The 60,948-nt window shown below is 40.7% G+C and overlaps 2 protein-coding genes and 1 long non-coding RNA gene across 7 annotated transcripts; 2 read left to right on the top strand and 1 right to left on the bottom strand.

Annotated features, from left to right (window-relative positions):
• Positions 1-1,433: 1,433 nt before the first annotated feature.
• Positions 1,434-13,431, bottom strand: LOC145879876 (uncharacterized). Its single transcript, XR_014392728.1, has 5 exons — positions 13,173-13,431; positions 8,812-9,326; positions 6,368-8,672; positions 3,251-6,239; positions 1,434-3,107 (listed from the first exon to the last, which is right to left on the bottom strand). It is a non-coding gene; the product is annotated as an uncharacterized LOC145879876 (long non-coding RNA).
• On the top strand, positions 12,838-34,109 carry LOC100286579 (histidine triad nucleotide binding protein 3). 2 transcript variants are annotated; one of them, XM_082976049.1, is made up of 6 exons: positions 13,103-13,379; positions 21,891-22,008; positions 22,117-22,186; positions 22,322-22,448; positions 23,135-33,279; positions 33,547-34,109. In XM_082976049.1, exons 1-5 carry the CDS (start codon positions 13,242-13,244, stop codon positions 23,225-23,227), a joined length of 546 nt encoding a protein of 181 aa, XP_082832175.1. In that variant the 5' UTR covers positions 13,103-13,241; the 3' UTR covers positions 23,228-33,279; positions 33,547-34,109. The 2 variants fall into 2 exon arrangements, with proteins under 2 accessions (NP_001139990.1, XP_082832175.1); NM_001146518.1 differs by lacking the exon at positions 33,547-34,109 and having other exon boundaries at positions 12,838-13,379; positions 23,135-23,462.
• A 3,820-nt stretch (positions 34,110-37,929) lies between these two features.
• LOC106607924 (adenosine 5'-monophosphoramidase HINT3) lies at positions 37,930-40,380 on the top strand. 4 transcript variants are annotated; one of them, XM_082976943.1, is made up of 5 exons: positions 37,930-38,615; positions 38,928-39,050; positions 39,681-39,750; positions 39,892-40,018; positions 40,130-40,380. In XM_082976943.1, exons 3-5 carry the CDS (start codon positions 39,689-39,691, stop codon positions 40,175-40,177), a joined length of 237 nt encoding a protein of 78 aa, XP_082833069.1. In that variant the 5' UTR covers positions 37,930-38,615; positions 38,928-39,050; positions 39,681-39,688; the 3' UTR covers positions 40,178-40,380. The 4 variants fall into 4 exon arrangements, with proteins under 4 accessions (XP_082833069.1, XP_045576877.2, XP_045576879.2 ...); XM_045720921.2 differs by having other exon boundaries at positions 37,931-38,615; positions 38,928-39,045; XM_045720923.2 differs by lacking the exon at positions 37,930-38,615 and having other exon boundaries at positions 38,623-39,045.
• The last annotated feature ends 20,568 nt before the right edge of the window (positions 40,381-60,948 follow it).

The raw sequence follows: 60,948 nt of genomic DNA, 5'->3' as shown, positions 1-60,948 counted from the left end.
TTCTTCCCAGAGGATCAATACAGCTGCATTAGACAAAAACATTTTCACACAAGCACTGATATTTAATCGTTCCTCATAGGCTGAGTCTCCTCCTACCCATCTGTACAAACATGGTTCTTTACTGCTAGACAGGACACTAGTGATACGGGCCATAAACTTGTATTTCTCCCTTAAGGTGACACTGACCTGACCTCAACCCCCCTCAATCACTAATCCATGGCTCTCCCCTTATCAATGCCTGCCACATGTAATCACTCCCCTGCACTCAACACATTCCAAGCTTTATTGCACACACTATATACCTTCCTCCTATAACCATTAACTTCTGATGTAGACCCTCTAAACTGCAGCACTCCATCAATGACATGAATAAGTATATTTTCATATTCTCAGAACCCAACAATATGTAGTGTTTTTCTTCTTTCTTTTTTTTTTACTGCAACCGCCAACCACTGAGGGACTCAGTGCTCAATGAGTGGGTGATTCCACTCTGCTAATCATCAGATGAGGGGAGGAGGAAGGGGACCCACGTGGGAAACTGGGGAGCCCTGCCTTGATTGGGTAACTGATTCATTAAAAAAAAAATGCATTCTAAATAATTGTAACTGGTCAATTGTGTGAGCCGGGCTGGGCACAAGCCTGTAGCGGACTCAATACTTTTTTCAAGCACAGGGGCCCGCTCTCAATGTTAAAAAATATATCAGAGAGCATAATTTAGCCACAGAGGATCAATAGTTTATAAAAAATAACTGGATTAAGTTTAATCAAGCACATACAGGTATCTGCCAAAATAAAGGAAACACCAACCGTGTCTTAAAAGGGTGTTGGGCCACCACGAGCTGCCAGAATAGCTTCAATGCACCTTGGCATAGATTAAGTGGGCCAGAAAAATGCACCCCCACACCATAACGTATACTTTATCCCTTGTTTACTCAAGGGTTTTCTTTATTTTGGCAGTTACCGGTATGGCTGCGGTTTGGGCAGCATGCACACAAATATACCCCTTGTTGCATTGTGGCCATAGACACATAGCCATGGGAAGTAGGTGTGCTAAGGGTGCTGCAGCACCCCCTGAAAAATCTTTAAAAAATATAACTTTGTAAATATTGTGTCACAAAAGTAATGCACTGGGCCTTTACTAGTATAAACGGACCGATAATACTGAAAAAATATTTCAGTTGAACAGTTTTTCCCGACACATTGGGGCAGCTGGCTTCCGGGTTAAGCGAGCGGGTGTTAAGAAGCGCGGCTTGGCGGGTCATGTTTCGGATGACGCATGACTCGACCTTCGCCTCTCCCGAGCTCGTTGGGGAGTTGCAGCAATGAAACAAGTTCGTAATCATAAAATTAGGGAGAAAAAAATGGGTAAAAATAAAAAGTTGCCAAGGCACAACATCCACATCAAGTTAAATATGTTTCTTGATCAAATAACATGGAAAACGACTTTGTGCAGTATTAATTTAACCATACTTACAAACCACAATGTAAAATGTATATTACGGTATTGTACAGAGGCTAGTCATCTAGGTTTGTACCTGTAGATTTTCCATCACCATAAAGATAATGACCTATACAGTAATTTAGTACATTGAGACAGCAAGTGGTTTGTGATGATGTGGCTCAGTTGGTAGAGCATTTATGCTAAGGTTGTGGGTTCGATTCCCACAGGGGACCGGTATGAAAATGTACTCCTAATGAATAGACCATTTCAGTTTCCACATACAAAGAAATCACATTTTATTTGTCACATGAGCAGAATACAACGGGTGTAGACCTTACCGTGAAATGCTTACTTAGAAGCACTTAACCAACAATGCAGTTCAATAAATAGTTAATAAAATATTTACTAAATAAACTAAAGTAAAAAAAATATTGAATCAAAAAGTAACAAGAAATGTACATCTCAATAACGAGGCTATATACAGGGGGTACCGGTACCGAGTCAGTGTGTGGGTACAGGTCATTTGCAAATAAGTTGCATTTAGAAAGTATTTCAAGAAACTGGAAAACATATCAAGCAAGTATTTTTACATTCCACAAGTATTTTCAGATTAACTGTTTTGTACAGATAATTATCAGACTCATGTTACAAATGATGGTAATCACAAATACATTTTAGTTTACAAAACTGAGTTAAATGTATTTGGCTAAGGTGTATGTAAACTTCCAACTTCAACTGTATCAGAGATAGTTTGCGCCACACATTGGAGAACCCCTTCCATATCAGCTGGATGACATGCTGGTATTTCTATATAGCCAACAGAATGAGCTACACAACCTAGACCCCTTACAGTACCTGATCGCTTTTACAATTGATACTCCTCCAAACAACAGATGTCACAGCACATGCCCTGCAGAAGACAGAAGTCACGTCACAAACCCCTCCAGATGTCAGAAGTCAGTCACGCCACAACCCCTCCGGACGTTAGATTTCACGCCACATCCCCTCCAAACGTCAGAGTTCATTCCACAACCCCTCCAGATGTGAATGGTCACACCACAATCTCTCCAGAAGACAAAGATCAAGCCACAATCCCACCAGAGGGTGTGCAAAGGTCACTCCAGAACCCCTCCAGACATCAGAGGTCACGCCACAACTCCTCCAGGCAGAGTTCAGGCCACAACCCCTCCAGAAGATCGCAGTCTTGCCACAACCCCTCCAGATGTTAAAGGTCAATCCAAAACCCCTCTGGATGTCAGAGGTCACTCCACAACACCTCCAGACATTGAAGTTCACACCACAATAATATGATCATGTGTTGGATGCTGCGAGAGAAGTGCTGTCAAACACTCTAGAGGAAAAAGGAGAAGCCGGCGACTAGAAAAGTTTTGAAGTTACTGCAGGCATCCCCACAAAACCAGGCAGAGATTCAGAATTTCTGATATTTCCAGCTATATATCAGAGGGTTGGATGAGGTTGGACTCAGGAAGATAATGAGATTCATGACGGGTGCTGATGTAATGTGTCAGAGGGAAAAGTCTAGTTCACCACTTAGGATGGTCTGTTGAGACGCCATGTCACACACACTATAGTGCTTGTCCAGCAGCACCAGCCCCACCACAGCTTAGCCACCCGATGCAGCCTCCATGAGAGGAGTCAGACCTGTCTAAAAGAGAGAACATATGGGTCAATGACATACTGCAACCCACAGACACCACACTGTCTAACACCAAACCTCATTTCTGATGTCTTTGACTCTAGCCCAGATAACATGACCTGCCAAGTTCAGCTGATGGTGGCTGCTCTCACCTTGGAGCGGTGCTCCATGTTGGCAGGCCAGGGTCAGTGCTGCGTTGCGCTTGGTCTCGATGGGAGTGTGGATGTCTGAGCCCATGTCCAGCAGCAGCTTGACCACAAGGACGTGACCGTTCATGGCAGCCAGCATCAGCAGAGAGGTACCCAATGTACTTCTAGTCCTGACAGGAAACAAACACACAGTGAGAGAGGAACAGACAGGGCGAGGGGGAAAAGTGGACAGGGATGATGATAATACACATAGTTCAGAGTGGGGGAAAATCTTTGACTGACAGGGATGGTTGTGTGTTTGAGGTTGACAAACTGTCGTATCTGGAGTTGATTTCAGCACCAGCATTCAGGAGGATCTTGATGTTGATGCAGCCCCCTGAGGCGGCCAGGCTGAGAGGAATAATCTGAAACGCTACACTGCTCCTTGTTGGCCCCACGCAGCAGCAACACTTTTACCACCCGGAAGGAATGGACCACAGGTTATTATTGGGGAATTTCCACTAGTGTGAACTGATGTTCAGGGAAGAATGTGTTTTAGTGAATCGCAACACCTCTTGTCTTCCTACAGAGCAGGCCAGGGAGTGAGGTGCGTTTTTGATTCTCTCAGACTGGGCTTTGATGTCCTCTCCTTTATCCAGTAGGATCTGCACCACGGCAATGTGATCCGCTGTAGCAGCCAGGATTAGAGGAGTGAAACCAGGGGACCGAGAGATTACTCTCCAACACCTACATACAGTGACGGAAAAAAGTATTTGATCCCCTGCTGATTTTGTACGTTTGCCCACTGACAAAGAAATGATCAGTCTGTAATTTTAATGGTAGGTTTATTTGAACAGTAAGAGACAGAATAACAAAAAAATCCATAAAAACGCATGTCAAAAATGTTATAAAATGATTTGCATTTTAATGAGGGAAATAAGTATTTGACCCCTCTGCAAAACATGACTTAGTACTTGGTGGCAAAACCCTTGTTGGCAATCAGAGGTCAGACATTTCTTGTAGTTGGCCACTAGGTTTGCACACATCTCAGGAGGGATTTTGTCCCACTCCTCTTTGCAGATCTTCTCCAAGTCATTAAGGTTTCGAGGCTGACGTTTGGCAACTCGAACCTTCAGCTCCCTCCACAGATTTTCTATGGGATTGAGGTCTGGAGACTGGCTAGGCTATTCCAGGACCTTAATGTGCTTCTTCTTGAGCCACTCCTTTGTTGCCTTGGCCGTGTGTTTTGGGTCATTGTCATGCTGGAATACCCATCCACGACCCATTTTCAATGCCCTGGCTGAGGGAAGGAGGTTCTCTCCCAAAATTTGACGGTACATGGCCCCATCCATTGTCCCTTTGATGCGGTGAAGTTGTCCTGTCCCCTTAGCAGAAAAACACCCCCAAAGTATAATGTTTCCACCTCCATGTTTGACGTGGGGATGGTGTTCTTGGGGTCATAAGCAGCATTCCTCCTCCTCCAAACACGGCGAGTTGAGTTGATGCCAAAGAGCTCCATTTTGGTCTCATCTGACCACAACACTTTCACCCAGTTGTCCTCTGAATCATTCAGATGTTCATTGGCAAACTTCAGGCGGGCATGTATATGTGCTTTCTTGAGCAGGGGGACCTTGCGGGCGCTGCAGGATTTCAGTCCTTCACGGCGTAGTGTGTTACCAATTGTTTTCTTGGTGGCTATGGTCCCAGCTGCCTTGAGATCATTGACAAGATCCTCCCGTGTAGTTCTGGGCTGATTCCTCACCGTTCTCATGATCATTGCAACTCCACAATGTGAGATTTTGCATGGAGCCCCAGGCCGAGGGAGATTGACAGTTCTTTTGTGTTTCTTCCAGTTGCGAATAATCGCACCAACTGTTGTCACCTTCTCACCAAGCTGCTTGGCGATGGTCTTGTAGCCCATTCCAGCCTTGTGTAGCTCTACAATCTTGTCCCTGACATCCTTGGAGAGCTCTTTGGTCTTGGCCATGGTGGAGAGTTTGGAATCTGATTGATTGCTTCTGTGGACAAGAGTGTGCTCCTAATCTCAGCTCGTTACCTATATAAAAGACACCTGGGAGCCAGAAATATTTCTGATTGAGAGGGGGTCAAATACTTATTTCCCTCATTTAAAATGCAAATCAATTTATAACATTTTTGACATGTGTTTTTCTGGATGTTTTTGTTATTCTGTATCTCACTGTTCAAATAAACCTACCATTAAAATTATAGATAATTTCTTTGTCAGTGGGCAAACGTACAAATTCAGCAGGGGATCAAATACTTTTTCCCTCACTGTACACAGACTTCCACTTCTACACACTTCTACACTATGAGTCTGTCGGGGGCCTGAGTGAGGCCTGTCAACTATTGCCCCAACACCTACTGCTGGCTCACCATCAGCCTCTGTAGGTCAGGGCAGGTGCTGTTGGGGTAGTCAACTGTACTAAAGTCTAGAATGCTGAGTGGCTAAGGTAAGAAGTCTACAGAGGTAGGGGCTGCCCCGGGTCACCCTTCAGGCCTTTGGCCTTCATGTACTCTGGTGAACTTCTCCTTGAGGATCTTCTTCTGCAGCTCAGCCTTCTCTATGGCTGAGATCCTTTTGCTCAACTCATTCAGCTTGCTCTCCGTCTCTTCCACAATGCACTCCAGGGGCTGGTACAAGTAGAAAATGGGAAGCAGATCTGTGTCTGGACCGTCTGCAGCAAGTGGGTTACCCTGGAAGGGGCTCAGCCTCTGCTTGGGGCTGTCTGAGACAGCTAGACAACACAACCAGTTAGCTACAAGGTTGCACCATACAATATTACAGCAATCATTATAATGCTTTGATGCCTTGTGCACTCAACTGGTGTCTAGTTGTCTTCTTGGTCAGGGAATTAACAAAGTTAGACCTGTATTTACTATTGGACTGACATTTTGTGATGCCAGATGGAGGTGTTGTGATGTTGGAGGGTACTCTGTTTGGCTCTTGTGGAGGCACTACCATGGCCAGGGCTTGGAATGGAAGTCGTGGAGCCTGTTTGGGTTAGGGCAAATTATTACAAAAGTATTTGGTATCAACTTATAAAAATGTGATGTTAATACAAATAGATGTCTGTAGTAGTACAGTAGTTGTTTGTTTATTGGTTAACCAGCAGTCACTACCTGAGAGGTGTCATGGGAGGGGGATGACAGCTGAGATGCAGTAGGTTTGGCACGGTGACCGAAAGGATGTTGTTGTTGGGGTAGTCAAGGAGGTAGGAAACCACGATGGTGTGACCACCCTTAGTATCCTCTTCGCTCTCCTTTCCTTCCTTGTCCTCCTCGTCGCTGCTGGACGATTCTAAGATCTTGCTCATGTCCATCTTCCAACTGTCATGGACCACCTTGATTTTGAGGAAATAACATCCAACCCTGGGATTAGCCAGATCAATTCAGTTAAATAAGACATTTGATTTCTCCATAAGAATGCCCATTCAGTTCTTGAACTAAGTGGAATTGTGAGTGTAGAGCTCCCTAAGTGAGCCATCCTTATCTTTCCTCGACGAGAACTCGGGCTTAGAGATGCTGTCCATGTTCACTTCCTTTCTGGCCACGTTGTGACAAAAAAAAAAAACAACACACAAAAATATGTAAATGCATGTGCATTCAGCAAAACATTTGACCCAATTGTGAGAAGACTGTAAGTAAAAAAAAACATGCACATTTACATTTCCCTATAATATGTATGACAGGGCAAAAACCAAACCATATATAATATTTGTAAACTAAACCCGATGGGCCCTGGTAAAAAAATAATGTACTATAAAGAGAATATGGTGCCATTCGGGAAGCACACCCACATTTATCCTGTTGGGGATAGGGGGCAGTATTTGCACGGCCGGATAAAAAACGTACCCGATTTAATCTGGTTATTACTAATGCCCAGAAAGTAGAATATGCATATAATTGTTTGATTTGGATAGAAAACACCCTATAGTTTCTAAAACTGTTTGAATGGTGTCTGTGAGTATAACAGAACTCATATGGCAGGCAGCAACCTGAGAAGATTCTGTACAGGAAGTGACCATTTCTTGGCCTTCTACACTCTCTTAATTGAAAACAAAGGATCTCTGCTGTAACGTGACACTTTGTAAGGCTCCCATAGGCTCTCAGAAGGCGCCAGAACGTTGAATGATGACTCTGCTGTCCCAGGCTGAAAAACAGTAGCGCATTTGGTAAGTGGTCGATCTGAGAACAATGAGACGGGGGCGCGCGTGCACGTGAAGAGTCCATTTTAGATTTTGAGTCTTTGAACGGAAAGGACGTCTCCCGGTCGGAATATTATCGCTTTTTTACGAGAAAAATCGCATAAAAATTGATTTTAAACATCGTTTGACATGCTTCGAAGTACGGTAATGGAATATTTTGAATTTTTTTGTCACGATACGCGTCCGTGCGTCACCGTTCGGATAGTGTCTTGAACGCAAGAACAAAACAGAGGATATTTGAACATAACTATGGATTATTTTGAACCAAAACAACATTTGTGGATGAAGTAGAAGTCCTGGGAGTGCATTCTGACGAAGAACAGCAAAGGTAATCCAATTTTTCTTATAGTAAATCTGAGTTTGGTGAGTGCCAAACTTGGTGGGTGTCAAAATAGCTAGCCCGTGATGGCGAGCTATCTACTCAGAATATTGCAAAATGTGCTTTTGCCGAAAAGCTATTTTAAAATCGGACACCGCGATTGCATAAAGGAGTTCTGTATCTATAATTCTTAAAATAATTTATGTATTTTGTGAACGTTTATCGTGAGTAATTTAGTAAATCCACCAGAAGTTTGCGGTGGGTATGCTAGTTCTGAACGTCACATGCTAATGTAAAAAGCTGGTTTTTGATATAAATATGAACTTGATTGAACAAAACATGCATGTATTGTATAACATACTGTCCTAGGAGTGTCATCTGATGAAGATCATCAAAGGTTAGTGCTGCATTTAGCTGTGGTTTGGGTTTATGTGACATTATATGCTAGCTTGAAAAATGGGTGTCTGATTATTTCTGGCTGGGTTCTCTGCTGACATAATCTAATGTTTTGCTTTCGTTGTAAAGCCTTTTTGAAATCGGACAGTGTGGTTAGATTAACGAGAGTCTTGTCTTTAAAATGGTGTAAAATAGTCATATGTTTGAGAAATTGAAGTAATAGCATTTCTAAGGTATTTGAATATCGCACCACGGGATTCCACTGGCTGTTGAGTAGGTGGGACGATTTCGTCCCACATACCCTAGAGGAAATGTGTGAACAACTCGTGCAAAAAAGGCTGTGTATTGACATGAACTGTGTTTCGCAGAGATGAGGCCAGGCTATAAGGTTAGAGAGAGGTCTCACCAGGTCAGCCCCTGTCTGCAGCAGCATGTCAGCCACGTCTGTGTCCATTCTCTCAGGCGTACGTCAGCGCTGTGTCTCCCGTCGCATGGACATTGGCTCCTGAGTACAAGAACACAGGTGTAAATTCCACCCAGAGTGAAAATTCCACTCAATAATGAGCTTTGATGGTCAATATGGTGGTAAAATCTCAAAACAGAATTACTAACTAGTTTAATTCAGAGAGAGAGAGAGACCATACCTTGTGCCAGAAATAGCACCACCATGTCCTCTTGCTCCTCTCATGCAGCCTCTATGAGTGGAGTGTATCCCTCATCATTGTCCTTCTCCAGGTTGGCGCCCCTCTCAATCAGCAGGGCAGCCACCTCGGTCTGTCCCCTTCAGGGGGCCAACGTCAGGATAACAGAGTTCACCCCTAGTCCTGGTGCTAGCTGGACTGTGTTACAGATGAGCTAGCATGTAAGCCCGTAAGAACAAATACAATTCGATAGCTTCGTTGGGAGTAGTGGGTGGAGGCAGATTGTTCTCTGCCATTGCAAGGCATGAAATGTCAAAAACAGTTTCATGACAATGGTATGGACCTCTGAAGGCATTCCTCTCTACAAGCCTGTATTTGTTGTTGAGAGAGTCCTTTCAGGTGATCCCTGGCCCCATACAGCTGTGGAAGGCTGTACAGAAGCGCCCTGCGGAGCTACAGTGTATCTGCAGGGGCGGATTCTGTGAGTGTTCGAGGTGAACAACATGCTGCAATTCTTCCTATAAGATAAAAAACAAGAACAATAATTTGGTTAGTCACAATATTTCAATAAATATACATTTCCTGCCTTAGTTACGGATAAACTGTGATGGTTAGTTGTGAACTCAACCTATAGTTTTGACATGAGTAAAGCTCTGCAGATACTAGAATCTGAAGAATCTCAAATATAAAATATATTTTGATTTGTTTAACACTTTTTTTGATTACTACATGATTCCATGTGTTATTTCATGGTTTTGATGTCTTCACTATTATTCTACAATGTAGAAAATAGTAAAAATAAGAAATGCCCTGGAATGAGTAGGTGTGTCCAAACTTTTGACTGGTACAGTTATTCTATCATTGCCTTGCCAAACAATAGTAATGTTATGTGGCAGTACAACATTTTGTGGGTGGCTTTGCCACCCAGGCCTCTACGGTTGCCATGAAGGCATGTCTAGATCCACAACATGCTGGATAACGGGGCTCTGGTAAAGCTAGGTGGACCAATCATCTGCTTAGTGGATTCTACCGATTACTGATACATTAACAAAGAAACTACAGCGTAAATGACCTGTTTCCCAAAGAGCAAAAGGGTTTAATTAATACCCTTGCAAATGTCAATTTCCTGTATCCCTAATAATTTGTATAATGAATTATTTGCATTATTGTTTTAAAGAAAAATGGTCATCAAATTATTGTAGCTGATGCCCTATTTGGGCTTCCCAGAAAAAGATTGTCTGGGATCAGCATTGAGGGCATTCTTCTGTGACCAAGACAAAAGCTGCATTCCAAACACTTAAAAGACACACCCTCTCTCCTCAGCCCTCAAATCAAGTGGACACTTCTGATGACGTATCATGACGTTTGACGAGTTTACACTTGCAGGGCAAGGGGCGAGGGAGGAAGGAATGAATTTTAAATGGACCGCCCTTGCCCGGAACTTCGTCACTCGTTCCTCCCGCAATGATAGTTTTTTATTTTTCAGCCACTGGTAGCTTGTGAGTGCTTTATATGCGCTACAGTAAATTATGATTGCATGTCTACTTATATTAACTATATAATTTAATATCCGCCTACTGTATCATAGCTATCAAATGAATTAGCTAACTAACGTTAGCCTGCCTAGCTGGAACTTCTGAAGGAAAATGTTTCATTTTATTTCTACAATTTCCAAAAGCTAACCAAACAAAAACATCAATAGTTTTACGAAATGTTTGTGCATTAGTAGCATAATTTCTAACTTATTTACATTTGTTTATACTTACACCTCTTGACTCCATATTGATTTTGAGGTTAGGTTTTGGCGGACTTTTCTTAGCGGATGTGTAATCATCGTGAATTGAATTATGGTGCGTTTCAGGCCCTGAAGTGAACATAATTGTACACTCGCAAACTTCATTAAAAAACGAGGGCTGAGGGGCTTACTTTGCAAACTTCCATTGCTTGGCCGCGGGGATTCCCTCAAGGGCATAAGGTGAGGGTAAATGGACAAGGGTAGGTCCACGGTCCAAACACTTAAAAGACACACCCCTTTCAGGCCTCAAATTAAGTGGACACTTCTGATGATGTATCATGACGTCTGACGAGTATACACTTGCAGGGCAAGGGGCGAGGGAGGAAGGAATGATTATTAAATGGACCACCCTTGGCCGGGAATTCGTCACTCGTTCATCCCGCGATGATTGTGTTTCAGCCACCTGTTGCTTGTGGGTGCTTTATATGCGCTACAGTATATTATGAGTGTATGTCTACTTATATTAAATATATCATTATTAATATACTCCTACTGTATGATAGCTAACTAACGTTAGCTCCCTTAGTTCCTTTTTTCAAGAGCAAAAAAATTGCTTGTGTTTATCTCACCCTCCTCAACCCATTTTGCTCTAGATCTAATAAAGGCCCCTTTAACTAAATCAATGTACATTTGATCTAGTTCTATTCGAAATGTATACAAATCTGTTTCTTCCTCGGCTGAAAGGTTATCCTTTTCTAAAAGAACATTCAATTTATTCATAAGCTCATCTTCTTTCAAACATTTCTGCTTCTTTAGTTCCTTACTGCGTGTAATGGCGAAAGATCTTACCTTGAATTTAAATATTTCCCAGTTACTTCCATGCTTTGGTTCTAAATCATTTGAGTTAAATGAGTATATGTTCAAGTTATTTGTGCTCTTGTTAAAGACTGGATCATTTAGGAGTGAATTATTATGTTTCCAGTATCCTCAAATGCCACTGGATTTTCAGCACATTCTAACTTCAATAATATCATTTTATGATCAGTCAAAGGAGCATGTTTATGATTTACTTATTGTACATACAGTAAAAGTTGGGGAGAAATGAGAAAGAGATCAATTCTGGATCTGACTGTCATTAACCTGTTACACCAGGTGCATTCATTTAAGTTTGTATTAAAAGAAGCGCCATGTATCGATCACTGTCAGTTTACTGCAAAATGATGTGATGTCACTAATCTGAGCTCTTTGAGATGTTCACCTAGAATAGCTATCAGATGTTTCATTAAAGTCTCCAGCTATTATGAGCCATACCTGTTTTGCAGCACAGTAAGCGTATCAGCAAGACCCAAAAATAGTCTTATTTGATGTGTAAGTGTTGTACCCATACACATTGCATATAATAAAACAAGCATTATCTAGTTTTGAGATCAATATAACCCTTCTCCCATCTTTGGATATACAAGACACTGAAATATCACCTCTAAACTTATAAAGCAATATTATATTACCAGCTGAGTGATTAGACCGGGACTATAATAAACAGTATTTCCCTATTGTGATTTCCAAAAACTAGAATCTGAATTGCAGGAGTGAGTCTTGGAGTAGAATGAAATCTGCATTAGTGTTTACAAAATAAAGAAATAACTAAATGTTCTTTTAGTTATGTTTCGTAAACCCCTGGCATTTAGAGATACAGTATTTAGTGCATTGCATTCAAAACGTTGCATAACCTGATAAAAATAAGAAGACAAATACAGTGTAGTGATATGAATATCTGGTTAACTAGTTGAACTAGTAAGCTAGGTTTCGTCCCTCGCCCCTTGCCTGCAGTGTCAGACGTCATGACACGTCATCAGAACTTCATTTGAGGGCTGAGGGGAGAGGGTGTGTCTTTTAAGTATTTGGAATGCAGCCCGTATTTTGTCTAATGTAATACGACATCCGGGAACTTTTGGCATACTAACTATATACATACTGTGACCAATAAGCATACTAAATACTCAATGTACGTTAGTATGAGTATACGAACACAGCTCTCGTCCCCCCCCCCCCCCCCCCCCCCCCGAGTTCCAAGTTGTCTTGAAAGCGCAACTGTATACACTACAGTATCACCATGATATATGGGAGCTATACAAAGCAGACGGAACGTTAGAGCTACTACGTCATCTCAACATATCACAGATTTGTATAACTAAACCAAGATATACCACATCCTTTCGTTTCCAATGCGAACAAGTAAGGAAGTGGGCAGAGCCAAGCACGAGCTAGCGAGATCCTATTTGCCTGTTCGCTCCATATTTCCGTGAAGTGTGCGTGTAGAATAACTTAATTCGCCTTTTCACTCCTAAACAACGTGATTTTAAAAATATTTTGGCAACGGGCAAAGTCTACAAAACTTTGTCCACTCTGTTAAAAACTGATTTTAGTTTTGGGAACAGAAAACTGTATTGAGATCAAATGTTTCATCGATGAGAAAATTAGCAGAATGATTTTGGACGACATTCTCCTTCCATCTTCTCCCACAGCTGGCCACTGGGCTTCCTCTCAATACTACATTTGGTAGTGAACGGAAACGCCAAGCGGATGCTTCACATGTATACATCATGTAAAATATCTATCTGTGACATACCTGTTACAGAAGCGGTAAATCGAAAACGGCTGTCATCAGGAAATAGATCTCGGGAACCGGACCGGCTAAATGGAGAACAGCGCAGGGGACACTGTACAACAACGCGACGATAATACAGAAAGTAATTCATCCAGCGACATGGAAGACACTTGCATGTTCTGTATGATTGCTAAAAACCAAGACAAGGACACAGAAATTGTTAAACAGGTAATAATATCTCGTGGGGATGGGCTGACTCCCCCCAGAAAGACAATTTCCATAAACGTCCACATAGAGATGTGAAAATTCTTAAGACACACTAGTCATCATCTTTGTGCAAAAACATTAATTTAATTATTCAAATAATATTTTTCATCACACAGCCGAAGATATTAACATGTTATATACATCCAACAGAGTACGACAGTAGGAGTCATAATACCCATAAAACTTAGGGGTCAAACAAGGAAATGGTTCTCATTGTTTCTCCACCATTCATTTTTCCCATTGGGGATTTTAAAAACACTTAAAATAAGGGCTGTGTTTTGTGTAGGTTTACCCTGGCATGACGTTTTGATAACCATGTAAATCTCTCTAGGACAAGGTGGCTTTTATCAATATATTCACCTGTATTCACCCCCCAAAATGAAACGCTAATTAGCTGCTATAGTGGCTATGATAAAGACCTACAAATGCCATGATGATCTGGACGAGACTGCCAAATCGAGGTAAAGGTAAACATCGATTGATTAACTATCTAACGCCAGCTAAACCGTAGCAATAAATAAAATGGCTACATTTCTTTAAATGGACAATTCTGTGAACTGTCTTGTGCAAGTTTTTAATTGACACTACCTGTTAGCAAAGGTGCCAGCTAGAGATGAAGTAGGAGCTCGTAGGGATTTGTTTTACATGATAGATCTAGGGAGTTTTTCCTAGCCACTGTGCTTCTACACCTGCATTGGTTGCTGTTTGGGGTTTTAGGCTGGGTTTCTGTACAGCACTTTGTGACATCAGCTGATTTAAGAAGGGCTTTATAAATACATTTGATTGATTGATGATGTCTACTTTGATGGTAATTAGCATTTTCGAATCAGAGTAAATAGAGCCGACTATATTGATAAAAGTCACCTTGTCCAAGAGAGATTTACATGGTTATCAAAACATTGTGCTAAGGTAAGCCTACACAAAACAGACCTCATTTTAAAATGATGGAAAAAACAATTTGAGACATTTTTCTGTCTGACCGCTATGTTTTGTGGATATTATGACACCTCCACTGTGGGGCTGCCATGTTTTTGGATGACGTGATGACATCGTCACTGCTCCCTGTGCGCACTGAGTGCTAGTGCGCCCGTGATGTTGGTCAGTATCCGATTTAGTTTATGGTAATTCATCTTAACAGAACATGCAACTCTGATGCAACAGCATGCATCATTCTTACTGAATTCCGATGAGCAATTTGAAGATGTTAAAATACATAAGCGGCGGCGTCCATAAGGCTAGGGGAAGCTTTCCCCAGAAGTAAATTGAATTAAATTTCCAAAATGATATAGCCTAAATAGCTTACTTCGGTCTATACAAGAGGTTGACCGATTTATGACTTTATAAGGCCGATACCGATTATTGGAGGACCAAAAAAAGCCGATACTGATTAATTGGCCTATATATATATATATATATATATCAGTTGAAGTCGGAAGTTGCATACACCTTAGCCAAATACATTTAAACTCAGTTTTTCACAATTCCTGACATTTAATCTTAGTAAACATTCCCTGTCTTAGGTCAGTTAGGAACACCATGTTATTTTAAAAATGTGAAATGTCAGAATAATAGTAGAGAATGATTTAATTCAGCTTTTTTTCTGTGATTACATTCCCAGTGGGTCAGAAGTTTACATACACTCAATTAGTATTTGGTAGCATTGCCTTTAAATTGTTTAACTTGGGTCAAACGTTTCAGGTAGCCTTCCACAAGCTTCCCACAATAAGTTGGGTGAATTTTGGCCCATTCCTCGTGACAGAGCTGGTGTAACTGAGTCAGGTTTGTAGGCGTCCTTGCTCGCACGCTTTTTCAGTTCTGTCCACATATTTTCTATGGGATTGAGGTCACTCCAATACCTTGACTTTGTTGTCCTTAAGCCATTTTGCCACAACTTTGGAAGTATGCTTGGGGTCATTGTCCATTTGGAAGACCCATTTGCGACCAAGCTTTAACTTCCTGACTGATGTCTTGATGTTACTTCAATATATCCACATAATTTTCCTCCCTCATGATGCCATCTATTTTGTGAAGTGCACTAGTCCCTCCTGCAGCAAAGCACCCCCACAACATGATGCTGCCACCCCGATCTTTGTCCCCATGTGCAGTTGCAAACCGTAGTCTGGGTTTTTTATGGCGGTTTTGGAGCAGTGGCTTCTTCCTTGCTGAGCGGCCTTTCAGGTTATGTCAATATAGGACTCGTTTTACTGTGGCTATAGATACTTTTGTGCCTGTTTCCTCCAGCATCTTCACAAGGTCCTTTGCTGTTCTTCTGGGATAGATTTTATTCACTTTTCGCACCAAAGTACGTTCATCTCTAGGAGACAGAACGCGTCTCCTTCCTGAGCGGTATGACGGCTGCGTGGTCTCATGGTGTTTATACTTGCGTAGTATTGCTTGTACAGATGAACGTGGTACCTTCAGGCATTTGGAAATTGCTCCCAAGGATGAACCAGACTTGTGGAGGTCTACATTTCTTTTTCTGAGGTCTTGGCTGATTTCTTTTGATTTTCCCATGATGTCAAGCAAAGAGGCACTGAGTTTGAAGGTAGGCCTTGAAATACATCCACAGGTACACCTCCAATTGACTCAAATGATGTCAATTAGCCTATCACAAGCTTCTAAAGCCATGACATCCTTTTCTGGAATTTTCCAAGCTGTTTAAAGGCACAGTCAACTTAGTGTATGTAAACTTCTGACCCACTGGAATTGTGATACAGTGAATTATAAGTTAAATAATCTGTCTGTAAACAATTGTTGGAAAAATGATTTGTGTCATGCACAAAGTCGATGTATTAACCGACTTGCCAAAACTATAGTTTGTTAACAAGAAATTTGTGGATTGGTTGAAAAACAAGTTTTAATGATTCCAACCTAACTGTATGTAAACTTCCGACTTCAACTGTATGTATTTATTTATTTATTTATTTATTTGTAATAATGACCATTACAACAATACTGAATGAACAATGAACACTTATTTTAATATAATACATAAATAAAATCTGTTTAGTCTCAAATAAATAATGAAACATGCTCAATTTGGTTTAAATAATGAAAGAACAGTGTTGGAGAAGAAAGTAAAAGTGCAATATGTGCCATTAAAAAAGCTAACATTTAAGTTCCTTGATCAGAACATGAGAACATATGAAAGCTGGTGGTTCAATATTCCCAGTTCTTCAATATTCCCAGTTAAGAAGTTTTAGATTGTAGTTATTGTAGAGAAATAGTCGACGCGTCATAATTCCTGTCTACCATTTGTATTTCATATGCCTTTTGACTATTGGATGTTCTAAGAGGCACTTTAGTATTGCCAGCTTAATCTCAGGAGTTGATAGGCCCTGAAGTCATAAACAGCAATGCTTGAAGCACAGCACTAAGAGTTGCTGGCGAACGCAGTAAAGTTTGAATGAATGCTTACGAGCCTGCTGCCACCTACCATCGCTCAGTCAGACTGCTCTATCAAATATCAAATCATAGACTTAATTATAATATAATAAACACAGAAATACGAGCCTTTGGTCATTAATATGGTCAAATCCGGAAACGATCATTTAGAAAACCAAACGTATATTATTTCGATGAATACGGAACCGTTCCGTATTTTATCGAACGGGTGGCAACCCTAAGTCTAAATATTGCTGTTACATTGCACAACCTTCAGTGTTATGTCATAATTACATAAAATTCTGGCAAATTAGTTTGCAACGAGCCAGGCGGCCCAAACTGTTGCATATACCCTGACTCTGCGTGCAATGAACGCAAGAGAAGTGACACGATTTCCCTAGTTAGTATTGCCTGCTAACATGAATTTCTTTTAACTAAATATGCAGGTTTAAAAAATATACTTGTGTATTGATTTTAAGAAAGGCATTGATGTTTATTGGTTTGGTACATTCGTGCAGCGGTTGTGCTTTTTTCGCGAATGCACTTTTGTTAAATCATCCCGTTTGGCGAAGAAGGCTGTGATTTGATGATAAATTTACAGGCACCGCATTGATTTATATGCAATGCAGGACAAGCTAGTTAACTACACTTGGTTGAAGATAGAGGTCGACCGATTAATCGGAATGGCCGATTTAATTAGGGCCGATTTCAAGTTTTCATAACAATCGGTAATCGGTATTTTTGGCCACCGATTTTTAAAAAAATTAAAAAATGTTTTTTTATTTATATATATATATATAATTTTTTTATATTATCATTTTTTTTACACCTTATTTAACTAGGCAAGTCAGATTAAGAACACATTCTTATTTACAATGACGGCCTAGAAACGGGGGTTAACTGCCTTGTTCAGGGGGGATTCGTTTTTGCAACCTTCGGTTACCAGTCCAACGCTCTAACCACCTGCCTTACATTGCACTCCACAAGGATTAACAGGCTGACTACCTGTTACGCCAGGGCAGCAAGAAGCTGCTAGCTAGCATTAGACTTATAAAAAAACTATCAATCTTAACATAATCACTAGTTAACTACACATGGTTGGTGATATTACTAGTTTATCTAACGTGTCCTGCGTTGCATATAATCGATGCGGTGCCTGTTAATTTTCATTGAATCACAGCCTACTTCGACAAACGGGTGTTGATTTAACAAGCGCATTTGCGAAAAAAGTACTGTCGTTGCACCAATGTACCTAAACATCAATGCCTAACAGGAATATTTAGACTTAGCCACCCGTTAGATAAAATACGGAATGGTTCCGTATGTCACTGAAAGAAAAAAAACGTTTGTTTTCGAGATGATGGTTTCCGGATTCGACCATATTAATGACCTAAGGCTCATATTTCTGTGTGTTTATTATATTATAATTAAGTCTATGATTTGATAGAGCAGTCTGACTGAGCGGTGGTAGGCAGCAGCAGGCTCGTAAGCATTCATTCAAACAGCCCTTCGCTGTGCTTCAAGCATTGCGCTGTTTATGACTTCAACCTGGGTGGGTATAATTTGTGGAACGTTCCAACAGGAATCTATTCCAAAAACTTCGTAAATAACAAGGTTTCCAAAAAACAATGCATACAAAGTTGTATAGCGGCAGAATAAGATACCGGGTAGGGAGTGGTCTATTTCATTGCGTTTTTCACTCATCACGTTTATTCCTAAAAATGTCTGTCCTCACTCTGTTTGCCTATGGACAAACATTAAGAATAAGCTACGTGGTGAGTTGATGCCTATTTGGCAGCTAGTTAGCTAGGTTTGTATGCGTTGCTACTTTGTATGCGTTGTTGGTTGGCAACCTTTTACTTTACGTTTTTTGGAACAGATTCCTGTTGGAACGTTCCACAAATTATACCCACCCCTTCAAGCCTATCAACTCCAAAGATTAGGCTGGTGTAACCGATGTGAAATGGCTAGCTAGTTAGCCGGGTGCACGCTAATAGCGTTTCAAACGTCACTTGCTCTGAGACTTGGAGTAGTTGTTTCCCTTCCTCTGCATGGGTAACGCTGCTTTGAGGGTGGCTGTTGTCGATGTGTTCCTGGTTCAAGCCCAGGTAGGAGCGAGGAGAGGGACGGAAGCTATACTGTTACACTGGCAATACTAAAGTGCTTATAAGAACATCCAATAGTCAAAGGTATATGAAATACAAATCGTATAGAGAGAAATAGTCCTATAATAACTACAACCTAAAACTTCTTACCTGGGAATATTGAAGACTCATGTTATAAGGAACCACTAGCTTTCATATGTTCCCATGTTCTGAGCAAGGAACTTAAACATTAGCTTTCTTACATGGCACATATTGCACTTTTACTTTCTTCTCCAAAGCTTTGTTTTGCATTATTTAAACCAAATTGAACATGTTTCATTATTTATTTGAGACTAAATTGATTTTATTGATGTATTATATTAAGTTAAAATAAGTGTTCATTCAGTATTGTTGTAATTGTCATTATTACAAAAAAACAAAAAAATAATCGTCTGATTAATCGGCAGCGGCTTTTTTTGGCCCTCCAATAATCGGTATCGGCGTTGAAAATCATAATCGGGCAACTTCTAGTTGATGATATTACTAGGTTAACTAGTGATTATGTGAAGATTGATTGTTTTTTATAAGATAAGTTTAATGCTAGTTAGAAACTTACCTTGGCTCCTTGCTGCACTCGCGTAACAGGTGGTCAGCCTGCCACGCAGTTTCATCGTGGAATGCAATGTAATCGGCCATAATTGGCGTCCAAAAATTACCGATTTGTTATGAAAACTTGAAATCGGCCCTAATTATTTGGCCATGCCGATTAATTGATCGACCTCTAGTCTATAAAGAAATAAATACAATCATTCAAAATAGGCTAATACACCAGAAAGCATGATTTGTAGTAATGATGATCATTAGCTTTTTTTTTTATTACTGTGGATTGTTTTAAATCTGATTGCTTCTACAGTCGGAAGGGGAAATTTGTGCAAAGCGCACGGCAAATACCAAATAGATTATTGTTAAGTTGTGACTGTCAGTGAAAAGCAGAGAGACCCAGCCAGGCTCATCTCAATATTTAAAAATACAATCACGGGAAAAACGTTTGGAAAGCGAGAAGGCTATTGCTGTAGCTAGAAGACAATGAAAAGACTCCAATCTGTCTTTTAATTATAAAAATTCTCAACTTAATTGAGCAAAAAGTAGCCTATCGTATTGGCACCCGCGGAGAACATCTGCCATATCCCCGTTGAGTGTGCATATTGATTGTCTTTATCATTGGGTCAGTCAGTGCCACTTTTGTTTGTTTTTTGGACAATATTTTCATATTGTATTTGCGTCTCCCCTTTTAATAGGCCCAGAGTAGACTACCCTGTAATTTTTGTTGCATTAAAAAAATATTCTGCTAATGTTTCTAGTCATATAAAATGTAATAGAATTGCATGAAATGTGTTTTCCTGTGATATAGCCTAGGCCTACTCTACGCCACTACACCCTGCATTGAACAATATTTTTTTGCAAACAGTGATTGAGTTATATTATTAACCTAAATTCTGATTATCCAATCTAGTCATCACATTAGGAATAATAGGCTATTTTACATAAGTCTGAAAATGTGAGGATGCATGGAATGCTTTATTACGAAGGTACATTTTTATGGTGAAAATTAGCTTCCCCAAACTTGAAACCCATGCACAGCCTATGTTAGAATAACTGTCTACATTGACTTTTCCTCAGCCAACAAGAGTAATGAACAGCAAAATCACTATGCTATGTCAATCTACTATCCCCCATTGTAGAAAAGTTGACCTATTCTATTGATCAACTTGTCGTTTTGTGCAAGAAATAAATGGCCTTTTCCAAATCCAAGCAGACTCTGGGACAGTGTGGGACGATAGATCCCAAATTCATACAACCTGTAGGCCTAGGCTACCCCCCCCCCCCCCCCCAGAACGTTTAGCTTAAAATGTGTATATTATTTCTTCACATTATAAGCACAGCAATGCACACAAGGCAGTAGGCTATGCACGAATGTTCGTTCCATAATGCAATTAGCAGGAAAACACCATTGTGAAAAGTGCACTGCACATGCAAGCGGTTTCATGTGACAGAGATGAAAATATCTGTTAGAAAGAGCGGAGATTTAAAGATTCAAAAACTACCATGGTTTGCTAATATGACTAGGATTGTGCCTTTGGCTACTGGACAGTGAAAGAAAGTTGAAAACCAATAGAACATGAGAGAAATAGGCTTCTGGTTTTAATGCCATATGGAAGTCTTTATAAAATAATTTCCTCCACGTTTCTATGGTCAGATTTTGGCTAGGCTACTTTGATGCAGGTAAGACATGCCTCATCATATGATGTAAAACGTTCAGATTTCAACAGTTATGTAGGCCCATATGTTTTATAAATGCATACTGCCTTCTGTTCATTGCAAAGTGGTGTGTGATGCGCTGATGCCTGCCTACCGTTGCCTGTGCACTTGGCGAATGGGAGGTGCGCTTCAATTACCATTTGAGAAATAAAAATAGTACTTATTTTTAATCGTGGCCATCAAGACTGTTTTAATACACGATTGCATTTAGAATTGTTGCGCAAAGATTAGGCTTATAAAAGAATATGTTTCAATCCAGAAGCAACAGATACGCTTTTTGAGGAGATATAGCAGCAGCTCTTGTGCTCAAAGTAGGCTCTATCTGTATGCTGTGCGCGTGTGATAAATAAGATGCATAACGACTAACAAAAATACACACGCGCCAATTGAATTCCCCTAAATTATGCAAATTAACCTGTAGACCAATAAGCATGACCGGTCAAATATATTTATATTGACTAATATTTACATCAATGAAGAGGCAAAAAAGCATTATTTTACATTGGATTTTTTTTTCTTCTCGCTGACAATTCACCGGCACCAATTTTATTTATTGGTTTTTATTCTTTTGGGAGGGGCAAAAGCTATTACCGGAAACCTGACCCAAAATTTAGAACAGTGTTTAGTGGTAACTTCTTCCTACTCCATTGAAGGTCTCCATTTCTTTTGTTAATCTTCTTTACAGGATTCTGAACTAGTCTGCTTTCAGGACATTAACCCCGCTGCCCCACATCACTACCTGGTTGTGCCAAAAAAACATATAGTGAGCTGCTTCTCTCTCGTTAAGGAGCACGTAAAGCTAGGTGAGGAATGATTAATCCAATAACTAATGTTACATGAAATACTGTTCATTTTTGATATGCATATACACAGTTGAATATTCATTGATTATTTATTGGTTTATGTGGCAGTTGAGAGGATGGCTGAGATGGGGAGGGCTGTGTTGCAGGAAAATGGCATTACCAATCCAAATGACATCAGGTATAAAGTATCCTGTGTTTGCACGTGTTTGTGTAAGTGTGAAAGAGAGACCGATCACGTCAACATGTATGTTCATGCTTGTATTTGTATGTCGCTGGTCTGGTAGGTTCAGTGATCTTGTCTGTCCATCTACAGGATGGGGTTCCACAGACCTCCATATATCTCTGTACCTCACCTCCACCTCCATGTCCTCGCCCCGACAAGTGAGATCACTGACTGCATGGCACACAAGTTCACACCAGGCACAATGAGGTTCGCCACAGTGAGTGCAAATTTTGACACACTCAGAGCAGATACAGTAGGATATACACACACAGTGACATACAGTATATACTGAACAAATATATAGACGCAACATGCAACAATTTCAACAATTTTACTGAGTTACAGTTCATATAAGGAAATCAGTCAATTAAAATAAATTCATTAGGCACTAATCAATGGATTTCACATGACTGAGCAGGGGCACAGCCATGGGTGGCCCTGGCAGTGCATAGGCTCACCCACTTGGGAGCCAGGCACACCCACTGGGGAACCAGGCCCAGCCAATCAGAACGAGTCTTTCCCAACAAAAGGGCTTTATTACAGACAGAAATACTCCTCAGTTTCATTAGCTGTCCTTGTGTCAGGTCTCAGACGATCCCGCAAGTAACAAAGCCGGATGTGGAGGTCCTGGGTTGGCGTGGTTACAAGTGGTTTGCGGTTGTGAGGCTGGTTGGACGTACTGCCAAATTCTCTAAAACGACATTGGAGGAAGCTTATGATAGAGAAATGAACAAGCTTTTTGTGCGGATGGAACATGTCTGGGATCATTGATTTCAGCTCATGAAACATGGGACCAATACATGTTGTGTTTATATTTTTGTTCAGTATAGTTGCAGAACACACTTTCATATACAGGTACACATAATGTGTCTTCAATTAGTGTAAAATGTACATTTCCTGCAGGAGGATTTATTGCGCAGGACCCTGGTCAGTGGAGTGGACCCAGATCATTATCTGGTGCTTACATGCATCAGTGGGAGCGGGCTCTCTGAATGAGGTGCAGCCTGTCTGCGGGGTCAGAGATGTGAAAATGGGAGAATTTAGCGAAAAGTGCTAAACCCATACTTTTTTAATGGATAAGTTTAGCTATTTAGGGTCCTAAACTCACAATTATGAAAACATAGTATAGTCTATCAAAGAATATCAATACATTTGTATATTAAGACATCTGCTCCATTTATTTTTTTACTCTGAAGTTCACTAAATAATTAATAAACCTGATCAGTTCACTTCATAATGAATACTGTGATTTATACAAGTTAAAGGCCCAGTGCAGTCGTAAATTGGATTTTCCTGTGTTTTATATATTTCCACACTATGAGGTTGGAATAATACTGTGTAATTGTGAAAATTATGATAATGCCATTTTAGTGTAAGAGCTGTTTGAAAAGACCCCCTGAAATTTCAGCCTGTTTTGGTGAGATGGATTTTTGGCCAAACCTCTCTGCCAATAATAGCTAATGTTCAGTTTTCCCCTTTCCGATCAGAACACTCCCAGACAGTACTAGAAAAATAAAATAATAATTGAAGACAATCACAGTAAGGTACTTAACTGATTTAATATTGAGATAAAAACAGTGGCATTAGACCTTTAAGGATAGGGCCACTAGAGTTGACTGCACCAACCCAGTTTATCGACTCAGGTTGACAAAATACCAGGTAGGTTAAAGGTCCCGGACAGTCATCTTGATTTCCATATAAAATAGCCTTTTGTTTGGTTATTGTAACAGCATCAATATATACAAAATGCTTTTATAATTTAGCTAGCGAGCTAAAAGGGAATTGTCATTACTGTTTAATCAAGGCTAGCTAGCTAGTTAATTTTGGACAATTTCATAAAAAATATATATATTTACTGCCAGACTGTTCATAAACCAAATATTTAAAAAATGTATATACTGTATACAACTCCCATTTGTCATGTCTCTTCTGTTGCATTTTGCAGCAGCACTGACAGATGTGTTGACATAACAAGTTCAACTGCGTCTGAGTTTTAAATGACCCTTCCCCCCTTTTGTTCCATCCTAGCTAGCCAGTAACTAGCTAACATTGGAGTAAATCCATTCGAATTCAATCACTTTTTGACAGCATCTCTTTTGATTTTAACAAAACTTTTCATACATGTTTGCCCATGGAAGAAATGGTCAGAAAGTGACTTTTTGGATCTGAATGCCAAACATTCAGGAGATAAAGGTGCTCATACTTGATCAATTTATTAAATAGTTTGACAACCCTGTTTGTAAGCTTTCACATTATATCAATCTCAACTGTTTATCTTCTCCAGTGATGAAGACATGGATGTCTCATGGTAAGGTGGGGTAGGCAAAATAGGTCAACTTTGAACACCTTTATCTCTTGAATATTTTGGCATTCAGGTCCAAAAAGTCACTTTCTGACCATTTCTTCTTGGTAGCCTAGTGGTTAAGAGCATTTGGCCAGTAGCCGAAAGGTTGCTGGTTTGAATCTCTGAGTCGGCAAGGTGTAAAAATTCTGCCCTTGAGCAAGGCAGTTAACCCTGGATGTCAATTAAGGCAGTCCGCCGCACCTCTCTTCAGAAGGGTTGGGTTAAATGTGGAAGACATTTAAGACAGTTCAATGCATTCAGTTGTGCAACTGACTACATATCCCCTTTCCCTAAAGGAACTGGGTGCACAGAATTCACATCTGGGGAGGTGATCACATTAAATAAAAATGTGTAGCAATGTTTACTACTGGATAATAGAACCAGTGAGGAGGAGGCATAGGCTAGCTTTTAGTCAATAACATTTATTTTATAAAGCGTTTTTTACATCAGCAGTTGTCACAAAGTGCTTGAAAGATACCCAGCCTAAAACCCCAAGGAGCAAGTGTAACTGACATAAGGCTGATTGCTTAGCAAGTACCATTTCCTCCTGATTCTGCTCACACGAGGCTCGAACCCAGGAGTAAGTTTCACACATCCCCATGTGCTACATTCACCCCCCCCCCCCCCCCCCCCCCAACTTCCACTACATTGAACCCAGCGTTGTGCTGAGTTCAACTGCAGGTCCGGGTCACGGTACTATTTGTAATGGACGTCATGCTGCTTGCTTAGCAAGTACCGCTTCCTCCTGAATCAGCGCATAATGAGGATCGAAACCCAGGACCCTCTGCCTTGCCCCCACCTGACCGCCCTCCTGAAGCATCTTATCAGTCGGCACCACTGAAAAATTCAGCAGAACAAGTAGCAACACTTCAGGCTGAGGATTAAGTTTCACACATCCCCATGTGCTACACAAGCAACGTGGCCAGGAAAAACTAGCCTGATCCAAGAGACCGCCGCGCTCTCGTTCTGCTGTCTAGCAAAACATATTTATGTAAGCTTGTGAGATCCGGAATCATAGTACGAGGCTAAGGAAAAACTCCCTACAAGGGAGGAACCTAGCTGAACTAGGCTCACTCTCAGAGGAGTGGCCAGTCCCCAGGCTGTACTGGTAGTTGGTGGGCCGAAGCCTTTAAACTTGAAGTTGATCGATCCCTGTTGAGGAAGGAGCTGATTTTTTTTTTTTTTTAATGACAGTAAAACATTATGGTGACTAACATTTGTTGGCACCTTCAATTCTTAGAAAGAAGTAGAATGTGCTCAAACAACGTGAGTAGAGGTGCAATCTAAAAATGTGTAGACATCATTGGACAGGAAAAGGCACAAAGCTCACTCACCATTACAAATGCGTAGTTTTATTAGACAAGTTTAAAAGATTGACATTTTGGCCTTCAAAATAATCACAAAGGGAATGGACAAGTTCATATAGGGCATGGGGAAGACAATTAGGGAGAAAACACTCTTCAGTTGGTGGTGCTAATGAGAGAATGTGGTAGACCATTCAGGTTGGTACTCGGTGTGGTGTGCTCTGGTCAATGTTTCCACCTAGTGATGAAATACAGAAGTGAAACCAGTAAACAACAATTAGAAAACTGGACAAGCTTTTTTCAACTACAGTAGGTGTAATTGATATACAACCGTTACTATAAAATACATGTTGGATATTGAAAAAATTAACAGGGCTAAGCAAAACTAGGGATAACAACAACAAAAAACATACAAAGCTTAGGCAAAGATGTCTAACAACTGTTTTTTTTATTTTTTATAAATGCCTGGATTTTTTCAATTTCGGTAATTCTCTTAAAAAATGGGTAAAAATAATGTATACTAACCCCAGGTGTAAAATAGTAAATAACGTCTACTTCTCAAAGAGTTTTGAATTGTCAAGAGGAGTTAAACAAGGGTGTCCGCTGTCACCATATCTATTCGTTATGGCCATCTAAATGCTAGCTATTAAAATCAGATCCAATAACAACATTAGAGGATTAGAAATCCAAGGCTTAAAAACAAAAGTGTCCGTATGCCGATGAATCAAGTTTTATATTAATTCCGCAAGCTAGATCCCTGCAATGTGTCATTGAAGATCTAGATAACTTTTCTGTACTCTCTGGACTAAAACCTAATTATGATAAGTGTACAATATTACATATTGGATCTTTTACAAAACATTACATTACCCTGCAGTTTACCTATAAAATGGGCTGATGGTGAAGTAGACATACTCGGTATTCATATCACAAAATATATAAATAAGCTCCCCACAATGAATTTCAACCATGGAGAGGTAAATACCAGTCTATTTATGGAAAAATTGCCCTGATTTAACTCTTTAGTCATATCACAGTTTATTCACTTACATATGGTCCTGCCTATTCCGTTTTTCAAATCATTTGAGCAAAACATATGTAGCTTTATCTGCGCTGCTAAACCAGACAAAATAAAACGTGCCTATCTATATAATGAATATGAATTGGGTGGGTTGAGATTATTAAATATAAAAGCACTAAACCTCTCTCTAAAAGCTTCACTTATTCAAAAGTTTTATTTGAACCCTAAATGGTTCTCAAGTAGATTACTAAGAAAAGCTCATCCATTGTTTAAAAATGGCCTTTTTGCCTTTGTGCAGATTGCCATGTCTCATTTTCGATTAATTGAAAATTATACTTTTTTCAAAGTATCTATCTTTTTCAAACATGCATTGCAGAGCTAGTTACAATTTCAATTTCATCCCCCTGAAAGGATATAACAAATATTATGGCTGAACTCAAATGTGCTGGTTGATAAAATACCTGTATTTATGGGAAAGAAAAGGGTATTTTGTTCTTAAATTATATTGTAAATTGGAATGGTAGAGACCTCGTTATGTCCTTCATGGAGTTATCAGAATTGTACGGGAAGGTCTGCTCAATCCAAGAGTACAACCAATTGATTACAGCATTGCCCCAAAAATGGAGGAGTCAGGTGGCAGCGGGAGGAGGTAGGGAACTGGTCTGTCTGCCCAATATAAAGGATCAAAACTGGCGGAGGAATAAAAATATCATAAATAGGAAAGTATACCAGTTTCATTTGAGGACCAGGATGAAGACAAATGTGCCATACAGATTGCTAAATAGTTAGGAAGAGATTTTTGATGTTCCGGTTCCACAGGGTGTATGAGTTGATATATAAAACAACGCAAGATTCAAGACTTCGTGCTTTTCAGCTAAAATTATTATATAGAATTCTTGCCACCAACAAAATGTTGAATATTTGGGGTATAAAATCATTGAAGCTCTGCAGATTTTTTTGTGAGGATACAGAATCAATAGACTATTTATTTTGGTATTGCCCACAGGTAGCCTGTTTCTGGTCTCAGGTTCAGGAATGGCTGAAAATGCATAGCATTGATCTAAAATTGACCCTAGAAATAGTGCTGTTAGGAGATCTGGAGAGACCGGGTCCGTCAATTGCAAATATACTAGTACTCTTAGTAAAAGTATTTTTCTTCAACTCACAATCTGTGGATTCGATTAGATAGATTGAAATTGTACGTTAACCATCACAGCATAGTTGAAAGAAATGTGTTGATTAGAAACCCGAAGTGGGTGGCCAGCAGAGATAGATGGGATGGGCTAAGGGAAGCTGAGGGTTGGGATGTGGAATTGGAGACAAGTGGGAGTGGAGTTGCTGTGCGGGAAGTAGAGTGATGGTCAAATAAACTTTTTTTTTTTGTAAAAATAAAACATCATAAAAAGTATGTTTGAATGACACTGAGGGGCAGTGTTTTCACAACTAATGCCGGTTTGCCTGAGGCTGATGCTGTGCAGGTGTTTGTACACATGCATATACACACACTCTCAAATAAACGCAAACAAGAACACACACATACATGTAATAGTGCCAGACATGCACACAAACATATACAGTTGGCAATGCTGTTATGATGATGAGTTGTCCTTGATGTCGTTTGTTTTAAATGTCTTTTTTTTTTGCATTGTTGTTTGCTGTTTTCATCTGTCATTCCTTTTTTCTCTTTAGTTCATTCTCTTGGTTGTTGGTGCATTGGGGGGTTCTTGGGGGTGGGGAATGGAATTAATTGTATTTTTTATTTTTCTTCTTTGGGGGGCTGGGAGGGGTCTCGAATGATTGAGGGACAGCTTTGGGGAACTGTGGGGGGAGCTTGGAAGGTTCGGGTTAACAATTTTTGGCTTGGTGATAGATCTGTCAACGTGCCCTTGAGCAGGACATTGACCCTGGATGCTTCTGTGTGTCGCTCTGAATAGGAGTCTGTTGGATGACTGGTATGATGTAGTTGTTGAGCGGCTTCACTGCAAGTCTATTGTATGTTTTGGATATTCAATAAAATAACATTAAAAACATAAACATTTAACAACTGGTTTGGACAACAGTTAGTGAGCTAGTAAACTAATTATATATCGCCTTGTTGATTTGAGGATGTGTAAATGTTCTAGTGTAAATGCTGCTGGAAAAGCGGAGGCAGTGCTCCTGTTGTCTTTGTGCTGACTTGCGGTAACTCCATGGTTCTAAATCAAAACCCAGCAGCATTGCAGTTCTTGACACAAACCATTGCGCCTGGCACCAACTGCCATACCCCGTTCAAAGGCACTTAAATATTTTCTTGCCCATTCACCATCAGAATGGCGCACACACAATCCATGTCTCAATTGTCTCAAGGATTAAAATTCCTTCTTTAACCTGTCTCCTCTCCTTCATCTACACTGATTTGAAGTGGATTTAACAAGTGACATCAATAAGGGATCATAGCTTTCACTTGGATTTACCTGGTCAGTCTGTCATGGAAAGAGTAGGTGTTCATAATGTTTTGTACACTCACTGTATTTAGGTGAATCCTAGTAACTTCTAAAAGTTTACAGTGCCAAAATCTTGCCAATCCATTCATTATTCTACTAATTATGACTGAGTGTGAGACATGTTTTCCATAATGTACGTTTCATACATATACATTCCAACAAATAACACCATCACAAATAGTGTTTCACCGTTTATTGAGTACAGAGACAAATAGCAAAGTTGTCTCAGTCAGTATTTGAAGTATATAAATATAGTGTAACCTACCAATCAATATATTTCAAGTGCTGTGGAGGGCACAATCTTACAATGTTGCAGTCCAGAAATGAGAGCTTTACCATCCATGCCAAAAGCCTGGGCCTCTGATGGAGATTGTAAAACTGTCATCAATGCATGCTTCAGTCAGTATTCCCCCTTCTCTCTCAGAGCATTGGTGTACCCAGGCCCTATAGGCGTATCAAAAGGATACCACCCTGGTCCCCAATGTAGCTGACCGATATAGAGCGATATTTACATTTCGCTTACTGAAGGCTCTAACATACTTACCTGACTATCGCTCCAGCTAGCTAGCTTTCTCCAGGTTAGTTATAATATGGGCCAACAACAAGTAACGTTAGTTAGCTAGCTGCCTTCCTTCAATGCTTGGTAGCTTTACTGACAGACAAGACAGGGAGCTTACATTAACCCACGAAGCATCGAGCTAAAGCTAGATAGCTATCATATCAAACAAGTGTGTGTCTGTGTGTGTGTCTGTGTGTACACTGTCCAATAATCGTTCAAGGTTAGCCAGCTCCAGCTAACACGGCTTTACATACCAAGTTTTGACCATCACCCTTTCTCTGCCATCAGGTGAGTATGAATTTATTATCAGCAATTGTCTATATGGTGTAGGTAGCTAGATATAGCTGGTCCTTCCCTCCACTTAAAAACATCTTATGGGCAGGTGGGACGGTAGCGTCCCACCTGGCCAACATCCGGTGAAATTGCAGAGCTTGAAATTCAAACTACAGTATTATAAATATTTTACTTTCATAAAATCACAAGTGTAATACATCAAAAAAAGCTTAACTTCTTGTTAATCCAGCCGCTGTGTCAGATTTCAAAAAGGCTTTACGGCGAAAGCACACCATGCGATTATCTGAGGACAGCGCCCCGCATACAAACACATGAAAAACATATTTCAAACAGGCAGGTGCGACACGAAAGACAGAAAAGGCGATTTTTTATATCGCCATATCTTTGATGATCTTCTGTTGGCACTCCAAAAGGTCCCAGTTACATCACAAATGGTCCTTTCGTTCGATAATGTCCTTCTTTATTTCCATAAAAACTCAGTTTAGCTGGCGCGCTTCAGTCAATAATCCACCCAGTTTCCCTCCATCAAAATGCATACAAAATGAATCCCAAACATTACTAATAAACTTTTCCAAATAAGTCAAACAACGTTTATAATCAAACCTTAGGTACCCTAATACGTAAATAAACAATACAATTTAAGACGGAGAATCGTTATTGTCTTTACCGGAGAAAAATACCAAAGAACACACTCTCTTCCACGCGCTTGGAAACACTACAGCCAAAATGGGAGCCACCTATTTTTCCAAAAACCAGCCTGAAACTCTTTCTAAAGATTGACATCTAGTGGAAGCCCTAGGAACTGCAGTCTGGGAGGACTTGGCTTTATAATAAAAGTGACAGCCATTGAAATTAGTGGTAGGCTGAATTCTTTTGGGGGGGATGGTTTGTCCTCGGGTTTTCGCCTGCCATATCAGTTCTGTTATACTCACAGACATAATTTTAACAGTTTTAGAAACGTTAGAGTGTTTTCTATCCAAATCTACCAATTATATGCATACCCTAGCTTCTGGGCCTGAGTAACAGGCAGTTTACTTTGGGCACGCTTTTCATCCGGATGTGAAAATACTGCCCCCTACCCAAGAGAGGTTAATAATGGCAGAGATGAAAGGAATTCAAATGGATTGTTCACATTAAATCATTATATTATGCTCAATGGTAATTAGTGAGTGAATGTGAGTATACTCTATATCCTTAGAGCAGTAGGTGGGCATATGCATGGCCACCACTACACCTGCACCACTGGGTGCGATTGAAGCTGGCGGTGTTGACAGTGACACTACACATATAGGCAGGCACAACACTGCTGCCCTTCCCTGCCTTGCATGGTATTGCTCTGTATATACTAGAGTATAATGAGATATTTCCCTATGTTTTTCTAGAGAGGGACAGTGTGTGATTAACTAAACTGAATTTACCTTTGACTCTCTGTGTGTAGAATCTTCATTCTCCATAGAGACGTTGGATATAGTCCCTCACATCCAACACATGTTCAGTATAGAAGAAGAATATTCATAGACATGGAACTGTGAGGTAAGGAGGTGTGTGTCTTTGCGTGAGGTAAAGGGGGCAGAGTGTGTGTTTCCCGATGTGCTCTGTTAGAGGGTATGTATCTGAAAGCACTAACCTGTGTGTGTGTGTGTGTGTGTGTGTGTGTGTGTGGACGTGTTTAACTATACTATAATATACTATAATAGTAAATGAACAACTGGGGACTGGGGACTTTTTGTTAGTCCCCACAAGGTCGAATGCTATTTCTACAGGGTTTAGGGTTAAGGTTAGAATGAATGTTACGGTTAGGGTTAGGGTTAGGGTTAAGGTAACAGTAAGGGTTAGAGTTAGGGAAAATAGGATTTTGAATGGGACTGAATTATGTGTCACCACAAGGTTAGTCGTACAAGACTTGGTTTCTACATGATTCCATATGTTATTTCATAGTTTTGATGGAGGCAGACTGTGTTGTCTCTGTAGCTTCCTCTGAGGAAGAATGTCCCGGAAAACATGTCCCTTCATCTACATGAGAGAATGCCGAGAGAATGCCAAGAGTGTGCAAAGCTATCATCAAGGAGGCAAAGTGGCTACTTTGAAGAATCTCATTTTTAGTTTTGTTTAACACTTTTTTTGGTTTCTACATGATTCCATATGTTATTTCATAGTTTTGATGTCTTCACTATTATTCTACAATGAAGAAAATAGTAAAAATAAAGAAACCCTAGAATGAGTAGGTGTGTCAACTTTTGACTGGTGCTGTATGTGAATGTGTAAGTCAGGGTTGGGGTCAATTCCATTTAAATTCGTGGTGGACAACAGGTTTACTGTTGCCTCGTTTAATCTCGTTCCCAGACACTACCGCCCAAATGCACGACGAGTCTGGTGGGCCAACACATCAAACTTGGCCTTCGTTAGCCAATATATTCTCCCACCGCGTATTCATCGGGTTAATCGCCTTTATCTACAAAGTACTCATCTCCCACAACACCTTCCCCGTACACTAGCACACCACAAGCACAGAGCCACACCTAGCAGTTGTAGGATTCGCTAAAGTGGTGATGACAAATACTTTACTCAGTAGGTCACATGGAATTCTATGGTCACTCCATGTAAGGTCACCTTAGAATGGTTAGTATCCCAGGTTTATATGCGCAGTGCGCAACTGCCTGGGTATGAGGTTATGTCTGATTTGACCGTGTATTAACCATGTTGCGTGGTTAATGTGTGGCCAGAGGGAGCTGGAGTGCAGACAGCAGACAGAAGACGGTGGATGTGTTTGGGGTGGAGAAGACGGTGGACTCAGTGGAGGACATCCCAGCCACTTTACAGTATTGGCACTGCTACTGGTCTTTTTTTCTTTCTTTTTTTACATCAGCAGTTGGCACGAAGTCCTACACCAGAGAAACCCAGGACATACAGGACACTGCTCCTGTCATCTTTCTCCCTGTGTGATGTCATATCCTGTTCATGTTTAGGCACCTGGCCAGCCTAGTGCAGGTGGGCTCTCCCATCAACATGAGGCGCCTGCTGCTCGCGCCCCAAATGTATACAGGTGTGTGTACACACACACACACTATTAGGAATGTTCCCCTATTTACATGTCTGTGTGTCAGAAGTGAGGGATGATGAGCTAGTGTTTGAGAAAAAGCCTCTGGTGTGGGAGGAGGAAATGCAGCAGCACTCCCAAGTTTCTGGACAGAAAGCTGACATATTTAATAGTTCCCTACTCCCTTCCATTACCTCCTACTCTCACCTTAGCCCCTTACTCTTAAACCACTAACCCCTAAGTTTCCAACATGACCTGACGTGTGTGTTACAGGAGGAGTTGAAGGCGGAGAATTCCTCGTACCTGTGGCAGCACCCGGTGCTTCGCGCCACGATGGCCGACTTCTTGCCGTTCCTTTTACTACGAAAACCAAGCAACGTCTTCATGTTTGCCCGCGAGTACTTCTCCCCCTTCGTTTCCCACCGACCCCCGGGGGGCACCTTCAACACCTCACCTTGAGGACACACACTGTGGCTGCGTCTTAATAGGCTAGTAGCTTCCTTTCACAGGCACTTTAGTGAGGACAATACTCTTCAGGTTAGCACTAGTATGTACAGAGGCCTTCCACATCATCAAATATGAATGCTTTTATGGATGTTTTGTATTTTATAATACTGTTTTTGTTTGTATGAGCTGCACTGAAACAAATTCCAATCAACTCTATGGCAATCACGAGTTACAACTGTCAGTTGGTGTGAATAAAATAAAATGTATTATTTCATGTGTTGTATATTTCCCAGGCTTTATTTCTGTTATGAACTTCAGTAACTGCTACTTTGCTTTGACTCTGTGATCACACCATACATTTTTAAGAATAAAGTTATAAATGAAAGTAATGCCATTGTTTGGATAGCTTTGCTGTGCTGATTTCCTAGCTTTGTCATGTACTGTATACTCTTAAATCATATCAATTGATTAAATCGGACAGCTTGCAGATGTTCAATGATTCATCAATTTACATAATGCAATGCATTTACTAACACGTGTTTATTGTAACATACAAAGATCATATAACAACATACAAACGCTTAACATAAACAAACTAACATTAACAAAACAAACATGTTCAAGTCAAACAATTTTACATAAAATACAGTCCAACATTTGACACCCTTGATAAAGACTATGAAATAAACAACACAAATACAGAGCTATATCGTAAGCTCTGATTTTTTTTCATTACATTTTAATACAATTGCTCAGAGCAAGATATTTTGTTTAACAAGTAATAATTTAAAAAAGGCTTGATCCCCCTTTGTCCTGATCTTGTCCACATTCTGATTGTGCCCACATTTTCAGAAATATGTCTCATCTGTCCAATGTGTCCACATTGTGACCGCATTTCCTGGTCCCTTCCTGTAGAAAATTATTTGACAGCAATTCTTTCAAAATAATATCTATTTTATTGATGCCATAAGTCAATGGTGCCACCTGTCAATGATTTTAGAAGGCAGGATAGATCCATCCATCCACACAATGTGTGCCTGACTACCTCTGAAGGTGGTCAGGAAGATCACAATCAGACCATAATGCGTCTTTTAATCGTCCACACCTGTCTGATGGGCACAATCAGAATGTAGACAAATTGTCTCCTTGGGTGACCTGGGCAACCCTGACCTTGTACTCCACCAAAACAAACTTCTCTGGACTTCTCTGGATTTTGCTCTGGGGAAGCAATGCATCTTTTAAAACGGGAAGAAAACAACAAAGCAACTTCATACAGCATTGGCACCAACTGATTGTTGAGTATGTACACATGGAAGAAATCACAATTTCAAAAACCCATCAAACAGCTGCATTCATTAAGGTCTGGAATGAATTAATAGCCCATCTGAATCTCATCTCTAACTGATCAATTCAAGCCCTACATGTAGGCTTCTCTCTCTCAGAAGTGTACCTATTTGCTTGTCTATCCTTGTCATCTTGTTTGGATGACCCCTCTCCCCCACTGTTGCTTGTGGTTAATTGTTAATGCCATATGAATTGTAGATATTGGTTCTGTAAACTGTCTAAAATGTTATGTTTTCAATGTTGCATGTTGTTCACTTTGTTGTTAGTGTATGGAGGTGTAAAAAAAAAGAAAATTAGTTACTGCTAAAACACACAGCAACACTAACTAGCAGCAAATCTCTCTGTTGTGTTTACACGGTATCTTCTTAAAAAGGACTATAATTGAAGTTTGGTGTATTATCAAATAGTAGTGACATGTCAGGATACTGCTGAGCAAAGTGCTGCTCTGTCCTCTTCAGATGAGAAGGGATCAGTCCCAAAGATAGATACCCTAATCAATGTGGATCCCACATCTTCGCTATATATATTTTAACCTTTATTTAACTAGGCAAGTCAGTTAAGAACAAATTCTTATTTTCAATGACGGCCTAGGAACAGTGGGTTAACTGCCTTGTTCAGGGGCAGAACGACAGATATTTACCTTGGGGATTTGATCTTGCAACCTTTCGGTTACTAGTCCAACGCTCTAACCACTAGGCTACCTGCTGCTACTGTGGCTCAAGACACCAGGTCCTCCCCAATCTTTTTTTAGGCATCCATCCTTTGCCAAGTTCATTGGGAATGGTGTGGAAGAACTTGACTGGCCTGCACAGAGCCCTGACCTCAACCCCATTGAACACCTTTGGGATGAATTGGAATGCTGACTGCCAGCCTGGCCTAATCACCCCAAATCAGTGCTTGACCTCAATAATGCTTGTGGCTGAATGGAAGCAAGTACCCGCAGCAATGGTCCAACATCTAGTGGAAAGCCTTCCCAGAAGAGTGGAGGCATTTTGTAATGAGATGTTTGACTAGCAAGTGTCCACATACTTTTTGTCATGTAGTGTATGTTGTTTGAAGGTAGAGCACTTTAACTATGAGGTGATCACTTTCGTTGTTGTCACTTACAGCTGATGATGCACCAAAAAACTGTGCTTGTAGGTGTTGAATTCCCATATCTGGCGGCTGGTCATCTGTCGCTGGGTCCTTGAATAGGCCTTGTATCATCGGACTCTCTGTACTTTCCTGAACAGACACTCTTTTGGTACTTCTGGGGGTCGAAACAGCCACGTCATGTCTTTTCGTTCCAATTTGCTCTTTCCCTCGTTAAAACATCCAGTTCTTTCCACAACATTGGCACTTCTTTCATATTTGAGTAGAAGATTGCAACAGGAGCCACATACTGCTTTTGAAAACTCATCACGAAGCATGACAGGTCCCGTTATCTCTTCTAAATTCAGGGTATAGTCCGGTCGCAATAAAGACGATTTACCTTTCAAAAGGTTATGTTTGTTCCTGTTACAGTCGTATGGCATACATCAACATAATAGGGTTTTAAATCAGTAATTTCAGGGTCATCGTCACGCACTGTTGCACCTACGACACTAATCTAGTGAACACTAGTGATGACTCTTTTTGAACTGACCTAGATATCTGGCCGGTCGACCGGACCTATCTGGCTTTACGGCAGGACATACCTATCTGGCCGGCCCACCAGACGGACTTTCTGTTCTATGTTCGCTATTTCTTTGACGTTTTTGCGTCTTTAACTTTTGGTTTTGTACACCAGCTTCAAACAGCTGAAAATACAATATTTTTTCTTATGGGAAATATATTTCGCAGTGGTATAGATGGTACAATCTTCCCTGTGGCAGTTGGTAGAGCATGGTGTTTGCAACGCCAGGGTTGTGGGTTCGATTCCCACGGGGGGCCAGTACTATTTTTTTTTGGCATGAAATGTATGCATTCACTACTGTAAGTCGCTCTGGATAAGAGCGTCTGCTAAAATAACTAAAATGTTTTAAAAAAAAGTACAATGTACAATTATTATCTACACTATACTTGCTTGTTTTGTCACATTAACTGAAATTTGGCAAACTATTAGAAATTTTGCAACCGGGAAATAGCAGAGAAATGTATACATAGTGCATGTTGAACCACACTGCTAACCTTATGCCTAACCTTAAACTACTCAAAAAGAAAATGTGTAGCCAATTTTGACTTTGAGGCTGTGTAATCTGACTTTGTGGCTGTGTTTTCTAGTGCAAACCCAAGTTCTGTCTGTTCTGTACACAACACCCACTCAAGTTACATCCACTTGTTGAAAATACACCAGCAAATTCTTCTGACTGTAGGCGGCTTCGCCAGAGATACTTTTAGGAGATGGGAAACTCTTCGCCATAGAAACAATCGCATTAACGCCCACTGTATCCGTCTATTGTCGATGGGCCGCGCTGTGCATTCTGGTTACACTCAGACAAGGCGCTCTCTCCTTCAATGAGTCTATTGGAGTCAATTGGGCGCTAACACAAAAAGCCATCATGAGCATGAATTACGTAAACAAGAAGCTCAACATTACAAATATTTTCCAGGATTTGAGATAACGAACTTGTCCTCTGTTATCGTATAGATTTAAAATCGTGACAGTGCGTACTTTCAAGGAAAATAGGCAGGTTTCTCGACTCATACCCTGATTTACAGAATGGATTTCGTTACGAATAGCTAAGCAACCACATTACGCAGCATGATAACGTCAACGCGATTGGTCGACAGTCTACAGGGCGAAGCGTTAAGTTTCTCTATACATTCCGTGCTGGGACTCTTATCCCATCTTTTTCAAACATCTCTGGCTTCGCGCTAGCCTTGCTTACGCGCGACCCACGTGACTACACGACGAGGAAGTAGAGAGGCTGGTGTTTTAGCAAGTCATATCTCAGCTGTACAGTCACAGATATAACATTGTTCTATCTATACAAATCTTTGGCAAGGTAGTGAGGGATATTCTGAGTCATTTCGGTGAGCTCCCAACTGGATCCTCGTTCAAAATACTTTAAAACTCGATCTAGAACCAAGGGGAAATTGCAAATCGCCGTTGTAAAGCCCAGAAATTAACTACCTTTATGTCAGATCGTGCACGTTTAAATACATTTTTACCTGGATAAATTCTTCACCTACAAAAAAATGCATTTTCTTTAAACACACTGCAAAAATGACAGCGTGGCCCAGAATGACACACTTTCTTGTTTCTGCAGTGAGGATTCACCCTCTTTAGACAATTATTCTGTAACGTATCTGCAGGTAATCGTTTTGAGACCAAAAAAACAACAGTAGTACATGTATGTAAATCAGGGAGCCCAGTGAACGCCTCTTTCACTCATGAGATTCGGTTCCCGACGTTCATTAAAAAAAGAGCAGCTAGGTCGCGAACGACCCATCACAGTGAAATGGAAACTTATGAAAGCACTGATAATGAAGCAAAGGACACCACATCTCCAAACGAGAATGACAAAACTTGCTGTTTCTGTAATATTGCCAAGGAGCAGTCGGGATCGGACACAGAAATGCAGCTTTTTGTAAGTTTCGTCATTTGACATAGAATCGAACAATATAGCTAGCTAATGAGGTGAAAGTCTAATACTGCGTTCAAGTGCTAGCTGGAACTAGGAAACTCAAATGTCCAATTTACTACCTTGTTGTAGTTATACACGTGCCGCGTTCAACCAGTTAGCAAGTCGTACATTTCAGAGTTTCCCAGTTTCAACTAGTACGTAAACGCGGCATAAAATGCGCTCGGTAGTAGGCTACTACTACTAGCTACTAATATTGTGTGTCTTACATCATGCCAACATAAGAAGCCAAGTGTTTATTATTCTCAAATGCGTAAGGATGATGAACTGGTCTGCTTTCGTGACCTGAAACCCGGGGCACGGCATCATTACCTGGTTGTACCTAGGACACACGTCGGGAACTGCAAATCACTCCGGAAGGAGCACATACCTTTGGGTAAGGTAAAGTATTTACTTCTGGGGTGCTGACCTGTTGCACCCTCTACAACCACTGTGATTATTATTATTATTACTACTACTTGACCTTGTTGGTCATCTATGAACGCTTGAACATCTTGGCCATGTACTGTTATAATCTCAACCCGGTATATAGCCAGAAGAGGACTGGCCACCCCTCAGAGCCTGGTTCCTCTAGGTTTTCCCTAGCCCCTGTGCTACTACATCTGCATTGCTTGCTGTTTGGGGTTGTAGGCTGGGTTTCTGTATAGCACGTTGTGATATCGGCTGATGTAAAAAGGCTTTATAAATACATTTGATTGATTGTGATGTATGAAGGTGTCATGCTGTCCGTCAAATTGTAGCGTCATGTGTTAGACCAATAAATAAACTGGTCTTGGACACTTTATTCGTTTTTTATTTGTATTGAAAATGTTTTCTACTTATTATGCTGTTGTCATTTTTTATGTTTAAAAATGTACAATAAAAAATATAGAAAAATACATGTATAAAATACAAATAGAGAAGCACAAATTGGAAATAGACAGGCCTAGCCCATATATTATCCTCCGAAATGTGTACATAATCATATGGTGTCTGAATGGAGAGTATTGATAGGCAATTTACTTTTTGCAGTGGAGAAGATGGAGGAGATGGGAAGGAGTGTATTGCAGAAGAAAAAGGTGACTGACCTGGATGACATAAGGTAAAGGTCTACATTATGATTAGCCATGTCATTGAGACAGATCACATTGACCTCAGTCCTAATAATACATTAGAGTACAGGCCCATCTGTGTTGCAATTTCTGAGCATCCTAACTTGTTCCCTTGTTTTTGACTTCCATAGGATGGGGTTCCACATGCCCCCCTTCTCCTCTGTCCCTCACCTCCATCTCCACGTCATTGCTCCTGCCAGTCAGATGAGCATCAGGTCGCTCAGGCACTATGGGCCACAATCCTATTGGTTCATCACTGTGAGTGGAGCAGCAACCTATACCACTTCACTATGGGTGGTCCTTGTTTGTGTCATGTTTACAATATTCAGATCTCTGTGTGTGAAATAATTTGTCTGTGCTCTATTGTAGGTAGACAAAGTGCTCCAGCAGTTAAGGACCCAGAACCAGGTCAAATAAGAACACCTGGTTTAGCAGGACACAACAGCACTGGGCCACAACTCTTACATGGCTGACTGCATTCCCTCCCTATACTTGACATGCACTAATCTGAAGGACTGGCCTGCAAAAATATTTTTTTTTTTGTTTTTTTTAATAAAAGACAGTAAAATCACCAGGAATTCTGCAAAAAATAAAAGATGTGATCATGTCTCTCAATGTAATTCAAGGTATGAAATTGTTATTTTAAAATGCACTGAACAAAACTAAACGTATCGTATAACAATTTTAAAAAGTTTCCTGAGTTACGGTTCATATAAGGAAATAAATTCATTAGGCCCTAATCTATGGATTTCACATGACAGGGAATACAGATATACATCTGTTGGTCACAGATACCTTAAAGGTAGGGGCGTGGATCAGAAAACCAGTCTATTTGCCGTGACCACCATTTGCCTCATGCAGCGCGACAAATCGCCTTCACATAGGGTTGATCAGGCTGTTGATTGTGGAATGTTGTCCCACTAGTCTTCAATGGCAGTGCGAACTTGCTGGATATTGGCGGGAACTGGAACCCGTTGATCCACAGCATCCCAAACATGCACAGTGGGTGACATGTCTGGTGAGTATGCAGGCCATGGAAGAACTGCTTCCAGGAATTGTGTACAGATCCTTGCGACATGGGGCCGTGCATTATCATGCTGAACCATGAGGTGAAGGCAGTAGATGAATGACAATGGCCCTCAGTATCTCTGTGCATTCAAATTGCCATCGATAAAATGCAATTGTGTTCATGTCCGTGGCTAGCTTTTAAGCACCAGCTGTCAGAGCAGCTCACAGATCACTGCACCTGTACTTAGCCCATCTGTAAACAGCCCATCTATCTCATCCCCATACTGTATTTATTTTATCTTGCTCCTTTGCACCCCAGGATCTCTACTTGCACATTCATCTTCTGCACATCTACCATTCCAGTGTTTATTTGCGATATTGTAATTACTTCGCCACCATGGCCTATTTATTGCCTTAACTCCCTTATCTTACCTCATTTGCATTCACTGTATATATACACTGCTCAAAAAAATAAAGGGAACACTTAAACAACACAATGTAACTCCAAGTCAATCACACTTCTATGAAATCAAACTGTCCACTTAGGAAGCAACACTGATTGACAATACATTTCACATGCTGTTGTGCAGATGGAATAGACAACAGGTGGAAATTATAGGCAATTAGCCAGACACCCCCAATAAAGGAGTGGTTCTGCAGGTGGTGACCACAGACCACTTCTCAGTTCTTATGCTTCCTGGCTGATGTTTTGGTCACTTTTGAATGCTGGCAGTGCTTTCACTCTAGTGGTAGTATGAGACGGAGTCTACAACCCACACAAGTTGCTCAGGTAGTGCAGCTCATCCAGGATGGCACATCAATGCGAGCTGTGGCAAGAAGGTTTGCTGTGTCTGTCAGCGTAGTGTCCAGAGCATGGAGGCGCTACCAGGAGACAGGCCAGTACATCAGGAGACGTGGAGGAGGCCGTAGGAAGGCAACAACCCAGCAGCAGGACCGCTACCTCCGTCTTTGTGCAAGGAGGAGCAGGAGGAGCACTGCCAGAGCCCTGCAAAATGACCTCCAGCAGGCCACAAATGTGCATGTGTCTGCTCAAACAGTCAGAAACAGACTCCATGAGGGCCCGACGTACACAGGTGGGGTTGTGCTTATAGCCCAACACCGTGCAGGACGTTTGGCATTTGCCAGAGAACACCAAGATTGGCAAATTCGCCACTGGCGCCCTATGCTCTTCACAGATGAAAGCAGGTTCACACTGAGCACGTGACAGACGTGACAGAGTCTGGAGGCGCCGTGGAGAACGTTCTGCTGCCTGCAACATCCTCCAGCATGACCGGTTTGGCGGTGGGTCAGTCATGGTGTGGGGTGGCATTTCTTTGGGGGGCCGCACAGCCCTCCATGTGCTCGCCAGAGGTAGCCTGACTGCCATTAGGTACCGAGATAAGATCCTCAGACCCCTTGTGAGACCATATGCTGGTGCGGTTGGCCCTGGGTTCCTCCTAATGCAAACAATGCTAGACCTCAAGTGGCTGTAGTGTGTCAGCAGTTCCTGCAAGAGGAAGGCATTGATGCTATGGACTGGCCTGCCCGTTCCCCAGACCTGAATCCAATTGAGCACATCTGGGACATCATGTCTCGCTCCATCCACCAACGCCACGTTGCACCACAGACTGTCCAGGAGTTGGCGGATGCTTTAGTCCAGGTCTGGGAGGAGATGCCTCAGGAGACCATCCGCCACCTCATCAGGAGCATGCCCAGGCGTTGTAGGGAGGTTATACAGGCACGTGGAGGCCACACACACTACTGAGCCTAATTTTGACTTGTTTTAAGGACATTACATCAAAGTTGGATCAGCCTGTAGTGTGATTTTCCACTTTAATTTTGAGTGTCACTCCAAATCCAGACCTCCATGGGTTGATAAATTGGATTTCCATTGATTATTTTTGTGTGATTTTGTTGTCAGCACATTCAACTATGTAAAGACAAAAGTATTTAATAATATTATTTCATTCATTCAGATCTAGGATGTGTTATTTTAGTGTTCCCTTTATTTTTTTGAGCAGTATACTTTTTGTTATCTTTTTTCTGCTGTATTATTGACTGTATGTTTTGTTTATTCCATGTGTAACTCTGTGTTATTGTATGTGTCGAATTGCTATGCTTTATCTTGGCCAGGTCACAGTTGCAAATGAGAACTTGTTCTCAACTAGCCTACCTAATTAAATAAAGGTGAAATAAAAAATAAAAATTTGCCCACTGAAGTCGGTCACGACGCCAAACTGCAGTCAGGTCAAGACCCTGGTAAGGACCATGAGCTCACAGATGAGCTTCCCTGAGACGGTTTCTGACCGTTTGTGCAGAAATTATTTGGTTGTGCAAACCCACAGTTTCATCAGCTTTCCGGGTAGCTGGTCGCAAACAATCCCGCAGGTGAAGAAGCCGGATTTTGTGGTCCTGGGCTGGCATGGCTACATGTGGTCTGCGGTTGTGAGGCCGATTGGACGTACTCCCTAATTCTCTAAAACAACGTTGAAGCGGCTTATGGTAAAGAAATGAACATTCAATTCTCAGGCAACAGCTTTGGTGGACATTAGTGCAGACAGCATGCCAATTGCACGCTCCCTCAAAACTTGAGACATCTATGGCATTGGGTTGTGTGACAAAACTGCACATTTAGAATGGCCTTTTATTGTCCCCAGTACAAGGTGCACCTGTGTAATTTTATTTGTATTTATTTCACCTTTATTTAACCAGGTAGGCAAGTTGAGAACAAGTTCTCATTTACAATTGCGATCTGGCCAAGATAAAGCAAAGCAGTTCGACACATAATACAGAGTTACACATGGAGTAAAACAAACATACAGTCAATAATATAGTAGAAAAAGAAGTCTATATACAATGTGAGCAAATTAGGTGAGATAAGGGAGGTAAAGGCAATAAATACAATATAGCAATTAAAACACTGGAATGGTAGATTTTACAGAAGATGAGTGTGCAAAGTAGAAATACTGGGGTGCAAAGGAGCAAAATAAATAAATACAGTAGGGGAGGAGGTAGTTCTTTGGGCTATTTATAGATGGCCTATGTACAGGTGCAGTGGAACAATGAATTAATTAACAATTAATGTGGAACAACACTGTGTTTATCTCTTCTCTCAGAGAGCAGCAAAGGAAATATAACATTAAAAGGCCTTTTGTGCTCAGATTTGATAGTTTAAGCGTGATTGTTTTTCTAGGTGGAGAAACATATTGTTGCCTATCCCTGCACTAGTAGGTATGTGGTACTAGATTTTACTTTGGGATTATTTCTATGCCTTATTACATATTATTACCAATGTGGGTATCATTGCAGACAGACAGTCTAATGATGAACAATAGTTTTGATAATGAAGACGAATTATACAACACACTAATCCTAGGCATCTTGCTCTTACTTTTTTTTTCATTATCATGTACACGGTAATTTAGCCAGTCTGCCGTCCTTGTGCGTTGACTCCAATTATTTTGACCACATGGGGGCGTCAAAGCCCTATGATGACCAAAGAATGGCTTTGTAGTTGTCAGAACATTGAAAATGCCATTGATTATGCCAAAGATATTTATAACTAACCCAAGATAGTTAATCTCTCGTTTACAGTGGGAGCAAATGAAGCAGAGTGGGCAGAACAAGCAACGAGGTACGGAAGCCAAGTACGAGCTAAGCAGATCCAATAGCCTGTATTTGAATATTTCCGTTAGGAACCCCTCTGAAGTGCGCGTGTGCACAAACCCAATTCGGTCTTGCACTTCTTATAAACCACTTAATAAAAAAATACAAAAACTTTGGCAAGTCGTCCAGTTTATAACACTTAGTGCACTGTGTTCGCAACAGATTCTAGTTTTGGGAACAGAAAGGTATTGAGATCAGATGTTTAATCGATTTAGACATATTTAGAAACTTTGATTTAGAAATGAGCAGAATGTCGACCCAGTTTCACCTAATTCCATCCTTTTCCATCACCCGCGACAGGACTTCATCTCACTACCATATTTGGTGGTGAGCAAACGTTCTAAACGGATGCTTCAGTTTTATAGCCCCTGTGACGTGTCTGGATTACACCTTCTGTCTATGATTATGCTACTGTAAAATGGAGACAATGGGCTTTTTTGACTGCTAAATCTGAACCAACCGACTGAAGGCAAAAGTCGAGGAGTGAAGTCGGGGGAGGTGCATCTGCTACAGCCGAAAGTCGGACACTGATGTGGTTTAGCATGGCTCAGTGTAACATTTATTTAATTTTAATGTTTTTATTTTACCTTTATTTTACCAGGTATTTTGACTGAGAACACATTCTCATTTACAGCAACGACCTGGGGAATATTTTTTATTTATTAACCCCTCCACCACCCCGCTTCAGAGGACAAATATCTTAGTTGTTTTTACAGCTTTTTTGCTACAAATACATACATGTTACATATATATTTTACATACACATTTTACATACATGGTACTTTTATATAAAGCAATCACATAACAATAATACATTACCAAACAAAAACTCTTTAAACCCAACCCTCAGCCACTCTCAGCCCATCCCACCTATCACCATAGACCACCCTGGTTTGGTTTCCATGTGCCATATATTTTTTTATTGTGCTGTGATGTTTTACAAAATGTTTGAACCTTTCTAATCATATTTTATCCACAGATTGTGAGTTAAAATGTAAATGTTAAGATGAAAACCTTTCCTATGAGTATTATTATATTATTTATTGATTGACAATGGCTTTCCAAATCGCCCAACACTGTTATTTGTAAGGTTAATTTTAATTGCATGTTGTGATTTTTGAACCTGTGACCAGAAACATGCTACATACCAGAATAAATTATCTATTGATTCTGTCTCTTCGCAGCAACATCTATAGAGCTGAGATTGTTGTATGCCCCATATATATATAGCATTCTATTGTTGGCAAGAATTTTATATAATAATTTAAATTGAAAAACTTAGTGTTGAATCAAGTGTAGTTTTTTGTACCAGTTCATAAACCATATGCCATGGAATTGGTACATCAAAAAGCTCCTTCCACTTATTTTGCACCCTGTATGGTGCAGCTGTCAACATTTTTGTCCACAGATGAAACTGGTATATTTTTCTATTTATGCAAGTAACTTTCAGCCAATTTGTATCTTTAATATATGGCAGGCAAACAAGTTCCCTACCTTCTCCCTTTTCCACTTGCCTCCTCCATTTTTGTGGTAGTGCTGCAATCAATTGGTTGTAAATTTGGATTGAGCAGATATTCCCATATATTTTCGATAACTGCATATGTGACAGAACTCCTCCGTTTCTATTCATAATATCATTAACAAATATAATTCAAAAATGCAACTTTTTCCATAAAGAATGTTTTTTTATTAATCAGTATATTTGAATTTAACCATAACATTTGTTGTAATATTTGTTCTATCTTTTCTGGAGGATAAAACTGAAATTGTAACCAGCTTTGTATGGCTTGTTTAAGAAAGGGCGATACTTTAAGCAAAATTACATTTTCATTTAGTGGGAAATGAGAAGTTGTAATATGTATAAAAGAAAAAAAGGCAATTTTTTTTATCAAAGGATGAGTTTTTCTTAATAATCTACTAGAGAGCCATTTTGGGGTGAAGTATAATTTATGTATGAGTGAAGCTTTTAGTGAGAGATTTAGAGCTTTAATATTTAATAATTTTAGCCCTCAAAATTATATTCATTACATAAATAGGCATGTTTAGTTTTGTCTGGCTTAGCATTCCAAATACAATTAAATATTTTTTGCCCATATAATTTAAAAAACAAGTCATCTGGAGTAGGCAGTGCGATTGGCAAGTAAATAAACTGTGATAGGACCAAAGAGTATGATTTTTCCATAAATAGACAAGTATTTACCTCTTCATGGTTACAGAATCTTATCTATTTTTGCTAACTTTCTATTGAAATGAATTGTGTTTTTTTTTAGATGTGAATACCAAGTATGTCTACTTCACCATCCGCCCATTATATTGGTAAACTACACGGTAATGTAAACACAATTTATTAATGTTCCAATATGTAATATGGTAGACTTGTCATAATTTGGTTTTAATCCAGAGAGGCTAGAAAAGTGATCAAGATCTTCAATGACACAGGGATCCAGATTACGGATTTAAGAAAAAACTACAATTATCGGCATACATTGACACTTTTGTTTTAATCCCCTGGATTTCTAACCCCTTGATGTTCTTGTTCGATCTAATATAAATAGCTAGCAATAATAAATAGATACGGAGACAACGGACAACCTTGTTTTACTCCTCTTAAAAGCTCAATACGTTCTGAGAAGTAACCATTATTTATTATTTTACATCTGGGGTTGCTGTACATAACTTTAACCCAGAGAGATTCACCTACATTTAACTAATCCAGGCATTTATATAAATTATAGTCATACTTCAAACGCCTTTTCAAAATCTGCGATGAAGACCAGGCCTGGTATCTTTGATGTTTCATAATATTCAATTGTTTCAAGTAATTGTCATATATCTCCAATATATCGTCCATGTAAAAAAAACCCTGTCTGATCAGGATGAACAATATCTGGTAAAACCTTTTTTATTCTATGTGCTATGCATTTCGCCAGCATATTCACATTGCAACATTGAAGTGTTAGAGGCCTCCAGTTTTTTAATGGACTGGATCTTTATACTTACCACCTGGGTCCTGTTTTAGTAGTAATGAAATCAGACCATTTGTATAAGAGTAATTAAAGCATTCTAATAATGGATATTTGAGTACATAAAAAAAGGTCTGATATACCTCTACTGGTATACCGTCAAGCCCTGGTGTTTTTTCACACTGAAAAGACTTTATTGCCTCAAAAAGTTCCTCTGCTGTAAATTGGCCTTCACGCAGGTCTTTCTGTAAATTTGTTAATTTTACATTATTATTAGGAAAGAAATCCTTACAGTTAACATCATTCAGTGGAAATGGAGGAGACTGAAAAGAAAACATATGCTTCAAATATTTTGCTTCCTCTTTCAAAATATAATTTGATGAATCATGGATAACCATCATTTGTAACGAGTTTCTGTAAATTCTTTTTGGTAGAATTTCTATGTTGAAGATTCAAGATTTTATTTGTTGTATTTTTCACAATTTCATCAATTCGCTTTATTTTGGTAATACGTTACACTTGATCATTCTTGAATAAGTACCTCCAATTCTTTTTGTTTTTCCTCTAACCTATTTTGTGCCTCTATAGTAGTTTCCATTACTACCTGCGCTGTTACTTCCTCTATTTCCTTTATTAGTCTAATCTCTTTTAACCTAAACTGCTAATATTTTAATGAGGTATTGTATTGAATGGCCTCTAAAAGTACATTTGAAAGTGTCCCATACAATAAGGAGATCTGCTGTACTTATGTTGTACAAAAATAGTCAATTATTAATTATTTTGTCTTTGTTAAGAACAAATTGTCATCCAATAGGCTTTGATTGAATTTCCAATATCCCTGTCCACGTGGAAATTCTGTAAGAGTTATATGGAGGCCAATTAGATGGTGGTCCGATCGCATTTGGTCTCCTATTAATATTTTTATTTATTTTTGATGCCAGCAAGAACGAGACTAGGAAGTAATCAAGACGGCTAGCTTGATTAAGCCTCCTCTATGTATATCTCAATAGGTCAGGGGTTTTTCAACCTCCGTATATCCAGTAATTCTAATGTATCCATGAACTTTGTGATCTCCTTAAGTGCTTGAGGGTGATAGAGGAATTTCCTTTATGATCCATTGAGGTAATTAAAACCGTATTATAATCTCCCACCATAATGATAGATTTTCATTGCTTGTGAGCGCAAATATATACATATATACACAGTTGAAGTCAGAAGTTTACATACACTTAAGTTGAAGTCATTAAAACTCGTTTTTCAACCACTCAACAAATTTCTTGTTAACAAACTATAGTTTTGGCAAGTTGGTTAGGATATCTACTTTGTGCATGACACAAGTCATTTTTCCAACAATTGTTTACAGACAGATTATTTCACTTATAATTCACTTTATGACAATTCCAGTGGGTCAGAAGTTTACATACACTAAGTTGACTGTGCCTTTAAACAGCTTGGAAAATGCCAGAAAATTATGTCATGGCTTTAGAAGCGTCTGATAGGCTAATTGACATCATTTGAGACAATTGGAGATGTACCTGTGGATGTATTTCAAGGCCTACCTTCAAACTCAGTGCCTCTTTGCTTGACATCACTGGAAAATCAAAAGAAATCAGCCAAGACCTCAGAAAACAATTGTAGATCTCCACAAGTCTGGTTCATCCTTGGGAGCAATTTCCAAACGCCTGAAGGTACCACGTTCATCTGTACAAACAATAGTAAGCAAATATAAACCATGGGACCACGCAGCCGTCATACCGCTCAGGAAGGAGACGCATTCTGTCTCCTAGAGATGAACGTACTTTGGTGTGAAAAGTGCAAATCAATCCCAGAACAACAGCAAAGGACCTTGTGAAGATGCTGGAGGAAACAGGTACAATAGTATCTATATCCACAGTAAAGCGAGTCCTATATCAACATAACCTGAAAGGCCACTCAGCAAGTTAGAAGCCACTGCTCCAAAACCGCCATAAAAAAAGCCAGACTACGGTTTGCAACTGCACATGGAGAAATGTCCTCTGGTCAGCTGAAAGAAAAACAGAACTGTTTGGCCATAATGACCATCGTTATGTTTGGAGGATAAAGGGAGAGGCTTGCAAGCCGAAGAACACCATCCCAACCGTGAAGCACGGGGGTGGCAGCATCATGTTGTGGGGGTGCTTTGCTGCAGGAGGGACTGGTGCACTTCACAAAATAGATGGCATCATGAGGATGGAAAATTATGTGGATATATTGAAGCAACATCTCAAAACATCAGTCAGGAAGTTCTAGTTTGGTCGCAAATGGGTCTTCCAAATGGACAATAACCCCAAGCATACATCCAAAGTTCTGGCAAAATGGCTTAAGGACAACAAAGTCAAGGTATTGGAGTGGCCATCACAAAGCCCCGACCTCAATCCCATAGAAAATTTGTGGAAAGAACTGAAAAAGTGTGTGTGAGCAAGGAGGCCTACAAACCTGACTCAGTTACACCAGCTCTGTCAGGAGGAATGGGCCAAAATTCACCCAACTTACTGTTGGAAGCTTGCGGAAGGCTACCTGAAACGTTTGACGCAAGTTAAACAATTTAAAGGCAATGCTACCAAATACTAATTGAGTGTATGTAAACTTCTGACCCGCTGGGAACTTGATGAAAGAAATAAAAGCTGAAATAAATCATTCTCTCTACTATTATTCTGAAATTTCACATTCTTAAAATAAAGTGGTGATCCAAACTGACCTAAGACAGGGAATTTGTACAAAGATTAAACGTCAGGAGTTTTGAAAAACTGAGTTTAAATGTATTTGGCTAAGGTGTTTGTAAGCTTCTGACTTGGAACTGTATGTATGTATATATATATATATATATTATTCGAAAAAGTGTGGATAATCATTATTTGGCCCATATAGATTAATAGGCCAAATCTGTTTTTGGTCCAATAGCATATTTAAAATGATCCATCTTCCTTGCGGATCTGTTTTCACAATCAGATCAAAATTTGTATTAATTAGTATAATCACCCATTTTGAGTTTCTTTGCCCATGACAAATATATATTTCTCCCTCCCAGTCCTTTTTCTACCCAACCTCATCTATATTTGTAGAAAGAGTTTCCTGTAAACAATAGATATTGCATTCTTTCTCTTTTAGCCATGTAAAAATGTATCGTCTTTTTTTATGATCTGCTAAGACATTACAATTATAACTTGCTATACTTATTTCCACACTTACCAAGTTTCAGTTATACTTACCACAACAAATGTTTGTAAACTTACCATTAAAAAGCACCATGATGGTTAAGTGTCCATATAAACTCAGCAAAGAAATTAACATCCCTTTTTCAGGACCTTGTCTTTCAAAGATAATTCGTAAAAATCCAAATAACTTAACAGATCTTCATTGTAAAGGGTTCGAACACTGTTTCCCATGCTTGTTCAATGAACCATTAACAATTAATGAACATGCACCTATGGAACGGTCGTTAAGACACTAACTAATGTCACATCTGCTCCTGCGACGCCCTCTTGTGCTCATCCGGTGTCTCCTTGACCTGAAGCCACTCCCCCAGTACACTCTCTCTCCCGCTCCCTCTCTGTGTGGTTGGAGACAGGTGTGCTGGAGTCAGAGCAGATCCCCACCAGCTGCAACCCGATCCATAATCAAGACCTCTACAAATACTCAGTCCTGCCACTTCCACTCTGCCAGATCATAATCTCTGCTCAGTCAGTTTATGCTTCTAGCTTTAATTATTATTCAAGTTCCTGTTACCTTGCTGTTCCTGTTTCCCTGCCTGATACTGTTTATCCTTGCACTGCAGTTTTGCTGCTCTGACTCTGGTATCCTGTCTACTCTTCCACATCTCACCACCCTGCTACCCTGTTCTGGATTCAGCTCACCATCACTCCCTTGGAGTCTCAACCCAGCCCACTCCAACCTCAGCCTCCACATCTGGTTTCCTACAATCCACCCGAGCTTCCTCTGGCCTGCACTACATCGCTCCCTGTTTGGCACTAAATGTTTTGGTTTATTCATCCAGTTTCCTCGTCTGAGTCTGCTCCAGGGTTCCCCTGTGCTGCTCCACTTAACACAGTAGGCAATTAAGGTCAGTTATGAAAACTTAGGACACTAAAGAGGCCTTTCTACTGACTCTGAAAAACACCAAAAGAAAGATGCCCAGGCTCCCTGCTCCTCTGTGTGAACGTGCTTTAGACATGCTGCAAGGAGGCAGGAGGACTGCAGATATGGCCAGGGAAATAAATTGCAATGTCGGTACTGTGAGACGCCTAAGACAGCGCTACAGGGAGACAGCTGATTGTCCTCACAGTGGCACACCACGTGTAACAACACCTGCACAGGATCGGTACATCCGAACATCACACCTGCGGGACAGGTACAGGATGGTAACAACAACTGCCGGAGTTACACCAGGAACGCACAATCCCTCCATCAGTGCTCAGACTGTCCTCAATAGGCTGAGAGAGGCTGGACTGAGGGCTTGTAGGCCTGTTGTAAGGCAGGTCCTCACCAGACATCACTGGCAACAACGTCGCCTATGGGCACAAACCCACTGTCGCTGGACCAGACAGGACTGGCAAAAAGTGCTCTTCACTGACGAGTTGCGGTTTTGTCTCACCAGAGGTGATGGTCGGATTCACGTTTATCGTAGAAGAAATGAGCGTTACGCCGAGGCCTGTACTCTGGAGCGGGATCAAGGTGGAGGGTCTGTCATTGTCTGGGGCGGTGTGTTACAGCATCATCAGACTGAGCTTGTCATTGCAGGCAATCTCAACTCTGCGTTACAGGGAAGACAGCCTCCTCCCTCATGTGGTACCATTCTTGCATGCTCATCCTGACATGACTCTCCAGCATGACAATGCCACCAGCCATACTGCTAGTTCTGTGCGTGATTTCCTACAAGACAGGAATGTCAGTGTTCTGCCATGGCCAGCGAAGAGCCTGGATCTCAATCCCATTGAGCACGTCTGGGACCTGTTGGATCGGAGGGTGAGGGCTAGGGCCATTCCCCCCCAGAAATGGCCGAGAACTTGCAGGTGCCTTGGTGGAAGAGTGGGGTAACATCTCACAGCAAGAACTGGAAAATGTGGTGCAGTCCATGAGGAGGAGGTGCACTGCAGTACTTAATGCAGCTGGTGGCCACTCTAGGTCTGTTGTCACTAAGACCATCAGACCATCTCCCTGACTCATGCACCTTTGCGTCCTAAGGCAAACCCTTGGCTGACAATTGGCGTTGACCAGAGGGAAATATGGGCAGGCCCATGATAACAAATATTTATGAGGATGCTTAAGAGAACTAACCAAATAACATGGAAAACATTTTATTTTCCAAGATGGCGTAGCAGTCAGACGTCTTTATTCTTCATCTTGTCGTGTCCCATGTATATCTTTTTACATATTTTTTTCTTTGCATATCTTTTATATTTTTCTAAACCTGAACTTCAAAATACTCTGCTGCAACCCGCCTCACCCAATGTAGTTTGGATCTGTCTCTTCTAAAGTATTCTTATCCACCTCCGAACCGGTACTCCCCAACAGAAGCTAGCCAGCAAACTAGCTACTAGCTAATTAGTCAGCTAACCACTGCTAGCGGTCATCAGCTAACCTTTAGCTCGGAAAGCTCTCACCAGTTTTTACAACGCGTTTCAAAACAGAGCATACCGGACCTGTCTTCTCTCCATATCCCCGGATTCCTACTGCAAGCTCTGAACCTTTTTCACCTGGATCACCACAGCTAACTAGCTGCAACGCGGGTGACTATTCCTGGTTTAAAACCTGTTGAGGACAGACGTTCAGCTAGCGGAACGCCTCGCCAATATCCAATGGTAGAGCGTGGCGCGAAATACAAAAACCTCAAATGCTATAATTTCAATTTTTCAAACATACGACTATTTTACACCATTTTAAAGACAAGACTCTCGTTAATCTAACCACATTGTCCGATTTCAAAAAGGCTTTTCAGCGAAAGCAAAACATTAGATTATGTTAGGAGAGTACATAGCCAAAAACAATCACACAGCCATTTTCCAAGCAAGCATATGTCACATAAACCCAAAACACAGCTAAATGAAGCACTAACCTTTGATCTTCATCAGATAACACTCCTAGGACATTATGTTATACAATACATGCATGTTTTGTTCAATCAAGTTCATATTTATATAAAAAAAAACAGCTTTTTACATTAGCATGTGATGTTCAGAACATGCATTCCCACCGCAAACTTCCGGTGAATTTACTAAATTACTCATCATAAACGTTGACAAAATGCACAACAATTATTTTAAGAATTATAGATACAGAACTCCTTTACGCAATCGCTATGTCAGATTTTAAAATACCTTTTCGGCAAAAGCACATTTTGCAATATTCTGAGTACATAGCTCGGCCATCACGGCTAGCTATTTTGACACCCGCCAAGTTCGGGGCTCACTAAACTCAGAATTACTATTAGAAAAATTGTATTACCTTTGCTTATCTTCATCAGAATGCACTCCCAGGACTGCTACTTCCACAACAAATGTTGTTTTTGTTCCAAATAATCCATAGTTATGTCCAAATACCTCCGTTTTGTTCGTGCGTTCAGGTCACTATCCAAAGGGTAATGCGCAAGCGCATTTTGAGACCAAAAAATTCAAAATGTTCCTTTACCGTACTTAGAAGCATGTCAAACGCTGTTTAAAATCTATTTTTATGACTAACGTGAGCTGTCTAGAGCACACCGGACTGTTAGCTTAAGAGGCCCATCGGACAAATTCTTCGGCCACTAGAACAATTTGGCCTGCTTTACCACACGGAGCCCTGCTGATCCGTCTGCCGACATATGTCGTGGACGAATCAGAATTAGTTGGGTAACATAGATAATTAAGATGTTTTATTAGTATAATATGCTTATTTGAGGTACTTGTCATTAGAAAGTGTCCATTGGACTCTGGTGTCTTTTCAGTTGCACGTCTACCTTAGCTGGGGCTCAGACACTTGGGGCCCAGAGAGGGGAGAGGTCAGACTTGTCGTCATGGGAATGTGTCTTTACCTATTTCTTAAACCATGTGAAGGGATGCGTGATTAATGGGGAACCAATGCCTTGTCTCCACTATGTCTGTGAGCAAGTCACTCCCTCCTTTTCTTTATTGTGGGGAGGATTATGGCAGTAAATGGACCCTTGTATGTCCTCTCTTAGATCTCACACTTATCCTGTGATAATATATGGCCTAGAGGCTCACTCCCCCCAGTGAGCCTGTCCAGGAGTGGGGTCAAGAGGGGGTTTGCTTGAGATGGGAGTATCTAGAGTTGACAATTGATATATGCCATTGGATGAAATAGTTCTGTTCAATACCGTACCAGGGAGGGACAGTTCTAAGGAGACCAGATACTGGGCTATACCATTAATCCTGTTGACATAGAAGTTACTGTCTGTGTTTTATTGATATGTGTCATACAAAACTTAACCTTTCAACTGTTACTAAGTATCTGTGGTTTGTCAATGTACGTTGAAGGGGGTGTATCGTTGCTATAAAAGATCCCTGTAGCCATTCTGTAATCACCTCATTCAATGATTCATTCGAGAGAGTGCATTATTGGGGGTCAAGAACTTTTGCAAAAGTATCTTAAGTATTAAAGATGTAGTTTAACTCGGACTGGTGTGTTTGTAACTCTTCTCATTTGGTAATGCAGAAATTAGCCACCACACATATTCAGCACGAGGGGGCCACAACAGACTTTCTTCCGTCGCGACGTCCTTCTAAGGCCCTTCTGCTAGCCCCAGGTCTCTAGCTGCCTGAAGCCACTCGCTGGACTCCTATGATTACTTGGCTACGCATACATCTCCCTAACGTCAATATGCCTTGTCCGTTGCTGTTTTGGTTAGTATTTATTGCCTTATTTCACTGTAGAGCCTCTAGCCCTGCTCAATATGCCTTAGTGAATACTTTAATTACACCTCCAACACATTCGGTGACATCACCTGGTTTAAATGATATTCCTAGAGACAATATCTCTTTCATCGTCACACTATGCACAGGTTTACCCCACTGTATTCACATCCTACCATACCTTTGTCTGTACATTATGCCTAGAATCTTTTCTACCGCGCCCAGAAATCTGTTCCTTTTACTCTGTTCTGAACGTATTAGCCGTACAGTTCTTTTAGCCTTTAGCCGTACTCTTATCCTACTCGTCCTCTGTTCCTGTGGTGATGTAGAGGTTAATCCTGAACCTGCAGTGCCTAGCTCCACTCCTATTCCACAGGTGCTCTCATTTGTTGACTTCTGTAACCGTAAAATCCTTGGTTTCATGCATGTTAACATTCGAAGCCTTGGCATGCTCTGCCAATCCGGATGTCCTAGCCATGTCTGAATCCTGGCTCAGGAAGACTACCAAAAACCCAGAAATGTCCATCCCTAACTATAACATTTTCCGAGAAGATAGAATTGCCAAAGGGGGCGGAGTTAGCCTGCAGAGTTCTGTCTTACTATCCAGGTCTGTACCCAAACAATTCGAGCTTCTACTTTTAAAAATCCACCTTTCCAGAAACAAGTCTCTCACCGTTGCCGCTTGCTATAGGCCACCCTCTGCCCCCAGCTGTGACCTGGACACCATTTGTGAACTGATTGCCCCCCATCTATCTTCAGAGCTCGTGCTGCTAGGTGACCTAAACTGGGACATGCTTAACACCCCGGCCATCCTACAATCTAAGTGTGACGATCATCGTCGAAAGGAGTAGACCAAAGCACAGCGTGGTGAGTGCTCATGTTCAAATATTTATTTTAACTCAGAACACTAAATCAGAACAATAAACAACGGAAAACGACCGTCACGTTCTGCAGGCTATACTAAGCTGTACAAAAACAAGATCCCACACTGAAGGAGGGAAAAAGGGCTGCCTAAGTATTCCCAATCAGAGACAACAATAGACAGCTGCCTCTGATTAGGAACCATACTCGGCCAATCAAAGAAAAAGACAAGATAGAAATATAACACAGACTGCCCACCCCACACCCTGACCTAACAAAATAGAGAAATAAACCGTCTCTCTCAGGTCAGGGCGTGACACTAAGCTTGATGCCCTCAATCTCACACAAATGATCAATGAACCTACCAGGTACAACCCCAAATGTATAAACACGGGCACCCTCATAGATATCATCCTAACCAACTTGCCCTCCAAATACACCTCTGCTGTTTTCAACCAAGATCTCAGCGATCACTGACTCATTGCCTGTATCCATAATGGGTCCGCGGTCAAACGACCACCCCTCATCACTGTCAAACGCTCCCTAAAACATTTCAGCGAGCAGGCCTTTCTAATCGACCTGGCCCGGGTATCCTGGAAGGATATTGACCTCATCCCGTCAGTAGAGGATGCCTGGTCATTCTTTAAAAGTGCCTTCCTCACCATCTTAAATAAGCATGCCCCTTTCAAAACATTTAGAACCAGGAACAGATATTGCCCTTGGTTCTCTCCAGACCTGACTGCCCTTGAACAGCACAAAAACATCATGTGGCATTCTGCATTAGCATCGAATAACCCCTGTGATATGCAACTTTTCAGGGAAGTTAGGAACCAATATACACAGGCAGTTAGGAAAACTAAGGCTAGCTTTTTCAAGCAGAAATTTGCATCCTGCAGCACAAACTCAAAAAGGTTCTGGGACACTGTAAAGTCCATGGAGAATAAGAGCACCTCCTCCCAGCTGCCCACTGCACTGAGGCTAGGAAACACTGTCACCACCGATAAATCCACTATAATTGAGAATTTCAATAAGCATTTTTCTACGGCTGGTCATGCTTTCCACCTGGCTAGCCCTACCCCGGTCAACTGCCATGCACTCCCTGCAGCAACTCGCCCAAGCCTCCCCGATTTCTCCTTCACCCAAATCCAGATAGCTGATGCTGACCCCTACAAATCAGCTGGGCTAGAAAATCTGGACCCTCTCTTTCTAAAATGATCTGCCGAAATTGTTGCAACCCCTATCACTAGTCTGTTCAACCTCTCTTTCGTATCGTCTGAGATTCCCAAAGATTGGAAAGCTGCCGCGGTCATCCCCCACTTCAAAGGGGGAGTCACTCTAGACCCAAACTGCTACAGACCTATATCTATCCTACCCTGCCTTTCTAAGGTCTTCGAAAGCCAAGTTAACAAACAGATTACCGACCATTTTTGAATCCCACCGTACCTTCTCCACTATGCAATCTGGTTTCAGAGCTGGTCATGGGTGCACCTCAGCCACGCTCAAGGTCCTAAACGATATCATAACCGCCATCGATAAGAGACATTACTGTGCAGCCGTATTCATTAACCTGGCCAAGGCTGTCGACTCTGTCAATCACCACATTCTTATTGGCAGACTCAACAGCCTTGGTTTCTCAAATGATTGCCTCGCCTGGTTTACCAACTACTTCTCTGATACATTTCAGTGTGTCAAATCGGAGGGCCTGTTGTCTGGACCTCTGGCAGTCTCTATGGGGGTGCCACAGGGTTCAATTCTCGGGCCGACTCTCTTCTCTGTATACATCAATGATGTCGCTCTCGCTGCTGGTGATTCTCTGATCCACCTCTATGCAGATGACACCATTCTGTATACTTCTGGCCCTTCGTTGGACACTGTGTTAACTAACCTCCAGACGAGCTTCAATGCCATACAACTCTCCTTCCGTGGCCTCCAACTGCTCTTAAATGCAAGTAAAACTAAATGCATGCTCTTCAACCGATCACTGCCCGCCCGTCCAGCATCACTACTCTGGACGGCTCTGACTTAGAACATGTGGGTAATTACAAATACCTAGGTGTCTGGTTAGACTGTAAACTCTCCTTCCAGACTCACATTAAGCATCTCCAATCCAAAATTAAATCTAGAATCGGCTTCCGATTTCGCAACAAAGCATCCTTCACTCATGCTGCCAAACATACCCTCGTAAAGCTGACCATCCTACCGATCCTCGACTTTGGCGATGTCATTTACAAAATAGTCTCCAGCACTCTACTCAACAAATTGGATGCAGTCTATCACAGTGCCATCCGTTTTGTCACCAAAGCCCCATATACTACCCACCACTGCGACATGTACGCTCTCGTTGGCTGGCGCTCGCTTCACTCTCGTCGCCACACCCACTGGCTCCAGGTCATCTACAAGCCTCTGCTAGGTAAAGCCCCGCCTTATCTCAGCTCACTGGTCACCATAGCAGAACCCACTCGTAGCACGCGCTTCAGCAGGTATATCTCACTGGTCACCCCCAAAGCCAATTCATCCTTTGGCCACCTTTCCTTACAGTTCTCTGCTGCCAATGACTGGAACTAACTGCAAAAATCACTGAAGCTCGAGACTCATATCTCCCTCACTAGTGTTAAGCACCAGCTGTCAGAGCAGCTCACAGATCACTGCACCTGTACATAGATAATCTGTAAACAGCCCATCCAACTACCTCATCCCCATACTGTATTTATTTATCTTTCTCCTTTGCACTCCAGTATCTCTACTTGCACATTCAACTTCTGCACATCTACCATTCCTGTGTTTTAATTGCTATATTGTAATTACTTCGCCATCATGGCCTATTTATTGCCTTACCTCCCTTATCTTACCTCATTTGCACTCACTGTATATAGACTTTTTTTTCCTGCTGTATTATTGACTGTATGTTTTGTTTATTCCATGTGTAACTCTGTGTTGTATATGTCGAACTGCTATGCTTTATCTTGGCCAGGTCTCAGTTGCAAATGAGAACTTGTTCTCAACTAGCCTACCTGGTTAAATAAAGGTGATAAAAATAGTAACAGTAATAGAAATAATAAACAGCACAATCTTATAAATGCATACTCGTATTAGAAAGTCCTAGCAAGGCTATACGCATGTCAGCCCAGCCTGCTCAGGTCATTGGATTCAATTGTTCGATGTTTTATTTTTAAAGAATGAAGAGAAAATAACCTAAATGTTTATTCCACGCAAGACATTTCATGTAGTCCTCATATCATGTTGTATTCCAACAACAACAAAAATAAGGAAAAAGGAACAGATTCTAACGGCCCCTAATGACTGCAAGTAAAAATTAATCACATGATACCCTGTTGTATTGTGCGGTGGCTGTGCCAGAGCCGACCGCAAGCCAAACCCGGGCATACCCATGTTCAACTCACAACCGATTCCGACACAGCCATGGCACGACAGCCAAGAACATATACAGTACTGACGATTCAAAGCGGGTAAACCTGTTAAACCAACCCTCTCCACCCAGACACATTTAGTTTTTTTTTATTCCAGGGTCGTTGTTCTATCGGCTGCTCTATCACCTCCGCTGTTTTACACCTAGGCCTATATCATTAGGATCAATAATATAAAAGGGTAGCATAATTAGCTTATATAGAAATATATAATATACCTTTCTCTCGCTTAGAGAAGTGCTTCCATAAACCAGTTATTGTATGAATTCTACCGTTAACTTTAATCCCTTTATCCCAGTGTTAACATGTTGACAATACCTAATCCATCCATTTGCCCGTGTGTATCGGAAGAATAATAATCCTTTACATGTTTAATATTGAGATTTATTTTTTAAATGTAAAAGGGTAATAACCAATTATTTTAGGATCGTATAGGCCTTTTCCAATAGAGAACCTAGGCAGGTTTTTAATTATATAATCGTTTATCCTAGCCCTATAATAAATATTTTCATATTCATTAAGTTTTATCTTAACAGCTAATCGTTCTGATTCACATCGGCGAACAAGGGCCGCACTATATAACAGCTTTTAAGTCATAATATACCCCGACCTTTACAATTAGGTCATATCATATTAAACAAAACAAAAAACGACCTTTGTACTTCTAATGTACACTCTTCAACTTAAATAAAAATCATAAAGAAAAAAAGGTCAGCCTTACCTATCTTCGCCTTCCCCTAAATCAAAACCTGATATTACGTCCATATAGTCCAACGTTACATATTGCCTAAATTGAAAAAGGATAAGTTCATCATACCCATTCTGCATTACCATAAACCCATCCTTATTTTAAATCCACATGGTCCACGGTTCTATACGGCATGAATATAATATATATATATATTATTGACTGTATGTTTGTTTATTCCATGTGTAACTCTGTGTTGTTGTTTGTGTTGCACTGCTTTGCTTTATCTTGGCCAGGTCGCAGTTGTAAATGAGAACTTGTTCTCAACTAGCCTACCTGGTTAAATAAAGGTGAAATAAAAACATATGTATATATTTTTATTAAAAATAAATTCGTTCATGCAACAACAAAAAATAAAAAAAATAAAACGTTTTTGTGAAAAACAAAAGAATCCATATTTGTACTGTGTACTGCGGGCGGTGCAAATATGTATCAGGGGCTACTTCAATAGGAGGTAGCTATCACTCATTCTCTCTGCTCTGCCTCCTTTATTCCAATATTATTTTTAATACTTCTGCACTTTAGATCAAGTAATTCGGCTTTCATTGTTTTATTATCATACCGTAGCCTCTCGTAGTGTCTTTAAGGGAGTCCACGGTAGTTTTCAATATCTTATTTAATGCTCGTATTTCTTCCATCATTTTATTACTGTAAT

This window comes from Salmo salar, chromosome 06 (assembly GCF_965601325.2).
Source record: "Salmo salar chromosome 06, fSalSal1, whole genome shotgun sequence".
Lineage (NCBI taxonomy): Eukaryota > Metazoa > Chordata > Actinopteri > Salmoniformes > Salmonidae > Salmo > Salmo salar.
The sequence above is the reverse complement of the archived record's forward strand: the minus strand, read 5'-3'. Positions and strand labels throughout refer to the sequence as shown.

Coding starts and splice junctions, on each gene's coding strand:
- LOC106607924 (XM_045720921.2), top strand. CDS start 38,487: ATGGAAACTTATGAAAGCACTGATAATGAAGCAAAGGACACCACATCT. Junction 39,046..39,680: donor GAAGGAGCACATACCTTTGG/GTAAGGTAAAGT, acceptor TACTTTTTGCAG/TGGAGAAGATGGAGGAGATG. Junction 40,019..40,129: donor AATCCTATTGGTTCATCACT/GTGAGTGGAGCA, acceptor GCTCTATTGTAG/GTAGACAAAGTGCTCCAGCA.
- LOC100286579 (XM_082976049.1), top strand. CDS start 13,242: ATGGAGAACAGCGCAGGGGACACTGTACAACAACGCGACGATAATACA. Junction 13,380..21,890: donor ACACAGAAATTGTTAAACAG/GTAATAATATCT, acceptor TCTTCTTTACAG/GATTCTGAACTAGTCTGCTT. Junction 22,449..23,134: donor GCACAATGAGGTTCGCCACA/GTGAGTGCAAAT, acceptor CATTTCCTGCAG/GAGGATTTATTGCGCAGGAC.